This window comes from Arachis ipaensis, chromosome B7, assembly GCF_059453495.1.
Source record: "Arachis ipaensis isolate K30076 ecotype BB chromosome B7, ASM5945349v1, whole genome shotgun sequence".
NCBI classification, from domain to species: domain Eukaryota; kingdom Viridiplantae; phylum Streptophyta; class Magnoliopsida; order Fabales; family Fabaceae; genus Arachis; species Arachis ipaensis.
In genome coordinates, this window is record NC_142442.1 from 29654090 (window position 1) to 29726178 (window position 72089).

Below are 72089 nucleotides of genomic sequence, written 5' to 3' on the forward strand. Positions count from 1 at the left end.
GAATAAACATTATTATTTAGTTAAAAGTCCAATTATGTATGTGATTATATTTGTTTATTGTGCAGTAATATAGAAACCAACAAGCCCAATAACAAGCAAACAATGTCCAATGATAATTCAATCCCATTATAAAAAAAATCAGCTCATTCATTCATTTATGGCCTATGGAAGTGGTTGCCATCAAAAGAAGAAAACTTCACTCTTCTCTTAACCAAAAATAAAGCAACCAAACTCATTCTCTCTCTTCTCTTTTTTTTTACACACATGAAGAAGTCATAAAAGAAAGAAAAAAATTTTTTGATTAGGATTCAAATAAAAAAAAAAAGTGGATTACTAAATCCATGCCAAAATCAAAAGCTAGAGTTAAGAAGTTAAGATCAAATCAAGAGGTAAATCAGAAACAAATCTTTTTAAAGAATCTAATGATCATTTTATTCTAGTTCAAGTTTATGTAGATGATAATATATTTGGTTCAGCAAATAAAGCCTTGTGTATTGATTTTAAAAACTTAATGACTAGTGAATTTGATATGAGTACGATGGGAAAACTCACATTCTTCTTAGGACTTCAAATCAAACAAATTCCTAATGGCATTTTTGTGCACCAAGATAAATATGTCAAAAAATTAGTAAAGAAATTTGGTTTAAAAAATTCTAAACCAATAAATACACCAATGTATCCAAACTCAAAACTTGGAAAAAAATAAAAATGGTAAAGCTATGGATGAGACAAGGTATAAAAGAATGATCAGTTCTCTTATGTATCTAATCTCTTTTAGACCAAACTTTCTTAGTGTTGAAATTTATTCTAAATTCTAATTACATCCAAAAGAATCACATCTTTCAGCTGCCAAGAGAATCATTAAATATATAAATGGCACTTCTGATTTTGGTTTTTGGTATCCTAAATCTGATGAGTTTTGTATAGTGGATTATTGCAATGCAGATTTTGTCAGTGACCGAATTGATAGAAGGAGTACATCAGGAATTTGTTGTTGTCTTGGACAATCACTAAATGTATGGTCCAACAAGAAACAAGCTATTGTTGTATTGTCTGCAGTTAAGGTTGAATACATAGTCATTTCCTCTTGTTGTTTTCAATTATTATGGCTTAAAATCCAACTTGCAGATTATAAATTGCAAGTCAATAGTATTCCCTTAATGTGTAATAATAAGTGCAATAAATATTTTTAAAAATTTTGTTCTGTATTCTAGAACCAAACACATTGAAATTAGATTTCACTCTGTTAGAGAACATGTGTAAAAACAAACTATTGATATTCAATTTATAAAATCTGAAGATCAACGTGCTGATGTATTTACAAAATTATTGCCTGAAGACAGATTTTGCAAGTTAAGAACTGCCTTGAGTATTGTTTTTGCTGAATCAATAAATTAATTTGATAATGTTGCATTCTGGTTGATTTTGTCTCTTAGGTCGACAGGAGACGAAACTAGACAGATGATGAATCCCTCTAGATTATCTGGATATAAGACTAAGTGTTGATACTTTTGAATTTATTTGGGTCAATATTAAATTTTTAGTGTTCTATTGTGTTTCCTTAAAACCACTATTGGACCTAAAAAAATTTATATTCTATGATGTGGGCCTCATTAGATTCTTAATCATAAATTTAAAATTTTTATTTTTGGATTTTCTACCAAGTCAAATCAAATTCAGATTTCAAAAATTTTCTTTGACTTGTCTTTTCAACGACTTGCTTGCATACTTTTTAAATCATTTATTTTTGAAACAAACTTCCAAATGTTCTTAAATTATATTTTTATTTTTTTAAAATTCAAGCATTTATAGTAGTTATACCTTGTGAACCGTTCATCTTCTCTTTCAACCTTCATCAATTCTCAAAATTGCATTCATTGCTTTTTCATAAAGATGAGAAAGAAAGTGGGTACACGAAGAGACACTGGCTCTTATCATGCTCTTAGAAATTCTCCACCAAAGAATCAAGCTCACACCCACATCCATATATACTCCCATTCCTCTTCGCATTTCTCTCCTGTTCCAAACACAATGGCTAGGACGAAGACTATCTCTCGCCGTCCATCAAGGGCACTAGCAGAGGCTGGGACATGCAAGGTAAATGTTGGTAAAGGGAATAAAACCATGACTGAAGAAGAACTTCCAATGTCTCCATCTTCTCGTTCTTCATCTCGTCCTCAAGGACGTTCTGCATCTTCTAGTTGCCCTACCAAAGGTAATCGAAGGCCCTTTCTTAATTCTATGAAAGAACATGAAAATCCTGATCCTATTGGATTCAAATCACATTTCGTTAACTTTTCTCATTTTTGCTATGACCCTCTCTGTTTCTCATCTAGTATGAACTTTGAATTTTATAGAACTATTATTTCTAAAAGACCTTTGTGTTTAACATATATGGCTGACTTAAAAGCTTTAGCTAAAAAGGGGATAAATTTTATTGAAAACATCATTTATCTGGATTGAAACAATTTGTTTGAAATTTGAAAACCTGTTTACCCTGATTTAGTTAGAGAATTTTATGCCAATATGTACTATTATGAGGAATTTGTTCACGTTTATGTTAAAGGTCGTGAAATCCATTTAAACAAAGAATCCATTGGTGAAACCTTAGATTATTATGATGTTGGCATCAATGCCTATATCACTGGAAAGTGGGACAATGATCAGGGTATTTCACACAAGGATGTTTTGGCCAACATATGTGAAAATATTTCTCTCATGGATAGTGTTACTCCTAACCACCGTGCCTTAGGTCCTGTCAAAGTCTAGTTACATCGCATCATTACCCACATTCTCTTGCCGCAAAGCGGTTCATATCAACGAGTTACTTTTTGTAACACCTTAGTTCTCTATGACATTATTAACAAAGCTGAAATTTCTTTTGCATATCTTATGATGCATCATATGTATGATTGCATCAAAAGTGATAAAAATATTTCACTACCATATGGCATGTTTTTTACTTATTTCTTTGAATATTTTAGTGTTGATCTGGACAATGAGACCTCGAGAGAATAGAAGTTTATCTTTTAAAGATGGTGGTGCAGTCAAATAATCAAAGAAAAAAGGGACTAAAGCTACTAGATACATTGTTTTGGAAGAAGAAAAGATGAAAGTATCCCTCCTTCTTCAACTGCTGGTACATCAATTTTCGACAAATACTTGGTCAATGAAATTGTGAAAGATGTTCTATAAGAGTTTGTGAACTTGACCAAGAACATGATCAACTCTAGCTAACAAACAAGGAGACTTGTAATTCAAAATGAAAACTCTTTAAGAAAGTTTTAAAACAGAGTTGAAGTACTTCTCAAGTACATTGAATCATTGGAATATGACCAAATAATGTCTTAGCATGAAGAATAAGATATATTAGGAACTAAAGATGAAGGATCTGATGTCTAACTCCTTGTCACTACTGCTGATTTTGGAAATATGTTTTTTGCTGATTAAATTATGTTACTTTGATACTTTTCAGTTTATTTTGGATAACTGTAATAATGACTGATAAATTCATATTTTACGATTTTTTTTTACTTGAAAAGAGTGGATTTTATCAATTTACCTTACATTTACTCCTTGAAATTGCATGCTTTTGTGAATTTCTTCATAATTATGCTTAATTATTAAAAACATATTTTTTATGCTTTAAATTGCCAAATTTAATTCACTTTTATCCCATTCGATGCCTTGATATGTTTGTTTGAGTGATTCAAAGGTTAGAAGGCAATGATGGCTTGGAAGGATGAAGGAAAAGCATGCAAAAGTGGAGAATTCATGAAGAAATGAAGATTGGACATTTTTTAGGTTGTGCGTATGCATGTCTTATGCGTATGCACGACTCGCAGCACATGATTCACTTAAGTTAACGCGTGACTCGCGATTTCAAGCCCATTTTGAATCCAATCCAACTCATTTCTGAAACATTTGAAGCAAAAATTCAAGGGAGATCAAGCAAGTAGTGTAGAAGGAGTGTAGAGTAGTTTAATATGATGCTTTACTCTAACTTCTCCCTAGAATTTAGATTTTCTTAGTGTAATTTTTTTTTTTAGATTTAGGTTTTGATTTTGTTTTAGTATAGTTTTCTTTACATTTTTATGTTCTAGTATCTTAATTCATTTAGTTTTTTTCTTGTTAGTTTCTCTATTTTTACAAAATTTGATATAAATACTTGTTGAATTCCAATTTTATTTAATGTAATTTGATGTTTTTATATTTATTGATGCTTGCTTAAGTTGTTATTATTGCCTTCTTGTATTTGGTAGCTGTAGATTTTATTAATTCTTGCAATTTGTCATGTTTTACTTTTATGCACATCAAGTGTTTGATAAAATATTTGGACTAGTTATAGAGTAGATTTTTCATCTTGGCTTGAAATTGAGGACTTAGGTGTGATCTTGAGTCATTGATGTCCGATATTGATAGGTGATTTAGGGTTGTTAGTTGATTTTATTTCCACTGACACTATCCTTTCACTAAGTCTAATTAATGAGTTGGTTAGGATTTGTGGATTAAGATCAATTATGCCTATTTGACTTTTTTTCGATGTTTAGGAGATGACAAAGTGGAATTAACTCTTCACAATTGCCATGTTCGTGGTTAATGACAAGGATAGGAACCCTTGACTCTCAACCTTTTCCAAAATCGTTTTTGCACTTGAATTTTCTTTTCTTTGCCTTAATTGTTTTAGTTTAATTTCTTGCATACTTCTTTACTTTTTTGTCATTTAAATTCTTGTTTAATGCTATCAAAATCTAGATCTCTCATAGCCAATGACTTGTACACCCGATTGCAATTCCGGGGAAGAACGACCCGAGATTTAAAACTCCCGACTATTTAATTTGTAACTTGTGACATCTTTTAAACTTTGATATAGTTATTTGTCGGTTTAGGACTATGCTTACAACGAATTCAAATTTTTACCATGTGAACTTTTAAATCAGTATCTAGTCTTCATCAGTGATTTTATAGAATTTTAACTTGATCTAATACACTTCTTGATGCCTAACAAACTTTTGTGCAGGAAATACCATCCCTCTTTAATAACAAAAAGGAGAATGAGTTTGAAAAATAAATTGTTAGGATGTTTAATTCATGAACAATTAGTACTGCTGTTTTTAGCATAAATTATTTGAGAATTATTTGATACTAATTGGTTGAGACTGCTGTTTTAAAAATATTGATTAATTGCACCTCTATTTTTTAATTAATACTTGATTTATGATTGGTTGATGCTGAATGGTGATTAATAGTTTGTAAAATTTTCTGAAAAACAAGCTATCAGGCTGGTTCAAAAGATATGGCAAGTTGGATTGTTTTGATAATTAGTATTACTTGTAAGTATATTTTTTGCATGGAAATTACTTAAATAATTATCATAGGTTGAAGAAAAACTCACATTCAGGGGAGCAAATAGAATGAAAGAAAGAGAGAGAGTTCAATTTGAAAATTGAATCAACAAAAGGAAGTTCATTAAACTCTTCTCATTTTTTTATTTACAATTCATTTTTTAATATTCGTCATCGAAGGGGAGATTGTTGAGTTTAAAGAAATAATAACAAATTAGCTCCATCTACTCATAAACCGCAACAACCAACAGCGGATTCAAGAGACTGGATTTTGTTGAGTGTAAACCATAGAAGGTGTAAAGATTTATGCTTTAGGAGAGTTTGAACATAAATTGTCGGCAGATATGTAGCGGTTTACATAGATACATAATTGCACATACATGTAATAGATTCTTAATTGTTGTATTCATGTAATTTTAAGATCTATTTGTTTTATTTATGTAAATTGCCTAAGAAAAAAATTAACCTCAATCAACTACTCATATAAAGATATAATCATGTTACGTGTATATTAAAAATTAGATATTAAATCAGTTATTGATATAAATATATGTTACAATATAAAATACATATTAAAAATAAGCTAAACAATATATATATATATATATATATATATATATATATATATTTAGAGAAATAGTATAAGATCATCAAAATTTATTATTTTTGGCCATTAGTTAGCCATCAATATTTAAAAATATGGGATAAAATATGTTATTTGATTACTAAATTAAAAAAATTAGACTAAATAAATTGAGTTGATGATTAAGTAATAACCAAAAATAATAAATTCTGATGCCTCTAACATTTTTCATATATTTATATATAAAAATGATTTTTTTACACGAAATATTTTTGATAGCGATACATATATAAATATGGAACGACCACATATTCACTTCTGACTTCAAGCTAAGTCTCAAAGTGGTCCCTGAAGTTACACTCGTGCCTCATAGTAGTCCCTGAACTTAATAGTTACCCATATTCGTCCCTGAAGTTGCACTCCGGGACTCACTCGTCCTTTCGGCACAATTTGCTCATCTGGCGCCACCGGAAAGTTGATATGGACTAGAGGGTGACACGCTGGCAAAGCTAAAACGATGTAGTATTAGAGGTGGTGCGTAAATGCCATAAAACGACGTCGTTTCACTCTAAAATTGCTTTTGAAGAATCCTCCCTCAAACTTCAGGGACCACTTTGTTTGCACTTTGGAAGGCGAGTGTAATGGTGCGAGGGAGAATAAAAAATCGCAAGATGAGGAAGGAAGATACAGTGAAGCTGATTAGCACTGAGGGTTTCGAATTCTTTGTTTATAAGGAAGCTGCTATGGTTTCACAGACCATACACAACATGCTTACCTCTCCAGGTTGCTCATATTTCCATCCTGGTTAATAATTCTTCCATTTGTGCTATGAAATTAGGGTTCCACTCATTTCACTCTTCTGATCGTATTGATAGGGAGTTTTGCTGAGAGGCAGCACGACGAGGTTACCTTCCTTGAGATCAGCACCACCATTCTTGAGAAGATTTGCTAGTATTTTTACTGCCATCTCTAATTCGTGAGGTATTTACTCCTTTTTTGAGAGGCATGTGTTCGTGACTTCATGAAATCTAATGTGAATTTTGTTGAATGAGAGGTTTTCGCGAATTTTGTGGTAGTGTATCCGAAGCTACCTATATTCAAAAATTTTGTATATGCTATGGATTTTTAGATTTGTGATCCTTGGTTTTATCGTTGAAAAATGTCAACGCAAGGTTTTGGGGGGAAATTTTGTGTTATTAGGGAATTTAAATTATTAACACTCCCTTTACATGACTGATGAGCAGATAATTTATACCCTTTTGGCATTATTTTTAGGTAGTTTTTAGTATATTTTAGTTACATTTTATTATATTTTTATTAGTTTTTATTCAAAAATCACATTTCTTGGCTTTACTATGAGTTTTTGTATTCTTTTGTAATTTCAGGTATTTTCTGGCTGAAATTTACGGACTTGAGCAAAAATCTGATTTAGAGGCTGAGAAAGGACTGCAGATGCTGTTGGATTCTGACCCTCCTGCACTCGAAATGGATTTTCTAGAGCCACAGAAGCCCAATTGGTGCGCTCTCAATTGCGTTGGAAAGTAGACATCTTGGGCTTTCCAGCAATATATAATAGTCCATACTTTGCATGAAATTTGATGGCCCAAACTGGTGTTAAAAGCCAGCCAAAAACTTTCTGGCGTAAAATGCCAGAACTGGCATACTTTTCGGCGTTAAATGCCCATTTTGGCACCCAGGGTGGCGTTTAACTCCAATATGAGGCATATGCACGTGGAAGCTTGAAAGCTCAGCCCAAACACTCACCAAGTGGGCCCGGAAGTGGAATTTTGCACTATCTACACCTAGTTACTCATTTTCTGTAACTCTAAGTTACTAGTTTAGTATAAAAACTACTTTTAGAGATTCATTTAGCACCTCATGACATTTTTACACTTCATTTGTATCTTCTACAGCATGAGTCTCTAAACCCTATAGGTGGGGGTGAGGAGCTCTGCTGTGTTTCAATGGATTAATGCAATTACTACTGTTTTCTATTCAATCACGCTTAATTCTATTCTAAGATACTCACTCGTACTTCAATATAGAGAATATGATGATCCGTGACACTCATCATTATCTTCAACCTATGAACGTGTGCCTGACAACGACTCCCGTTCTATCTGAGCTCAACGTAGTTATTGGGCGACAGCTTGAGTGCGTATCTCTTGGGTTTCTAATCTACGGACCGAGTCCGGGGGTTAGTACCTTCATGGTATAGGCTAGAATCATTGGCAGCAATCCTGGGATCCGGAAAGTCTAAACCTTGTCTGTGGTATTCCGAGTAGGATCCGGGAGGGGATGACTGTGACGAGCTTCAAACTTGCGAATGTTGGGCGCAGTGGCAGTGTGCAAAAGGACAAGGGTCCTATTCCGGCGCTAGCAGAAACCGACAGATGATTAGCCGTGCGGTAGCTGTACTTGGTATTTGTCATCCGAGACGAGAAATCCGATAGTTGATTAGCCGTGCAGACATCGTACCTGGTATTTTTCATCCGAAAGGATCATACAGCTTGCCATTGAAGGAAGCCATGCGTGTTTGGAGAAGAAGACAGTAGAAAAGCAGAGATTCAGACGACAAAGCATCTTTGGAACCTCAACCTGTTCCTCATTATTGAATCACAAGTACCTTTTAATTCATGTTATTTACTTTTCATAACAAAATCATTTTTATCATTAATCTCCTGACTAAGATTTACAAAATAACCATAGCTTGCTTCAAGCTGGTAATCTCCGTGGGATCGACCCTTACTCATGTAAGGTATTACTTGTACGACCCAGTACACTTGCTGGTTAGTTGTGCGGAATTGTGAAAAGTGTAATCACAATTTCGTGCACCAAGTTTTTGGCGCCGTTGCCGGGGATTGTTCGAGTTTGGACAACTGACGGTTTATTTTGTTGCTTAGATTAGAAAAAATTTATCTTTTTGATTTAGAGTCACTATAATTGCATCTTCTATTATTGTTTTTGGTTAAAATTTTAAAATCCTTGTTTTCCTTTTTCTAGATTTTTTCGAAATTTTCTATATAAAAAAAAACTAATAATTGAGTCTTTTGTTTGAGTTTAGTTTCATGTTTTAAGTTTGGTATCAATTCTTCATATTTTTAATTATATGTTCCTTGTTCTTTCTTAATTTTCAAGTTGTTCTTGTTTATTTTCCTTATTTGACCTTTAGTTTTTCTTGTTTTGTGTCTTTCCTTGTTTTTCTTCTGCAATTTCGAATTATTAGTGTCCAAAGTATAAAAATTTTTAAGTTTGGTGTCCTTTGTGTTTTTATTTTCTTAAAGATTTCCAAAATTTGTTCTTGGTGTTCATCTTGATCTTCAAAGTGTTCTTGGTGTTCATCTTGACATTCAAAGTTTTCTTGTTTGTTTTCTTTGTTTTGATCTAAAAATTCTAAGTTTTGTGTCATTTTATTGTTTTTCTCTTTCCTCATTAAATTCAAAAATATCTTTTCTCTTTATTTTAATTGAATTTTCGAATTTTACTTTTAAAAATTCAGATTTTTATTTTAAAAATTCAAATTTTTATTTATTTTATCTTATCTCAATTTTAAAATTTCAAAATTCAAATCTTTTTTCAAAAAAAATCATATCTTTTTCAAAATCTTATCTTATCTTATTTCAAATTCATATTTCAAATTTCAATTAAATCCCAAAATTCAAAATTCAAAATTCAAATTTTAAATTTAAAATTTTAAAAATCAAACATTTTCAAAAGTTAAATCTTTTTCAAATCTTTATCTTATACTGTTGACTTTTTCAAAATTCAAAATTCAAAATTTAAAATTTAAAATTCAAATCTCAAATTTCAAACTTCAAATTTTAAAATTTAAAATTCAAAACTTTTTAATTAAAAACCTATCTTCTTTTAAATTCCTTATCTTCTCTTACCTAACTTATCTTATCTTTTCTAATCTCAAATCCTAAAATTAAATCTTTTTCAAGTCTTTTCTCTTATTTATTTTCTTACAAATATCTTTAATTTTAAGACATATCTTTTTCAAAACTTCCTAATCACTTTCTCTCTGTTCATTTTTCGAAAATCCTCACCCAAAAATTTTCAATTCTTTTTAATTAATTAATTAATTTAGTTTTCCAATTTCGTTTATTTCTTTTTCTTTTTTTATTTATTTTCAAAACTTGCATCATTTTATTTATTTACTTTATTTTTAATTTCGTTAAATTAAAAAAAACGGGAATAAAATTTTTATTCACAATCCACATCATCTCCCTTTCTCCATTATGGACCTAAGTGGAAATGAACAGTCCAGAAGGACTCTGGAGTCATATGCTAACCCCACTACTGCCTCATATGGGAGTAGTATCTGTATACCCCCTATCAGAGCCAGCAGTTTTGAGCTAAACCCTCAGCTCATTATCATGGTGCAGCAAAATTGCCAGTATTCCGGTCATCCACAGGAAGAATCTACTGAGTTTCTGGCACAGTTCTTACAAATTGCTGACACAGTACGTGATAAGGAAGTAGATCAGGATGTCTACAGATTATTACTGTTTCCATTTGCTGTAAAAGATCAAGCTAAGAGGTGGTTAAACAGCCAACCTACAGCAAGCATAAGAACATGGAAACAGTTATCAGACAAATTCTTGAATCAATATTTCCCTCCAAAAAGGATGACACAGCTAAGGCTGGACATCCAAGGCTTTAAACAAGAGGATAATGAATCCCTTTATAATGCCTGGGAAAGGTACAGAGGGATGCTAAGAAAATGCCCCTCTAAAATATTTTCAGAATGGGTACAGTTAGACATCTTTTACTATGGGCTTACAGAAAAGGCCCAAATGTCTCTAGACCACTCAGCTGGTAGATCTATACATATGAGAAAGACAATTAAAGAGGCTCAAGAGCTCATTGATACAGTTGCTAAAAATCAATATCTATACTTAAGTGGTGGGTCCTCCATGAAATAAAGAAGCTAATGTAGTACCCACTGAACTTAGTCCTCAGGAACAAGTCGCTAAACTCAATCAGCAATTGCTTGTTATAACAAAACAGTTAGCAGAATTTAAAGAGATGCTGCAAGAAACCAAAGATGCTAATGAGAATATGGAAAAACACTTGAATCAGACAAGACAGCAGCTATCTAAATAGATAACAGAAGAATGCCAAGCTGTTCAATTAAGGAGTGAGAAGACATTGAATGTCTTAATTCAAAGCAATAGAAAGCCAAGAAAGAAACAAATGATAGAGGATGACCAAACCACTGTCCAAAATCCCTCTGAGGACAGCAAGAGCCCAGAGAAGAATGATTCTAGCATTCAAACGCCAGAGAATGGTAAGAAAGTGGCGTTAAACGCCCAAGGGATGGCCAGTTCTGGCGTCCAAACGCCAGAAAAGGGTGGCAATCTGGCGTTAAACTCCCATTCAGCACCCAATTCTGGCGTTCAAATGCCAATAAGGGATCAGACACCTGTAAGTGCTGATAACAACCCCCATAAGCAGGCTTCCCCAACCACTTCTGTAGGAAATAAACCTGCAGCAACTAAGGTTGAAGAATACAAAGCCAAAATGCCTTATCCTCAGAAACTCTGCCAAGTGGAATAGGATAAACAATTTGCCCACTTTGCAGACTATCTCAGGACTCTTGAAATAAAGATTCCGTTTGCAGAGGCACTTAAGCAAATACCCTCTTATGCTAAGTTCATAAAAGAGATCTTAAGTCATAAGAAGGATTGGAGAGAAACTGAAAAAATTTTCCTTACTGAAGAATGCAGTGCAGTCATTCTGAAAAGCTTACTAGAAAAGCTTAAAGATCCCGGAAGCTTTATGATACCATGCACATTAGAGGGTGCTTATACCAAGACAGATCTATGTGATATTGGGGCAAGTATCAATCTAATACCTGCATCCACTATCAAAAAGCTTGGTTTGACTGATGAAGTTAAACCAACCCGGATATGCCTTCAACTTGCTGATGGCTCCATTAAGATTCCATCAGACGTAATTGAAGACATGATTGTCAAGGTTGGGCCATTTGCCTTTCCCACTGACTTTATAGTGCTGAAAATGGAGCAGCATAAGAGAGCTACTCTCATCCTAGGAAGATCATTTCTAGCAACTGAATGAACCCTCATTGACGTCCAAAAAGGGGAGATAACTCTGAGAGTCAATGAGGATGAGTTCAACTTGAATGCTGTCAAAGCTATGCAGCATCCAGACACATCAAAAGATTGCATGAGCACTGACATTATTGACTCCCTAGTAGAAGAAGTCAATATGACTGAGAGTCTCAAATCAGAGCTAGAGGATATTTTTAAAGATGTTCAGCCTGATTTGGAGGAACTAGAGAAAACAGAAGAACCTCTGAAAACTCCTCAGGAAAAGGAGAAGCCTCCTAAACTCGAGCTCAAGCCACTACCACCATCTCTGAAATATGCATTTTTGGGAGAAAATGACACTTTTCCCGTGATCATAAGCTCTACTTTAGAGCCACAGGAAGAGAAAGCACTAATTCAGATGCTAAGGACACACAAGACAGCTCTTGGGTGGTCCATAAGAGATCTTAAGGGCATTAGCCCAGCCAGATGCCTACACAAGATCCTATTGGAGGATGATGCTAAGCCAGTGGTTCAACCACAGAGGCGGCTGAATCCAGTCATGAAGGAGGTGGTGCAGAAAGAGGTCACTAAGTTACTAGAGGCTGGGATTATTTATCCCATTTCTGATAGCCCCTGGGTGAGCCCTGTCCAAGTTGTCCCCAAGAAGCGAGGCATGACAGTGGTTCATAATGAAAAAATGAACTGGTTCCTACAAGAACAGTTACAGGGTGGCGTATGTGTATTGACTACAGAAGGCTCAATACAGCCACCAGAAAGGATCATTTTCCTTTACCATTCATAGACCAGATGCTAAAGAGACTAGCAGGTCATGAATACTACTGATTCAGGTTACAACCAAATTGCAGTAGATCCTCAGGACCAAGAGAAAATAGCATTCACATATCCTTTTAGAGTATTTGCCTACAGAAGGATGCCATTTGGTCTGTGCAATGCACCTGCAACCTTTCAGAGGTGCATGCTTTCTATCTTCTCTAATATGGTAGAGAAATTTCTGGAAGTCTTCATGGATGACTTCTCAGTATTTGGAGACTCATTTAGCTCCTGTCTTGACCATCTAGCACTTGTTCTGAAAAGGTGCCAAGAGACTAACCTAGTTTTAAACTGGGAAAAATGTCACTTTATGGTGACTGAAGGAATTGTCCTTGGGTACAAAATTTCAAACAAGGGGATAGAGGTGGATTAAGCTAAGGTAGAGGTAATTGAAAAATTACCACCACCTGCCAATGTTAAGGCAATCAGAAGCTTTTTGGGGCATGTAGGATTCTATAGGAGGTTTATAAAGAATTTTTCAAAAATTACAAAATCTCTGAGCAATCTGATAGCTGCTGACACACCATTTGTATTTGACAAAGAGTGTCTGCAGGCGTTTAAAACTCTGAAAGCTAAGCTGGTCACAGCACCAGTCATTTCTGCACCAGACTGGACATTACCATTCGAACTAATGTGTGATGCCAGCGACCATGCCATTGGTGCAGTATTGGGACAGAGGCATAACAAGCTGCTGCACGTCATTTACTATGCTAGCCGTGTTTTGAATGACGCACAGAAGAATTACACAACCACGGAAAAGGAGCTGCTTGTAGTGGTTTATGCGATTGACAAGTTCAGATCTTACTTAGTAGGATCAAAAGTGATTGTGTACACTGACCATGCTGCTCTAAAATATCTCCTCACAAAGCAGGATTCAAAACCCAGACTCATAAGATGGGTGTTGCTTCTACAAGAGTTTGATATAGAAATAAGAGACAGAAAAGGTACAGAGAACCAAGTAGCTGATCACCTGTCCCGGATAGAACCAGTAGTAGGAGCGTCCCTCCCTTCTACTGAGATCTCTGAAACCTTTTCGGATGAGCAACTCTTTGCCATTCAGTAAGTACCATGGTTTGTAGACATTGCAAACTATAAAGCTGTGAGATTCATACCCAAGGAGTACAGTAAGCAGCAAACAAAAAAATTAGTTACTGATGCAAAGTACTACTTGTGGGATGAACCATATCTCTTTAAGAGGTGTGCAGACGGAATGATCCGTAGATGTGTGCCTAGAGAAGAGGCGCAGAAGATCCTATGGCATTGCCATGGATCATAATATGGAGGACATTTTGGAGGTGAGCGAACAGCCACAAAGGTTTCCCAATGTGGCTTCTACTAGCCTACTCTCTATAGAGACTCCCGAGAGTTTGTACGTAACTGTGACAGTTTCCAGAGAGCTGGTAATCTGCCTCACGGTTATGCCATGCCTCAGAAAGGGATCTTAGAGATTGAGTTGTTTGATGTATGGGGTATTGACTTCATGGGACCTTTCCCACCATCATATTCAAACACTTATATTCTAGTGGTAGTAGACTATGTATCTAAATGGGTAGAAGCAATTGCAACACCCACTAATGATACTAAGACAGTAATAAAGTTCTTCCAAAAGCATATCTTCAGCAGGTTCGGTGTCCCTAGGATACTGATCAGTGATGGAGGCACTCATTTTTGCAATAAACAGCTTGACTCTGCTCTGGTCAGATATGGAATTAACCATAAAGTGGCAACTCCATATCATCCATAGACAAATGGGCAGGCTGAAGTATCGAATAGAGAACTAAAACGAATCCTGGAATGGACTGTAAGTACCTGTAGAAAGGATTGGGCAAGAAGTCTGGATAATGCTCTGTGGGCATACAGAACCGCATTCAAGACTTCGATAGGGACCTCTCCATACCAGGTTGTGTATGGAAAAAACTGTCATCTACCAGTGGAACTGGAACACAAAGCCTATTTGGCAACCAGGTTCCTAAACCTTGATGCTAAGGTAGCTGGAGAAAAGAGATTACTCCAATTGAATGAGCTGGAGGAGTTCATACTCAATGCTTTCAAAAATGCTAAAATCTACAAGGAGAAAGCAAAAAGATGGCATGACAAAAGGCTGTCATCTAGAGTCTTTGAGCCAAGACAGAAGGTCCTGCTGTTTAACTCTAGGCTCAGATTGTTCCCTGGGAAGTTGAAATCCCGATGGAAGGGACCATATGTGATTACAAGTGTGTCACCATATGGTTATGTAGAGCTCCAGGATATTGACTCTGACAAAAAGTTCATTGTTAATGGACAGAGAGTCAAACATTATCTTGAAGGCAACGTTGAGCACTAATGCTCAAAACTGAGACTAAATTAAAAAGCTCAATAAAAGTCCAGCTAAAGACATTAAAGAAGCGCTTATTGGGAGGCAACCCAATCTTATTTATCCATGCTAATTACTTTTTTATTTCATTTTCCATTGTTAGTTTAGGTTGATGATCATGTGAAGTCATAAAAACAGCTGCAGAATTAAAGCAAAATCAAAAATAGCATAAAAAACAGCACACCCTGGAGGACAGGCTTACTGGCATTTAAGGATAGTAGAATGGGAGTTTAACGCCCATGCAGGCAGCATTCTGGGTGTTTAACGCCAGAAATGGCAGCATTCTAGGCGTTCAGAAAAATGCCCAGTAAAGGAGGAATCCTGGCGTTTAACGCCAGCCAGGGTATCTGGCTGGGCGTTAAACGCCCAACTAGGCAGTCCAGTGGGCGTTAAATGCCAGAATGGATAGCATTCTGGGCGTTTAACGCCAGGATGACACAAGGGAGGTAATTTTGTTTCCAATTCGATTTTTTTTTCAATTTTTCATGTTTTAATTCATAATTTTTGCATCAAACATCTTTTAAACGTTCATCTTTCAATTTCTATTTTCAAATATTAATAATCTTTCCAATTCTTTTTAATTCTCTTTTTAATTCTTTTCAACTCCTTCCAAAACGTTTTTAAAACTTACATATCTTTTCAAATCCTTTTCAACTCTTCTTAATTTTTCTTGCATACGGTAATAAGTTTTCAAAATTAATTGCATCATTCTTCTTCTACTCCCTTCTATCTTATTTTGCTCGAGGACGAGCAAACCTTTTAAGTTTGGTGTGGAAAAAGCTCTGCTTTCTATTTTTCCATAACCATTAATGGCACCTAAGGCTAGAGAAACCTCTAGGAAGAGAAAAGGGAAGGAAGTTGCTTCCAACTCCGAGTCATGGGAGAAGGAGAGATTCATCTCAAAAGCCCATCACTAGAAAGAGGATGGAGCAAACAAGAGAGTCCACTCATGGACCTCACCAAGAGCACTCCATCATCCTCCTTGAAATCAGAGAGGACCAAAGACCATGAGGGAAGAGCAACAAAAGGCAAGGAAGAGACATAGAGGAGCTCAAGCACTCCATAGTATCTTCAAGAAGAACTAGCCGCCATCACTAAGGTGGACCCGTTCTTTAATTTCCTTGTTCTTATTTTTCTATTTTTCGAATTCTATGCTTTATGTTTTGTCTATGTTTGTGTCTTTATTACATGATCATTAGTGTTTAGTGTCTATGTCTTAAAGCTATGAATGTCCTATGAATCCTTCACCTTTCTTAAATGAAAAATGTTTTTAATTGCAAAAGAACAAGAAGTACATGGATTTTGAATTTTATCTTGAAATTAGTTTAATTATTTTGATGTGGTGGCAATACTTTTTGTTTTCTGAATGAATGCTCGAACAGTGCATATTTTTTAATTTGTTGTTCATGAATGTTAAAATTGTTGGCTCTTGAAAGAATAATGAAAAAAGAAAAATGTTATTGATAATATGAAAAATCATAAAATTGATTCTTGAAGCAAGAAAAAGCAGTGAAAAACACAAAATCTTGCGAAAAAAATTAGCGAAAAAAAAAGAGAGAAAAAGAAAGAAAAAGAAAAAGCAAGCAGAAAAAGCCAGTAACCCTTTAAACCAAAAGGCAAGGGTAAAGAGGATCCAAGGCTTTGAGCATTAATGGATAGGAGGGCCCAAAGGAATAAAATCCTAGCCTAAGCGGCTAAATCAAGCTGTCCCTAACCATGTGCTTGTGGCGTGAAGGTGTCAAGTGAAAAAGCTTGAGACTAAGCGGTTAAAGTCGTGGTCCAAAGAAAAAAGAGTGTGCTTAAGAGCTCTGGGAACCTCTAACTGGGGACTCTAGCAAAGCTGAGTCACAATCTAAAAAGGTTTACCCAGTTATGTGTCTGTGGCATTTATATATCCGGTGGTAATATTGAAAAACAAAATGCTTAGGGTAATGGCCAAGACTCATAAAGTAGCTATGTTCAAGAATCAACATACTGAACTAAGAGAATCAATAACACTATCTGAATTATGAGTTCCTATGGATGCCAATCATTCTGAACTTCACAGGATAAAGTGAGATGCCAAAACTGTTCAGAAGCAAAAAGCCACTAGTCCCGTGATAAACCCATATTTTATGATATATTTTGTGCTTAATTTGAGTTATTTATTCAATCCTTCACCCACTTATTCATATTAATTGCATGGTTTTATTTTCCCTTCCTTATTATGTGATGTATGTGAAAAACATGTTTCCTATGCTTTAAAATTAATTATTTTAATTACCTTTATTTCCATTCGATGCCGTGATTAGTGTGTTGAGTAGTTTCAGATCTTCTAAGGCAGGAATGACTTAAAGGATGAAAAAGGAAACATACAAAAATGGAAGGAAAGCACAAAATGGAGTTTCTAAAGAAACTGGCATCCACACGATCGCATGGGCGATGCGGACGCATGCCAAGCGCGAATCAACAGCGACGCGGCCGCATGACTAACGCGACCACGCGCCTTAAGCAAAACACATATGACGCGGCCGCATGACTGACGCGACCGCGTGACAAGAAAAGCTCCGAATGACGCGACCACGTGACCCACGCACCAGAAATTGCAGAAAACGCTCCCAGCGAATTCTGAAGCCCTTTTTGGCCCAAATCCAAGTTCAGAAGGCATAGACCAGAGGTTATGAAGTGAGGGAATGCATCCATTCAGGGAGAGCTCACCAATTTAGTTACTTCTCATGATTTAGATTTAGATTTGAGAGAGGTTCTCTCTTCTCTCTCTCTCTTAGGATTTAGGATTTCTCTTAATTTTAGGAGTGACTCTCGATCCCAGATTTAATGTTCCTTTACTTTAAGCTTCCCTTTCACTTTTATTCATTCCATTACTTTTGTTGATTATTTACTTTTACCATTTAATTTATGAATTCTTCTATGTTCCAGATTATTTGAATTAATGCTATTTGAGGTATTTTAGTTTATTATTGCTTTCTTTTATTTATGTCACCATTGCTTTCAATCTGAAGACATTTTTATTCCAGCAAATTTACTTTTTCCCTTTTGGTCTTGGTTAAGAAATTAGTAACTAATTTGGACTTCCGATTTCTCATACCTTGCCAAAAGTTTATTTTACAGTTATTTATTTATTTTTAATTGCCATTTAAATTATTTGTCATATTTGTTCCTCATTCTTGAAACCCCAATTTTACAATCTCCATAACCAATAATAAGAACATACTTTCCTGCAGTTCCTTGAGAAGACGACCCGAGGTTTGAATACTTCGGTTAACAATTTATTTAGGGGTTTGTTACTTGTGACAACCAAAACGTTTGTACGAAAGGACTTTTGAAGGTTTAGAAACTATACTTGCAACGAGGATTTATCCGCAATTTTCTAGACCACGCAAAAGTTCCTCTCGTCAAAATGGCGCCGTTGCCGGGGAACTGCTAACGTGTGCCTTATTGTTGGTTATTGTAAATATTTTTCTTTTACTTGTTTATTTATTTCTGTTTTTTTTTTCTTTTTAATTTTATTTGCTACTATGAACTCTCACCCTTCTCGCTTTGAGTTTGGTTCTAACTTTGTTGAAGGAAATAGAAGTTACAGCAGGAATATGCATCAAGGTCAGACCAATCAAGGATGGATGGAGCCAAGAGGATCTAGTCAACCCTTTAAGCAACAACACCCTCCAAGATATCATGGACAACGACCATTCTACAATGCATACCCATCTGATAGATATGGTGGACAACCTTGTAACTACCAACAAGCCCCACCCCGTGCCTATAGACCATCCTCTCAACATAACCTCGAACCACCACACTCACAAGCTTCTCTTCACCATTCGCCACCACATGATCCCTATTTACCCCAGTTCCAATCCAATCACTCCCAAGCACCACCACTTTCCTATGTATCATGTCCAAATCCATCACCCCGAGAATCAGAGGTTCGCCTCAAGGAAACAATAAATAAACTTCAAACAACCATTCGACAACTGGAGCAAGTAGTAATTCAATTAGCTTCTAGACGTTCGAACATTCAAGGACCAACCACAGCCCCATGTGGACAATCTAACGAAGAGCGTAGCATAAAGGAAATACTAGAAACTCTAGTGGACAAGACAGAGAATGAATTCGTACTAGAACAAGTAGAAGAAGCTGTCATTACGCAAGAAGAAGAGTTGGTTGAAGATCTAGGAGATGCTGAACCTCCATGGGAATTCAGAGCTGAGGAGAACTCCGTCAAGGACGTTACAGTTGATGCTAAGGAGGACAGTGCACAATCCCCAAGGCAAGTCGTTTATGAAGAACTAGACGGAATAACCCAGGACACAAATTCCCTTGATGATGATAGTCACAAGTCAAGTTCTCTTAGTAATGAACTTGCATCCGCGAGTGAATTATCCGAGATCGAAGAATCTTCCCCAAATGAATACGAAGATGATGCAGAGGTAGATTTCTCTTAACCTCCAATCTATGACTCGAGTGATGAGGAAGACACAGAAGACTTTGACCAGGACACAGATGCATTTGAAGAACCTTGCAGAGAAGTGGAGGAATTCACAGAAGAGCACAAGGGAGTAGAACTTACAGAACCACCAGAAACACCTACCCCAAGGCCATTACCACCCAATACAAGCTTCAAGTGGGTACAATCCTTAACCTTTAACTTTACTTTTTCACTTGAATACGGTTTGCTTGAAACAGATGGCCAGCTTAGAGCTCTCTGCGGCTTTAAGAGTAAGAGGGAAATGGCTCGTACTCAGAGCTGGTGCACAAGGTTCAATAAGGTTCTACGCTTCAACTTGAAGTGCACGGATTGGTATCATGTTCAATTGAATGGATCTCGGAAAATGTTTGGTCACCATGGTGAGAATCTACTTTCTAAACCGCCCGGATGGAAAAGTATAGATCAAGACGGAGGCGGATTTAAAAGCAAAGTTTGGGATCCTGGAATCTATTCCGACACTCGTCATTCCGGGAGCCTAAAAATTTGTTTGAAGCTGCTCAGGAGCTTTACATGCCTAGTTTGGGACCCCGGAGGCTATTGGCATTCCAAGCATTGGTGGAGATTTTTAGATAAATTTAAACATAAGCCGCCATAACAGGAAGCCCCTCCAATGTCCAACTTAAGGACTTTAACTAAAAGTGCTAGGTGGGAGACAACCCACCATGGTATGATCGTTCATTTTTCAATTTTTATTTCGTTTTGTTTGTTTTCAAGTTTTATTTTATTTTATAATATTGAACCTGGAATTTTGCATCGCATTCATATTAATCATTGCATTCTGCATACTGCATAAAAAAATAGTGCGCGACGCGACCGCATCACTCATGCGATCGCGTCATATTGCGGAAAACACCACCCACGCGATCGCGTCATCCACGCGGCCGTCTGACTTGGAGATCGGCGTAAAGATCCAACGTCCAGAAAGTTAGGCTGGAATCGTGCGGCGATTGTGCGTTTCGCACAAATGACCCACGCGATCGCGTCACCCACGCGATCGCGTCCCTTGCACACAACCAATCCCACGCGACCGCGTTGCATGGATTGCACGAACACCCCAAAGGAGACAGAGAGTTGCACTGAAACGACGCTGGATTCGTGCGTTTAGCACAAATCCCAGCGACATGATCGCATGCGCCAGGCGATCACGACATTCAATCTTTTTGCCCTCCATGCGATCGCATCACCCCCCATTTCGCTCCAGCCACGCGACCGCGTGCCCCACGCGGCCGCGTGGATTCAAATTTATAACCCCCCCAACCACGCGAACCCTATCAGTCGCGCCCCCCCTGAAACCCTCTCCTCCCTCTCTTCCCCTCCAATCCAACCACCACCATCCAGCCACCATCACCGCCACCCCCAGACGCCGCCGACCTCCCAGACGCTGCCGCCACCTACCCCCCTTCCTCCTCCCCCTTCTTTCTTCTTCTTTCTTCTTCTTCCCCCCCCCCTCTCCGCCACTGCCCCCCTTCGCAACCACCACCCACCGCCGCCGCCCGTCCCAGCCGCGCCCCCCATCCGCCACACACACACCTACCCCCTCCCTTCCCCTCTTACCCTATTACCCATCCCTTCTTTCCCCTGCCCCGAACAGCCGTGCCCACCACCGCCAGCCGCTGCGCCAGACGCCGTCACCACCACCCCCAGCCTCCTTTCTGCCCACTCTCCTTATTCGGCCTACCAGGTTCCGACGAACGCCACCTTTCTATCCTTAGTCGTTATTTCATTATTTTCTGTTTATGTTCATGTTTAGGCTAGTTAGATATGCATGTTGTAGTGGATTTTCGGTTGTTAGGTAGCCTAAGTTGTGGTTAGTGGATTTAGGCCTGTTTACTTGCACTGTTCATGTTTCTGTTTTATCAAATTTGCAATTTTGCTGTTGCTGTGATGTTTGTAATGTTCATATGCTGTGATTTCTTGTTTCATGCTGCTCTTTACACTGAATTTTCATGTTTATATTTCTTATATGTAATTGCAAGCTTAAATTTTAATTCATATGAACTATTTGATTGCTGTTTATTTTCTGGGACAATCCAATTTTAGTCAGAATGCTGCCCAAATTTCTGTAAAATATTTTCATTCATGTTTTGGTTTTGGCATTTTGAAATCTGCTTTCCTCTGCTTTACCCACACCCATTCATGAATGCCAGGCACGCATTCTTATTCTCTTTGATTTCCTGGTTCATATATTGCATTTTTTATATTTGATTCCAATTTTTGCTATTTCTATATCTATTTGAATCATCATCAACCTGTTTTCCTTGTTTGGTTATGAGTTACCTATCACTTCTAATTATGAATTCTTGTTACTTAGAAACTTATCCTTATGCCACTTATCTTAACCCATTTTTCATGAACTCACTAATTCTAATTTCCTGAAATCTTTTTTTTTTAATTCTAACCAAACTAACCTTTTAAAATCTTTTTTTTTCTGGTTTTTCACTTTCTTTTAACCCTCTAACCATGGCATACTGATAATTTTTCCTACTTAACATGCCTTCTATTACATTTTGGATTGTGAATTTTTTCTTTCGAACTTTTAACTCCTATACAATCCTTAATGCACATTTACTTCACTCATTTACCTCATTCTAATTCTCCTTTGCCACTTTGTGTTTCTTTTTACTATTTGCCTATTTATTTTTCTATTTTTATTATATCCTGGTTTTCTTTTTTTTGGATGTCAGATTCCCAGAGAAAGGGAAAAGGAAAGGCTACCACTGGCAAACGTAAAAGAGGAGAATCATCTATGTCTATCATAGATCTCATGCATGATGCCTCCTGGCGGGAGAAAAACTTCACCCCGTAGGAGAAGGCCGACCAGCTGCTCCCTGCTAATGACCTAGTGAAGTTTGCAAACCGATACTGTGAGCTGAAGTATCCGGTGTTTGCAAACTCCAGGAACCTATACCTGGAGAGGACTCTGAAGATCCCAGGAGAACTCCAGCAATACACCTCTGATCAGATCAAACAAAGAGGCTGGTTCTTTCTGGAGAGAAACCTGTCTGAGGTCAATGCATCTTGGGTAAGGAAATTCTACTACAATTACTTCAAGACTTCCCTAGATGCAGTGAACCTTAGGGGGAAGCAGATTCTGGTCACTGAAGAGGCAATTGAAGATGTTCTGAAGTTTCTGCCTAAATCTGATCAGCCGGATGGTTATCAGAAAGCTGAGGAAGACATGCGCTTTCTGAAGTTTGATTCGGATGCAGTCAAGGCCCGGATAGCCCTTGACCCGACCGTTTCTTGGATTATGGGTCAGAACACCACCATGCCCAAGGGAATCAAGCGGGCATACTTGAATGATGAGGCTCGGCTGTGGCATCAGATACTTAGCAACTTCATTATGCCGAGTACTCACGAGACAGATATACCTGCCGCTATGATCACCCTCCTATGGTGTGTGATGGAGGGTAAGGACCTGTACCTACCACGCTTTATCCGGTTCTACATGGCTAGGGTCCACGTCCGAGGCACTCTTCCCTTTCCCTATTTGGTTACACAGCTGGGCCGTCGAGCTGACGTGCCTTGGGAGGATGCCGATGAGAGGCCACCTGCTGCAGAATGCAAGAAGATTATCCCGCACAGCAGGAACTTTCTAGCCTTGGGCTACAGACCTCCAGTCCTCACTGCTCCTGGTGACACTGCCACACCATCTGCCGGCCCCTCTTCCTCCACAGCTACACCTGCCACCACCACTGCACCTCCACCTGCCCCAGAACCCATCTATCACCTAGTGTACCGCCTGTTTCGACGGCTTGACCAGATGGAGCGTCGCAACAAGCGACGCTATGAGCACCTGAAGCTGATGATATGATCTGGTGACATCCCCTCCGAGCCTGACACACCATCCGAGGCATCTGAGGAGGAGGCGGATGCGCCCGAGGCTGCGCCTCATCCACAGCAGGAGGCAGCGCAGGCAGGCACCCAGCAGGCAGCACACCAGCAGGAGATCCCACATCAGATCCAGGCTACAGACTCCGAGATCCCTATCCAGTCAGCACCGCCTCTGCAGTAGCCAGATCCTCAGACCACCACCACAGAGACTCCAGCTACCCAGCCTTCCAATGATGACACCCCTTCACACCCTGCTTGAGTGAGCATCAGGGACGATGCTTCATTTTAAGTGTGGGGAGGTCGCCATCTCTGACGTATCATTTTGGTGAACCACTACAGACCCTTTTTCCTTTATTTTGACTATTTTCTTGTATTTTTTCTCTTTATTTTTCAGTACTTATACATTGCTATTTTCATGTATTTATACTCTATTTCTGCATTTTACATTTTTAGTTCATATTTTAGCCACTTAGTTTAGTTGCAATTCTAACTTATTAGTTATAGAAATTGTGGATTGATTAGTATAGTTTACCCTTTTTAGCATAAGATAACTCGGAATAGATTGAAAAGAAAAAGGAAGTAAACTAGAGACTTTAACAGAATCAAAACAACCCACACCTTGTATATATGGCATTACATGTTAGTTAATTAAACAACATTTCATCAAGGAGAAACACTAGAACTTTAAAGCCACCTTAAGTTTTACATTGAAAATAATGGGAATTTTTAACTAAACCTGCATGACATACATAAGTGATAAATGATTTTTGAGCTAGAGAACACATAGCCTGTGAGTTTTGAGCTTAATTGTATGGTTACATTCAAACCATAATTTTTATTCCTGTGTGTTCCGCCCTTCTTTTATATTCTGGTGTTCTTTACTTTGTTTTAATCTATATGTTCGATTATAGAATGTAGATACATACCAAGAGAGTGATTGAGGCCATTATTTGATTTTAGCTCACTTATCTCAAAATAGCCTACCTTTCACATCACCCTTGTTAGCCCCCTTGAGCCTTTAAATCCCTTTTATTCTATAAACCACATTACTAGCCTTAAGCAGAAAAATAAATTAAAAATCCCAAGTTGAATCCTTAGTTAGCTTAAGATAGAAAAGCATGTATAGTTTAAATGTGGAAAACCTATTGGGAACATGGATGATAAAAACAAAAAAGTAGAAAAATTGAAAAGAGATAAAATAATTCAAAATAAGAATTTTTGGGAAGCATGTGAAATCAAAATAATTAAATTACCATGTGCATATATAAAAAAAAGAAAAAAAATATTTTTAAAGTCTTTGAATAAAGGGGATACGAAAGAATTCCCCAATTGCAACAATAAAAGCAATGCACATGGAATAAAAATAAAAATTGAAACATGAGCATGTAACATCAAAAGTGGGAAAAGATGGGAAAATAGGTAAAGAAGTTTTGTTTTACTAAGTATGTATGTTAGGTGAGATCTTAGTCTAATTAAGGATTCACTTATTAGCTCACTTAGCCTTATACATATACCCTTACCTTTACCTTGGCCCCATTACAACCTTAATTAAAGACCTCATGATTTTTGGTATGTCTATATTCTATAATTGTTGATTGGTTAGATGAAGAACAAAGTTATAGAAAGAAAGAATAAAATGAAGAATAGAGTGATTAACCCAATAAACACTGAGTGATTAGAGAGTAAACACAAAATCCAGTGAGGGTTCAATAGCTCATTAACATATATCTCTGCTTAAATTATTAATTGTCTTGCAAGTTTTTAAAATGTTTTTCTCTCCCATCTCAATTGTAAAGGCACTTTATCACTATCTAAGGCTTGGCTATATATATATACATGACTCCTTGAGAATGTGAATTAATTTAACTACATGCAAGCTTTATATTCAAGTGAATAAAAATTAGAATTGCATGATGCATCATTCATCTAGGTAGTTTCATTTAGATTAAATTGCATTGCATGACATTCCACCACTTTAACCCTACTTTTTACCTTGGATTTAGCATGAGGACATGCTATTGTTTAAGTGTGGAGAGGTTGATAAACCCATATTTTATGATATATTTTGTGCTTAATTTGAGTGATTTATTCAATCCTTCACCCACTTATTCATATTAATTGCATGATTTTACTTTCCCTTCCTTATTATGTGATGTATGTGGAAAATATGTTTCCTATGCTTTAAAATTAATTATTTTAATTACCTTTATTTCCATTCGATGTCGTGATTAGTGTGTTGAGTAGTTTCAGATCTTCTAAGGCAGGAATGACTTAAAGGATGAAAAAGGAAACATACAAAATTGGAAGGAAAGCACAAAATGAAGTTTCTAAAGAAACTGGCATCCACGCGATCGCATGGGCGACGCGGACGCATGCCAAGCGCGAATCAACAGCGACGCGGCCGCATGACTGACGCGACCGCGTGACAAGAAAAGCTCCGAATAATGCGACCGCGTGACCCACGCGGACGCGTGACAGAGGACACGCACCAGAAATTGCAGAAAACGCTCCTAGCGAATTCTGAAGCCCTTTTTGGCCCAAATCTAAGTCCAGAAGGCATAGACCAGAGGTTATGAAGTGAGGGAATTCATCCATTCAGGGAGAGCTCGCCAATTTAGTTACTTCTCATGATTTAGATTTAGTTTTGGGAGAGGTTCTCTCCTCTCTCTCTTAGGATTTAGGATTTCTCTTAATTTTAGGAGTGACTCTCGATCCCAGGTTTAATGTTCCTTTACTTTAAGCTTCCCTTTCACTTTTATTCATTCCATTACTTTAGTTGATTATTTACTTTTACCATTTAATTTATGAATTCTTCTATGTTCCAGATTATTTGAATTAATGCTATTTGAGGTATTTCAGTTTATTATTGCTTTCTTTTATTTATGTCACCATTGCTTTCAATCTGAAGACATTTTTATTCTAGCAAATTTACTTTTTCCTTTTTGGTCTTGGTTAAGAAATCAGTAACTAATTTGGACTTCCAATTTCTCATACCTTGCCAAAAGTTTATTTTACAGTTATTTATTTATTTTTAATTGCCATTTAAATTATTTTTCATATTTGTTCCTCATTCTTGAAACCCTAATTTTACAATCTCCATAACTAATAATAAGAACATACTTCCCTGCAGTTCCTTGAGAAGACGACCCGAGGTTTGAATACTTCGGTTAACAATTTATTTAGGGGTTTGTTACTTGTGACAACCAAAACGTTTGTACGAAAGGACTTTTGAAGGTTTAGAAACTATACTTGCAACGAGGATTTATCCGTAATTTTCTAGACCACGCAAAAGTTCCTCTCATCATCCCGCTCATCTAATTAAAACTAATCTTCATTGATGTTTTTGGAATTTATTGTATATTCTCTTCTTTTTATCCTATTTTGTTTTTAGTTGCTTGGGGACAAGCAACAATTTAAGTTTGGTGTTGTGATGAGCGGATAATTTATACCCTTTTTGGCATAGTTTTTAGTATATTTTAGTTACTTTTTATTATATTTTTATTAGTTTTTATTCAAAAATAACACTTCTGGACTTTACTATGAGTTTGTGTGTTTTTCTGTAATTTCAGGTATTTTCTAGCTGAAATTGATGGACCTGAGCAAAAATCTAATTCAGAGGCTGAGAAAGGACTGCAGATGTTGTTGGATTCTGACCCTCCTGCACTCGAAATAGATTTTCTGGAGCTACAGAAGCCCAATTGGCGCGCTCTCAATTGCGTTGGAAATTAAACATCTTGGGCTTTCCAGCAATAGATAATATTCTATACTTTATTTGAGATTTGATGGCCCAAACTGGCATTAAAAGCCAGCCTAAAACTTTCTGGCGTAAAACGCCAGAACTGGCATACTTTTCGGCGTTAAACGCCCATTTTGGCACCCAGGGTGGCGTTTAACTCCAATATGAGGCATATGCACGTAGAAGCTTGAAAACTCAACCCAAACACTCACCAAGTGGGCCCCAGAAGTGGAATATTGCACTATCTACACCTAGTTACTCATTTTCTATAACCCTAAGTTACTAGTTTAGTATAAAAACTACTTTTAGAGATTCATTTAACTCCTCATGACATTTTTACACTTCATTTGTATCTTCTACAGCATGAGTCTCTAAACCCCATAGGTGGGGGTGAGGAGCTCTTGTAAGGCCCACATCGGTTGGAGAGGGGAACGAAGCATGCCTTATAAGGGTGTGGATACCTCTCCCTAGCATGACGCGTTTTGACGAGTGAGTGTGGGGGGCTTTGGCCATCATCCCTATCATCAAAGGCAAAACCGTGAGGCCTTATGTGCCAAAGCGGACAATATCGTGCTAGCGGGTGGTCTGGGCTATTACAGATGGTATCAGAGCCAGAACCCGGATCGATGTGCCAGCGAGGGCGTTGGACTCCCTTAGGGGGGTGGATTGTAAGGCCCACATCGGTTGGAGAGGGGAACGAAGCATGCCTTATAAGGGTGTGGATACCTCTCCCTAGCATGACGCGTTTTGACGAGTGAGTGTGGGGGGCTTTGGCCATCATCCCTATCGTCAAAGGCAAAACCGTGAGGCCTTGTGTGCCAAAGCGGACAATATCGTGCTAGCGGATGGTCTGGGCTGTTACAGATGGTATCAGAGCCAGAACCCGGATCGATGTGCCAGCGAGGGCGCTAGACTCCCTTAGGGGGGTGGATTGTAATGCCCACATCGGTTGGAGAGGGGAACGAAGCATGCCTTATAAGGGTGTGGATACCTCTCCCTAGCATGACGCGTTTTGACGAGTGAGTGTGGGGGGCTTTGGCCATCATCCCTATCGTCAAAGGCAAAACCGTGAGGCCTTGTGTGCCAAAGCGGACAATATCGTGCTAGCGGGTGGTCTGGGCTGTTACAGATGGTATCAGAGCCAGAACCCGGATCAATGTGCCAGCGAGGGCGCTGGACTCCCTTAGGGGGGTGGATTGTAAGGCCCACATCGGTTGGAGAGGGGAACGAAGCATGCCTTATAAGGGTGTGGATACCTCTCCCTAGCATGACGCGTTTTGACGAGTGAGTGTGGGGGGCTTTGGCCATCATCCCTATCGTCAAAGGCAAAACCGTGAGGCCTTGTGTGCCAAAGCGGACAATATCGTGCTAGCGGGTGGTCTGGGCTGTTACAGATGGTATCAGAGCCAGAACCCGGATCGATGTGCCAGCGAGGGCGTTGGACTCCCTTAGGGGGGTGGATTGTAAGGCCCACATCGGTTGGAGAGGGGAACGAAGCATGCCTTATAAGGGTGTGGATACCTCTTCCTAGCATGACGCGTTTTGACGAGTGAGTGTGGGGGACTTTGGCCATCATCCCTATCGTCAAAGGCAAAACCGTGAGGCCTTGTGTGCCAAAGCGGACAATATCGTGCTAGCGGGTAGTCTAGGCTGTTACAGATGGTATCAGAGCCAGAACCCGGATCGATGTGCCAGCGAGGGTGCTGGACTCCCTTAGGGGGGTGGATTGTAAGGCCCACATCGGTTGGAGAGGGGAACGAAGCATGCCTTATAAGGGTGTGGATACCTCTCCCTAGCATGACGCGTTTTGACGAGTGAGTGTGGGGGCTTTGGCCATCATCCCTATCGTCAAAGGCAAAACCGTGAGGCCTTGTGTGCCAAAGCGGACAATATCGTGCTAGCGGGTGGTCTGGGCTGTTACAGCTCTTCTGTGTTTCAATGGATTAATGCAATTACTACTGTTTTCTATTCAATCACGCTTGATTTTATTCTAAGATACTCACTCGTACTTCAATATAGAGAATATGATGATCCGTGACACTCATCATTATCCTCAACCTATGAACACGTGCCTGACAACCACTCTCGTTCTATCTGAGCTCAACGTAGTCATTGGATGACAGCTTGAGTGCGTATCTCTTAGGTTTCTAATCTACGGACTGAATCCGGGGGTTAGTACCTTCGTTGTATAGGCTAGAATCATTGGCAGCATTCCTGGGATCCGGAAAGTGTAAACCTTGTCTGTGATTTTCCGAGTAGGATCCGGGAGGGGATGACTGTGACGAGCTTCAAACTTGCGAATGTTGGGTGCAGTGACAGTGTGCAAAAGGACAGGGTCCTATTCCGACGCTAGTGGGAACCGACAGATGATTAGCCGTGCGGTAGCTGTACTTGGTATTTGTCATCCGAGACGAGAAATCCAATAGTTGATTAGTCGTGCAGACATCGTACCTGGTATTTTTCATCCGAGAGGATCATACAGCGTGCCATTGAAGGAAGCCATGCGTGTTTGGAGAAGAAGACAGTAGGAAAGCAGAGATTCAGACGACAATGCATCTCCGGAACCTCAACCTGTTCCTCATTACTGAATCATAAGTACCTTTTAATTCATGTTATTTACTTTTCATAACAAAATCATTTTTATCATTAATCTCCTGACTAAGATTTACAAGATAACCATAGCTTGCTTCAAGCCGGCAATCTCTGTGGGATCGACCCTTACTCACGTAAGGTATTACTTGGACGATCCAGTGCACTCGCTGGTTAGTTGTGCGGAATTGTGAAAAGTGTAATCACAATTTTGTGCACCAATGACCAGCTAAATTGTGATTTTGTTGTCCTGGTTTTAGTAGGGAATTTGATTTTTGCTTGGTGTCTATCACTGTGTGATCCTTCTATTAAGTAGGATGGATTCTCGACGAGCAAGGAGGTTTTTATTATGTTTAACTATTTGATTCTATAAAGCGGCCGTTTGAGTTTCATTTCTACTTCTTAGGTTTCAGACTGGATTCTTCATGTGTTAGAGTCTAGGGTTTTGCTGAATTCAGTGCTCCATCAAAGAGAGATTGTTTTACATGGTTTTATGTATCATGTGGTTGCACATTTCATTGTGTGCCCTTCTTTTATCATTTTACTTTCTCTTGTCATCTGTTTCAAATGACAAGAGAAAACTACTGGACAGCTTGAAAATTCGAGATACTATTAAAAAATCGTATTGCTAATTGAGTTGGCCCCTTTTTTTCTAACTGATGTTTTGGCCTCCTGCCCCCTTCTCTACTCTAACGAGCATCGATGTTAGTCTTTCTTATGTGTTGCAATGTAAGTTATACTTTCCTTTGGGAAGTAATTTAAAGCTCTGTAGCTCTAATATGAAATCTCTTAATTCATGCAATGTTATTTTCAGCAAAATAGTTCTACTGACTTGAATAGTGAAAATCTTGCAGCTGTTAGTAGGTAAAAGACAGAGTTTCCTATTGAATCTGAATTAACTTTGGAGCTAATGATGGCTGCTAATTACCTCTATACATGAGCATTTCTTAGGGGTAGTTGCTCTCCATTCTCATTGTAAGCCTTCATTATTCTCTTGGATTTAACAAGTTTATTATCTATAGTGGTTATTTTTGTTGACGTAGCATTTGTTTTCGGTGTTTTTATATCCACTGTCATTCATGCAGATGGAGCTTTCTCGGAAGAGCTATTTTTGCTGCCATTGGAGACTGTATCTTTGTAGGAACTATAGTATGTATGTAATCTGTGTAATCTAATGGTCATAGGACTCAACTTGAAAAGGTTGCATATGAGTGGCTATTAGATGCTTACTGTCGATGATGCCATACACTGTATACATGAACTGATTCAAAGAAAATGTTAATTCAAAGTGAGCATTACTATCTCCAAATAGTAGGAAAAAGTAAGCATTACTATCAACAAGCACACCAGCTGCCACCACCCAACCAGCCAGCACCCCACCTGCAAGCACATCATCTGCAAGCACTCTACCAGCAAGCACTAATCCACCTAATCAAATGTAAGGTGCAACACAGGAACAAGACTTGCAAGCATAATGAGATTTGTGCCTAATTCAGGATTCAAGTCACCCAGAACCAAGAATTAATGACTTAGATTATTATGTTTAGGGACAAATGGTGTCTTTGTTTATATGTTTTGGTGAAGTAATTTACTTTGTATGCTTTCTTAATTAGGATCCTAGTGTTGGGGATTTTAGTGTTGGAAACTTATGAGGTCTATATTTTAACAACTCCGATATACTTGGTGACTATTATTCTGGCTCTATAATGCCTTCTTTGGATGTATTTTTTACATTATGAATATGAATTATGACTTTCTTGAATTGATCTGTGTCAGGTTTTGGGTTTTATTTTGCCAGATACAATTGGCCAAATTGTTTATCAATTTTAAGAGAAGAACAGCTACTGTAATCAGTAGCATAAATACAAACACCAAAATTTCACCTACTTTTAGAACCCTAACTTCAGACTCTAATCTTTCAAGTTTCCAAACAATCTTCATCTTCCATTCTTCATTGTCAATTGAAGGATTTGTTCTACTATCACATGTTATTACATCTTCTTTCAAAATTTTATCTACCCATAGAAACAACTACACCACCTCTTTATCTACAGTCTGCACCCAAGAAAGTGAATCAGCCAAGTTTATATCCAGAAATACAGCAAACAACAACCACTTACATTGTATTTTGGGCAACCGAAGAACGGTCTCCCTGGGTTAGAATCCGTCCCTGACCATCGCAAAACTTGTCTCGCCCCGCACCCACACCATTCTGGCAAACGCGAATCTTTGTTTCAGGTCATTCTCCTCATAATGCTTCTAAAAGATCGTAGGTTGTTCGAGCTCCCAGTTGCGTTGCTCGTGCTAGCCATTACCGTCTGGCTTTGAAGATGCTGAAGCCAACACAAGAGAATCCAAGGGAAGAGACGAGAAGAGAAGAGAGTGGGCACTGCAGATTAATCTTCAAATTTGGGAATTAGGATTTTTAACTTCAATTTAAGGACCAAATTGAATCAACAAAGTTTACTCATTCACGTCAGCTAGCCTTTAGCTTCGCCAGCATGTCACCCTCTAGTCCAGATCAGCATTCCGGTGGCGTCAGATGAGCAGAATGTGCCGGAAGGACGAGTCTGAGTCCCGAAGTGCAACTTCAAGGACGAATATGGGTAACTATTAAGTTCAGTGACTACTATGAAGCACGAGTATAACTTCAGAGACTACTTTGAGGCTTAGCTCTCTAACTTCTGTACTCAAACTTTATATACGATATAGTCAAAATACAACCGGATTTAATTCACACTAAGCAAGGATTGGATATTTCTTGCTATTCACAAAAAAATGTCATTATTTGGAGTTAAAAACAATCAATATATCTCAAGAAGTAAATGATTTAGAATTTGTTTTGTTATTTATTTTTTGTTTGAACTACGAAATACTTTGTTAAAATAGACAAAAATAAATATTTATTCTTAATATATTTTATTTCATTAAAGTTAAAAGTAAAATTCAAATTCACGACCTTTTAAATAAATATGAGAAGTCTATGTTTTTTAAACTATAACTTGTTAACATATTTATTCTTAATATATATTATGAATCCTTACAGAAAAAAATAACATAATATATACACAAATTAAGATAGATATAAAATTAAGATCAATTAATTAAATTTTAAACTAACATTTAACATGTTAGAATCTTAACAATATTAAGACTTTATTTCTCTCTCAGTCGCTAATCCATTTTATAAGGCACGCTAACATGAGAATAAAGTTGTTTCAATCAATTTCATTCCACCGTTAAATCAATTTAATCAAAAGTGAATATTAAGAAAAACAATTTGTTCGGTAATATCGAAAATCCGTTACTGGGTCATGTGTCTTATTTATTAAAAAAAAAAAAAAAAAACAGTGAACGAGTTCGTTTTAGTGGTTTCTGGAAACCTAATCCCTCTCATCCATAGACTCACACTCAACATCTCTCTCTCTCTCTCTCTCGAACTCACGCGTGCCGGCGTCTCGCCGTGGTTCGCGTGTCGCTTCCTTCCCTTGGCTCGTCGTCGCCGGCGGCAGAAGCAACGCAACCAGCAGCTAGACCTCGCCGTCTTCTTCCTTCGTTGCCCTCCCTGGGCTCGTCCTCGCTCGTCATCTTTTGGCTTCGGGGTCTCTCCGTCGCTTCCTTCTCGCCGGTCTGTCGCCGAGTATCCGTGGACCGTGGTGGCTGGTGAGTCCTCTTAACCCCTGTTCTCTCTTTTCCAGTTTCCCCTATTCTAATTGGATCAGTAAAATACATTTTTTCTTTTTCTAAATCCTATGTTTATGTTTTTTGGCTTTGAAGGGATTTAGATTTTGTTATCTATGAGGCTAGGAAATATGGTACAAAGCTGATACTGAATACATATAGGCTGATTTCTAAATTCAACAAATTAGTTGAGTTTATAAATTGTTGCTATTTTGATGGACTGTTCTCTTATATTAGTTGAATTTATGTAAACTCAGTGATATTAGGAGTCCTTGTTTTGAACAAAGAGATTCTAGATGTTTACTATGCAATCTTTTATATTAATTTTTTTTAATGGTGAATTACTCATGGTGCTGACTTGGATGTCTAAATCTGAGTCTTGCTCTACCTTTAAAAGGAGAAGCTGTAGTCTTATTTTTGAACAATTTTTTTCCCTTTTAGTCATGTATGGGATATTGCCTCCATTTTGATCGCAAATCACATTCGAAGAAATTTATGAATTTCATGTATGTGAAACATGTCCCCAGGCATCAAAAGACAACAGAAAATATAATGGATAATGACTTGGGATTAAAAAGATCAGAACAGATAAGGTTAATATAGCATATATAAAGAGATTTATAAATTAGTTGAATTTATGTTTTGCTATAGTTGATTTTAGTATTGGATTGTTTCAATTAGTTTGTTAATTTTTTCTAGAGTTGTTAATCAAGATGAAGGCAATGTTGGTTTGGCTCCAAATTTGTCCGATAAAGATATAGATATTGACTTTGAGATCGCCTCTTGGACTTGATTTATCGATTGTGCTATCTTTTGTTCTCTAGTTCATTTAAATTGAAGAAAAAAATTTTACCAGTAACTAGTTTATTATCTATTTTTATATCATTAGTTATGTCTAAGAATTGATATTTGATTGTTATTAATGTGTTTATAAAGGCATGCATTTTAACTTTTAATTTTAATTTTATTTTTTATAATTTTATATTTTTATTTAAATGTGGCTGGTTCAACTTGTGAACTATCAGTTGAACCAGTAACTAGTGACCCAGTTATATGACCAGTTCGATTCTGATAACTATGCTTAACTTTATAAAGAGTTGCAAATTCCCGTACACAACACATTTGGCAGAGACACGATTAACAGTGTTTCATTCCCGTTTGTCGAAATCTCAGCTTCTAAATGGTTCGGAAGCGATTTCAGGCACAGGAACCCAAAACAGGTAGCTTTTCTAGCAACACAAAAATTGTATTACTAGATCTCACATATTCTTGAACCATTTCAATTTCGGTTGACCATTTATCATAGTATCGAACCTTGCACACAAGTTGTTCGATGAAATGTTTCACACAAGAATCTTAGAGCTTTCTGTTATTTTCTTTTAATTTACAATTACATCACCAATAACTAGAATGCATTTAAGACTAGTTAATCTAGTTTGAGCAAATCAGTTTATTATTTAGTTTTTTAATTTATTATTTATATGACTTACCCAACCACTTGAATCAGTCTTGAAAGAGCTTTCTTTCATCTATTTATTGAAGTTTGATTGGGTTTCTTTACTGTTTTAAATGCAGGTCTATACTATGCTCAGAACTTCCTAAAGAAAATTGGGTTAGGAAAAGAGAACTATTACTTCTGGAAACAAATCGGTAAGGCTTTGCTTTGCACCTACGCAATTGCAGGCGCAGTGTGGCTATACAACGAGACATCGCCACTAGGGTGGTGGACGCTGAAGCCACGACCAAAAGAAGAGTGGGAACTAGCTCACTTGTATGAGTACCGACAGTTCCCATACCCCGGAGATGAGGAAGCAATGCAGGAGTTCATTGCAAATGGTGGAATGATTGGAACAACCATTGGTCCTAAAGGGACTATTGAGACTGATAAGGATGCATTGAATTACCAGAAACAGTTACAGGACAAGAAGTTTGAGCAAGAAGCTCTGAAAATGTGGATGAGGATGAGGAATGAGGTCATTGGTGAGCTTCAGGAACAAGGCTTTGATTTAGAATGACTCTAGTAAAACTTGATAATTAGATAATTTGAACTTTTTGTGTGGCTGAAAAACACAATGTTGGGAAATTACCTTCATGGTAGTAAATAGATTTTGCATTATTAAAGGATTGCAGTTTTATAATCTCAAAAAGTAGACTTGGTATAAGTGTAAAAGGCTAATCATTCTGTTCTTTGATGATGAGTAACGTGTCTTCCCCTGCAATTTACCTTATTGTATAGGGCATCCTTTTTGTTTATAAGTTTTCTTTTTTACAATGTTCATGCAGTAGAAATGCAATAGAATAATCAAATGGATAATTGCGGCTTTTGTAAAGCTTTTATCTATTCAAAATAATAATAAGCAAAAACAAAACGAACATTCTAAAATGTGATTAGGAAATACAAATGGTGGGACTCAACCTATAGTTTTTTTATCTGCTGTTGGATTCACCAGTGACTTCTATTCCTGCCCCATACCGTAAATGCTTCATAATTGGTAGAGTAAAGAAGAAGCAATTGGTACGCAAATTCATAGTGAAGCAATATTACTAGCCGTGTATGGATGACTTAAACGGTTAAACCAAATAGAAAAAAGGTACACTTGGTTGTTATGAACGTTTTCCTTGAAAGATCGAGTGAATTTATAGTAAAATATTCACTTGCTTTTACTCCACTTGCCCCCACTACCCATTATAAATATCAAGTGTTTGATTGAAGGTAAACAGGATGCACAATTTCATTTATAATTTTACACATCAAAACCAAACATGTCCTAAGTGCTGGATGTTTCCATTAATCTGAATAATTGTGATAAAGTTACAAGTTACAGCCTTTTAGCTCATACATCAGCAAGTTATAAACATTATGAAGTGAAATATCATTGCAGTATTTGAGGTATCATATTACCAGTTCATACAATTTCATACAACAAAATATAACATTTATTTTGTTTCTGTTACCAAAATCATTAGTAAATTTGCAACTAAATCATTGTAATCATTGTAGTTCATCTCTTGACAACAATAATTACATCTATATATTTTTCTACAACCAGATACACATCCAAACAATACAACTTTAGAATACACTTCTGGATATTTGTTGCAAATCCTTGAGGCTACTACTCTTGCCAGACTTGCTTCTTCTATAGCTCTTCAAAGGTGTCAAATAGAACCTTAACAAGCCATTGTCAAGATTATTCGGCGACGGCGAGTGCCGAACACTGCGGTTCCTCTGAACCATAAAATCTTGTCTTCCATTCAACACATTTATGTTCCCTTTAGTCTCGGTACCCCCCAAGCTGCTAATCAAACCAGCCATGCTACATTGGTTTCTACAACTTACACTATAGCTTCGAGAAAGCTTCTGGCTAACACTCTCACTACCTTGCACATTAAGTTTCACCTTGTCTTCTTCCCTCCTCTGCACGATTGAGCCGAACTTGCTCCACACTCGACGCCATTTGTGGTCCTTCTTGGAACCCTTATGATTGCCAGTGCCAGCCCCATTGACATCATTATTAAGGTCATCATCCTTGGATGCAGAACCCATCACACATTCACCTTTAAAGTCACTCAAGGATTTCACATTTCCATTCCCCAAATCCAAATCTTTCTTCTCACTGCCGAGTAACTTGGCACCATAGAACAACTCATTGGTGGCAGGGGATACCTTTGCATTGGATAACATTCTCAATTCATTAACCTCTGCCGTTGATTGTCTCCTACGAGAGCTCGACCTATCGAAACTCCTCCTACCCTTGTAGTAACCCTTGGCCTCAGCTGACCCACCGGGAGTAGGAGCAGGACTGGAACCAGCAATGCTGTTCCCTTCAATTAGAACCCTGTCTACTGGGGAAAGCCTCTCACATTGTTTTCCATCCCAAGATGCATCAAACTTAGCTTGCAAATCACTATCCACTGAGATTCGGCCCGTGTCAACCAATAACCTTCTGTAGGCATCTGGAAACTGTGAATTATTATCCACTGAGATTCTACCTTCGTCAACATATAACCTCGAATCGCACGAGAGGCGAGCATAATTATCCACTGACACTCGGCCTGCATCAATAGAGAACCTTGGATCAGTGTCACAAGATCTTCTCCCGGAACAGTATTCTCCAATTTCAGATTGAGTTTCCCTATATTTCCTCCCTTTAGGCTCCTGAACAAACCGCATAACATTAAAATCAACAACACCATTTCCATTTCCATTTCTGTTACCGTTACCGCCAAAACTGCGTCGTTTCTTCAACTTGTGCTTCCATTTCCACTTCCTTAATTTCTCACTGAAGGCAGAAGCAGCTCCCCAGAAACTCTTCAAGTCTCTAGCTCCGTTCTTCTTGTTCCGAATCTCGAGATCTATGAACTCCTTCATCGTCTTCGTTTCTTCGGGTTTTTCGTTGTCCCTTGGGTCGCAAACCCGAACCGCTTCTTCTCCATTGTGTTCCTCTTTTCGTATTTCAAAACCTAAATACTCCGAATCGAGGTGAGTCTTCTGAACCAGGTTCCCCTTGCCGCCATCGATGGTGAAGAGATCCGAGAGTGTGCTCCGGGCGCGGACCTCGCAGGAGCGGCGGCGGGGCTGGAGAGAGGCGGATGTGGAAGTGTGGTGACGGTTGGCGGAGAAGGACTTGGTACGGCGGAGGTGGGGCGGAGGATGGGAATGGGGGGAAGGGGAGGAGGAGGGGGATTGGATTCCTTTGAGGCGTTCGCGGAGGCAGGAGGCGCAGAAGCTGTTGACGGGAATGGTAGGGTGACGGTGACAAGAGGAAAGGCGGTGAGGTTTGGAAGTCATGTTTCGAGTGCCAACATGTTATGTTAGAGTTGAATCTTGAAAGGGTATGACTATGGCAGTGAGTGAGAGTGAGCACTGAGTAATGTGTGAATTGAGTGAGTTCCAAGTAGTAGTAGTAGACACTTGCTAGTAGTACCAGCTAGCTACTTCAGACACACGGTAGCACCACGTGTGGGGAACAGAAATGTTGGTGCCCCTTTTTTCGCTTTCCGTTTTTTATTTTCCTTTTTTTCCTCCTTCGATACTGAAGTTATTTTTTTATATATTAAAAAAATTTTGTTGTAATACTCAATAATTAAATTTTATGATATTTTTTAAAATTATGGGAGTAGAATAATACGTCCTTTTATATTAATAATACTTTCTTTTGTATTGTATATTTTAATCCAATTATTGAGTATTATACCAAAATTTTTCAATATACAAAAAAATTAGCCTTGATACTATTCTTGAATTTTATTTAAAGATTAAAATAAAAAATTCTAGTGTTTTCAAAGCCACAAGGTCCAAAACGTACATAAAAGATGGCTTCCTAAATGGATGTTGGCTTGCTAGTATATTTGTCACATCTTCTACATTTGTCTTAATAATGCAATCAACATCGTCTTCATCTCCGTTTAGATAATTTATTTCATAGTTTTCTTTAAAGTCATTTTCGCTTTTATTATTGTAGTCTTCAAGATTCATATTTCTATTTAGGGGGTGAAAGCAGATCAGATAGGATTGGATATAGCCAAAATTTTGATCCGATCCACACTAACATTATCGGATCGGATCCCGTATCCGCAATTTTTAAGTTTGGATCCAATCCGGATCGAATCAAATATCGAATATATCCGCAAAACACAAAAATATTTTTAAAAGCTTATTTTTATCAAAAAATATCAATAAAATTCATTTTTTCTATTCTTTTAAATATGTTTACTCTTAAAATAATATTAAACATACTTTTCGTAAATAATAAATTAAAATAATACAACATATATGATAATTATTAGTTGAAATAAAATATAAAAAAAATATTTACTTATTTATTTTTTTATTTTTGCGGATACGCGGATATGCGGATACTTACACAAAATCCGCAATCCGATCCTATTAGTGTGCGGATCCGATAACGGATCGGATCTATATCCGCATTTTTTTTATCGGATTCGGATAAACACTGCGGATATACGAATCGGATCTGATCCACATGAACACCCCTATTTCCATCGGCTTCTTCAACTCTATGAGGCAAGTATTCGAACTCAACATAGAACTCTTGTAATTGAATTTCATGATATATTAAAAAACATTTTTTGCATCATTGTTTTATCCGTGATATACTTTATCTCAAAATGTATGAACTCACCGAATATTAATACATGATATCTATACACAACACTAGTCACTCTTTTCAATATTTAAAGATTTATCGTTTCACAAATTATATCCTTTAGCTCCTCAAATAATATTATAAAAGAAATAATAATATCATATGAATTTTTACGGACAAATCTTACACCTTCAAATATCTGAAATAACATTTGACCATTATAATATATTCTCAAACTAACTCTATCATCCATTTTTTTCTCATTAACTATTTTTTTTTCCAAAATAAAATAGAAGAAGAAAATAATACCATAAAATCGAGAATAAAAAGAGAGTAAAGGGCAGAACCACATAATGAATGCAAATCTACATTCCTTAACTAATTATTTAAATCCGCTCAGATTCAATTTTTTTATTTTTTTTCACAAATCGCTCCCACCAAACATCTATTTCCTCTCTTTTTATTTCTGCCTTTTTCTATCTTCTTATTATAATGTTCAAATTGTTGGCAACGAGTTTTTCATGTCTCCAATATTTTAGTAAAATACACAATTATATTATAATCAAACATTACACTAAGCGTCAATTAATATTTAAAAAACATGCTTAGTTTATTTTCCATTCTACAATTTTAAAAACATGAAAAAAAGATATAAATATATAGAGTGAATGATGTGATTTGATGTATGAAATTATGTGAATCATTAAAGAAAGACAAAGATAAAAAGGGAAATTGAAACCTTTCAGAAAATTTCTCTTTTTCCTTTATTTCGACATTTTTCTTTAGACTAATTTTTTTAGTTATAAAAATCCAGGATCTGTTATGCGCCTCTTATAAAAAAGAGTCATATTTTTTATGGATATGAAGATGATTTTTTTTTTAAATTAAAATTTGTAAATCAGAGACTTAGATTTATTTGAGATACAAAACCTAAGGTTCGATTTGTGGTAAAAAAAAAAAAAAAAACAGAGCCTCAAATTTATAGATAAAAATAATTTTTTTTTGTTATAAAATAAATCGAAGAATTCGATTATCATGTTTAAAATTTTTTTTAATATTAATACTCAAATTTATGGTATTTATACACAAAAAAAATACTAAATTTTCACATTGTTAAAAAATACTACTAAAATCACAACATTAAAATTAAAAAGCGTTTCCTTTATTCCAATATCTACTCTAAGACGACTGTGAGATTGAGTCTGATTGAGATGTGAACGAGATTAAATACATTTTTCTGTTTTAAAAGAAAAAAAAGAACTTTATGCAAAAAAATACATTTACTTGTTTATTTTTCTTTGTTGATATGTGAGTGATCAACATACTTGCAAATTAAATTAATTACTAAGACATCAATTTTAAGTAAAAAGTCAAGCACTAGAGAAACTTTTAAGGCTACTTCTAAGACTTCTATTATTAACGGTAAAGGATTTTTTTATTTTTGTAATTTCTTAAAAATATTTTTAATGTTTAATTTTATTTAATTTTATTTTTAATTTTGTTATTTGTGTTATTATTCTTGGATTTTAACTCCCTCTAAAATGTTTAGGAGAATAATTTTGACACAAATAAAAACGTTAGAAATAAAATTAAATAAATTTAAAATATTAAGAACAAAATTGAATGAAATAAAATGTTAGGAGTATTTTTGAAAAAAAATGACAAATATTAATGACAAATATATTTTATTCTAATTGTTCATATCCTGACCCAAACACAAAGTCAGGCTCAAATCAAATTAAAAGGTCCAATCCAGCAGATTGGCCTTCACTGCTTGTCCGACCTCCTTCAAGAGGTCGGGCTCGACGTAAACAAGTACTTAACATTTATCTAAGTGAATAACTGCCTCTATAAATCTTTCTTCCACTTTTAGAAGAGAGATTCTAATAACCCTAAGATAAAGGGACAGTTATCCACCATCAGAAGTGAAACTTCTTCAACGGTGGTTATTAGCTCAACCCATATAAATACCCTGACACACTCAGGTACATCTAAGTTCCAATATTCTAAACCTGCATAACCCCTTGCTGACTTAGGCATCGGAGTGTCTTTGCAAGTACCACCTCCCATTCCAAAAAAAAACACAACTCGGACGACAGCTCCCGGGCAAGAACAACTTGGAGACCACCACCCTTCAGCGTTTGGGCCTTCCATTCGAGCTTAATAATCCGGTTTCAGGTGACCCCTAGAACATTGGCGCCGTTGCCGGGGACTCAGAGATCATCGCATAATGGTGGACGACCAGATGAAGACGGACACACTGCATCTGAGTTCGATCAAGAGCATCAGGACGCGGTCAATAATGACCAAGTGATAATATCCCTACAAGGAACGGAAGGACCGTGTGGCGAAGGCCCCTCAAATACCTAGGGATCAAAGAAAGTTTCCTCTGAGGTTCATCAGCCTGGAAAAGAGGGGCAACCTCATTCCACGACCTCATGGGACTACTATATGGCCACCAAGGTCGACTCGAGCAACTAGAACAAGAGCTAGAGCGACAGCGTGAAGCGGAGCGAAGCCTAAGGAGAGAAATCGAGCGACGAAGAGAGCTTGAAGAAAAGCTCTCGAGGCTGGAATCCAATCTCTGAAATAAGGAATCTTGCGCAGATCGAGAGGACACCCCATTGGGGGAAGAAGACCCATTCACTGAGGATATCATGAGGGCTAAAATTTCCAGAAACTTTAAAAGCCCCGATAATTTCAAAAGTCGGATATACTTGGCCGACACCTGCGATGCTACCCGCTGCAAAGCCTTTCCAACGACTTTGACAAAAGCAGCCATGAAATAGTTCGATAGTCTCCCCCCAGGTCGGTCACTAGCTTTGACGACATCTCGCGCAAGTTTCTTGCTTGATTTTCAATTCAGAAAGACAAGGTCAAGCATGCCCCTAGCCTACTGGGAGTCAAACAGGAGGTCGGAGAATCCCTGAGAGACTACATGGAAAGGTTCAATAAGGCGTGCTTAGAAATTCAAGACCTGCCCACTGAGGCAGTAATAATGGGTCTCGTCAATGGACTCCGAGAAGGACCCTTCTCCCAGTCCATCTCAAAGAGACACCCGACTTCTTTGAGCGATGTACAAGAGCGGGTTGAGAAGTACATCAATATGGAGGAAAACACCAGATTACGAGAACCGAGCTGGCGGCTAGGGCACCCTCACCAATCAAAAGAAAAGGAGAGGGAGCCCAAAATAATGGAAGAAGTCGGGTCTAAAAGGCCTAGAAGATACCACTCCTATACTCCTCTACGAGTTTTCCTAGTCGACGTCTACAGGAAAATTTGTCATACTAAAAAGCTTCCACCCCCGCGACCCATCAAGAACAAAAAGGGGGGAGCCATAATGAATATTGTGTATATTACAAACTATATGGACATTCCACTAACGATTGATACGACCTAAAAAATGTGATAGAAAAGCTAACTAGGGCAGGTCGGCTGGACAGATATCTCATGAAAAGGTCGGACAATCATGGGAAGAGAAAAAGAGATGATGAAGGTCACGAACGAAGGGGCCCGCCCCTGCAGACTCCCAAACGACATATCCATCTGATATCGGGGGGATTTGCGGGAGGGGGTTGACCAAGTCATCTCGAAAAAGACATCTAAAAGAAGTCTATCAAGTTGGGAGTGATGGACCCGACCTCCCAACCATCTCTTTCACCAAGGAAGACAAACAGAGAATCATACCTGGGCATGACGACCCGGTGGTAATCACAATGATCCTAGCCAACGCTCATCTACATTGAACCCTAATAGATAAAGGGAGTTCAACCGATATACTGTTCAAGCTAGCATTTGATAAGCTGGGATTAGAGAAAAAGGAGCTAAAAGCCTACCCGGACACCCTTTTCGGCTTAGGAGACGCGCCTATCAAGCCGCTAGGCTTCATCTCCCTGCACACAACTTTTGGAAGGGGGATGAAGTCTAAAACTCTATGCATCGACTTCATTGTTGTTGATGTAGCTTCCGCTTATAATGCTCTGATAGGTAAAACGACTTTAAATCGGCTCGGAGCGGTTGTTTCTACCGCTCATTTCTGCATGAAGTTCCCGACGTCAGAAGGGATTGCTACTATCAGGGGAGATCAGAAGTTGGCAAGGAAGTGTTACAATGAAACCCGAGCGAAAGAAGAATTACGACCACATCCCGGAGAGAAGACAGAAGAAGTCCAGATTGGACAAGAGGTAAAAAAAAACACCAACATAGGAGCTAACATAAGGGTAGAGCTGAAACAAGAGCTCATAAAACTCCTACGAGAAAATTCTGACCTCTTCGCCTGGAAAGCTTCCGACATGCCCGGAATAGATCCCGAGCTTATGTCGCACAGGTTGGCCGTCTATTCAGGATCCCGACCTATCCAGCATAGGAGACGAAAGCTCGGGACAAAGCGAGCTCAGGTGGTCGAAGAACAAGTACATGCCCTGCTAGAGGCTGAATTTATCAGGGAAGTCAAGTACCTGGCCTGGCTGGAAAATGTGGTGTTGGTCAAGAAATAGAATGGCAATTGGAGAATGTGCGTTGACTACACCGACTTTAACAAGGCGTGTCCGAAAGACTCATATCCTCTACCCAATATTGATACCCTAGTAGATTCCAGCTTGGGATATAATCAAATCCTGATGTATAAGCCGGACCAAGAGAAGACATTGTTCATCACACCCAGAGCGAACTATTGCTACGTGGTCATGCTATTTGGATTAAAAAATGCAGGGGCCACATATCAAAAGTTGATGAATAAGGTGTTTGCAACTCACTAGGAGAATTAATGGAGGTATATGTGTTTAGACCTTGATGCATATTCCTGCTATAACTTTCGTTCCCTTCAATAATATTAGAACCAAACTCAAAGCGAGAGGGGTGAGAATTCATAGTGGCTAATGGAAATAAAAGGAGAAAACAAAAACAAATAAACAAGCAAAAGAAAAATATTTACAATAACCAATAATAAGGCACACGTTTGCAGTTCCCTGGCAACGGCGCCATTTTGACGATCGGAATTTTCTATCGGTAAAGAATAAAAGTAATCGCGTTGTAAGTATAGTTTCTAAACCAACGGAAAATCCTTTCGTACAAACGTTTTGGTTGTCACAAGTAACAAACCCCTTTTAAATTGATAACCGAAGTATTTAAACCTCGGGTCGTCTTCTCAAGAAACTGCAGGGAAGTATGTTCTTATTATTGGTTATGAGTTTTGTAAATTGGGGTTTTGAAGGTAAGGAACAAGTAATTTAAATGACTGGTGCACAAAATTACAATCACACTTTTGCAATTCCGCACAACTAACCAGCAAGTGCACTGGGTCGTCCAAGTAATACCTTACGTGAGTAAGGGTCGATCCCACGGAGATTGTCGGCTTGAAGCAAGCTATGGTTATCTTGTAACTCTTAGTCAGGATATCAATAATTCTCAGATTTAATTGTAAAAAGTAAAAGAACATGAAATAAATACTTGTTATGCAGTAATGAAGAACAGGTTGAGGCTTTGGAGATGCTTTGTCTTCTGAATCTCTGCTTTCCTACTATCTTCTTCTTCATGCACGCAAGGCTCCTTCCATGGCAAGCTTTATGCTGGGCATTACCGTTGTCAATGGCTACTTCCCGTCCTCTCAGTGAAAATGTTCCAAATGCGCTGTCACCGCACGGCTAATCATCTGTCGGTTCTCGATTATGTCGGAATAGGATCCATTGATCCTTTTGCGTCTGTCACTACGCCCAACACTCGCGAGTTTGAAGCTCGTCACAGTCATCCCTTCCCAGATCCTACTCAGAATACCACAGACAAAGTTTAGACGTTCCGGATCTCAGGAATGGCCGCCAATAATTCTAGCCTATACCACGAAGGTTCCAATCTTAGATTAGAAACCCAAGAGATACACATTCAAGCTTGATTGCATGTAGAACGGAGGTGGTTGTCAAGCATGCGTTCATAGGTGAGAATGATGATGATTATCACGGATCATCACATTCATCAGGTTGAAGTGCGAATGAATATCTTAGAATAGAAGCAAGCGTGATAGAATAGAAAACAGTAGTAATTGCCTTAATTCATGAAGAACAGCAGAGTTCCTCACCCCCAACAATGGGGTTTAGAGACTCATGCCGTAGAAGATACAATATAAAACGTGTAAAGTGTCATGAGGTACAAGATGAATCACTAAAAGTAGTTTTTATAGTAAACTGGTGACCTAGGGTTACAGAAAATGAGTAAGCTAGGGTGTTTAGTGTAAAAATCCACTTCCGGGGCCCACTTGGTGTGTGCATGGGCTAAGCATTGAAGTTTTCATGTGTAGGGACTTTTCTTGGAGTTAAAAGCCAGTTTTTGTGCCAGTTTGGGCGTTTAACTCCAGCTTTTGTGCCAGTTCTGGCGTTAAACGCCAGAATTCTTGAGCTAACTTGGGACGCCTATTTGGGCCATCAAATCTCGAGCAAAGTATGGACTATTATGTATTGCTGAAAAGCCCAGGATGTCTACTTTTCAAAGCAATTGAGAGCGTGCCAATTGGGCTTCTGTAGCTCCAGAAAATCTACTTTGAGTGCAGGGAGGTCAGAATCCAACAGCATCTGCAATCCTTTTTCAGCCTCTGAATCAGATTTTTGCTCAGGTCCCTCAATTTCAGCCAGAAAATACCTGAAATCACAAAAAAGTACACAAACTCATAGTAAAGTCCAGAAAAATGAATTTTAAATAAAAAATAATAAAAATATAATAAAACTAACTAAAATATACTAAAAACATACTAAAAACAGTGCCAAAAAGCGTGTAAATTATCCGCTCATCACAACACCAAACTTAAATTGTTGCTTGTCCCCAAGCAACTGAAAATCAAATAGGATAAAAAGAAGAGAATATACAATGAATTCCAAAAATATCTATGAAGATCAGTATTAATTAGATGAGTGGGGCTTTTAGCTTTTTGCCTCTGAACAGTTTTGGCATCTCACTTTATCCTTTGAAGTTCAGAATGATAGGCTTCTATAGGAACTCAGAATCCAGATAGTGTTATTGATTCTCCTAGTTAAGTATGTTGATTCTTGAACACAGCTACTTTATGAGTCTTGGCCGTGACCTTAAGCATTTTGTTTTCCAGTATTACCACCGGATACATAAATGCCACAAACACATAACTGGGTGAATCTTTTCAGATTGTGACTCAGCTTTGCTAGAGTCCCCAATTAGAAGTGTCCAGAGCTCTTAAGCACACTCTTTTTTCTTTGGACCATGACTTTAACCGCTCAGTCTCAAGTTTTCACTTGACACCTTCACGCCACAAGCACATGGTTAGGGACAGCTTGGTTTAGCCGCTTAGACCAGGAGTGGGCTCTCTTGTTTGCTCCATCCTTTTCCTAGTGATGGGCTTGTCCTCTTCAATGAGGAGTCTTGGCCACAACTTCATAGAAATGGTCTTGATGGACCTTTGAGATGAATCTCTCCATCTTCCATGACTCGAAAGTGGAAGCTTTTGCCTTCCCTTTCCTCTTTCTAGAGGTTTCTCCGGCCTTTGGTGCCATAAATGGTTATGGAAAAATAAAAAGCAACGCTTTTACTACACCAAACTTAGAAGGTTTGCTCGTCCTCGAGCAAAAGAAGAAAGAAAAGAGGAGAAGAAGAAGAAATGGAGGAGATGGAGGGTAGTGAAGGTTTCGGCCAAGGTGGGTGGAGTAGTGTGTAGGAAGTATGAAAATGAATGAGGGAAGATGGGTTTATATAGGGGTGGAGAGAGGGTTGGGTTTTGGCCATGTATGGGTGGGTTTGGGAGGGAAAATGGTTTGGTGAAGGGAGAGAGTGAGTCAAGGTTGGTGGGAATCCTGTGGGGTCCACAGATCCTGAGGTGTCAAGGATTTCTCATCCCTACACCTGTTAGGCGTGCAAAATGCCTATTGCTGCTAATCCTTGCGTTAAATGCCAGGTTGCTGCCCATTTCTAGCGTTTAACGTCAGCTTCTTGCTCTTTTCTGGCGTTAAACGCCAGCTCTGTGCCCATTTCTGGCATTAAACGCCCAGAATGGTGCCAGACTGGGCGTTTAACGCCCATTCTGCTGCCCTTACTGGTGTTTAAACGCCAGTAAGTTTCTCCTCCAGGATGTGCTATTTTTAATGTTGTTTTTCATTCTGTTTTTGCTTTTTCAGTTATTTTTGTGACTCCACATGATCAACCTACAGAAAACATAAAATAACAATAGAAAATAAATAGATATAAAATTGGGTTACCTCCCAACAAGCGCTTCTTTATTGTCTGTAGCTGGACCTTGACTGAGTTTTATTCTAGTCTCAGTTTTGAGCATTCTTGCTCAAAATTGCTTTCAAAATGATGTTTGATTCTCTCTCCATTAACAATGAACTTTTTGTCAGAATCAATATCCTGAAGCTCAACATATCCATATGGTGACACACCTGTAATCACATATGGTCCCCTCCACCGGGATTTTAATTTCCCGGGGAATAATCTGAGTCTAGAGTTGAATAGCAGAACTTTTTGTCCTGGATCAAAGACTCTAGATGATAATTTCTTGTCATGCCACTTTTTTGCTTTTTCCTTATAAATTTTTGCATTTTCAAAAGCATTGAGTCTGAATTCCTCTAGCTCATTTAGTTGGAGCAATCTTTTCTCTCCAGCTAACTTAGCATCCAGGTTTAGGAATCTGGTTGCCCAGTAGGCTTTATGTTCCAATTCCACGGGCAGATGACAGGCTTTATCATACACAAGCTGGTATGGAGAGGTTCCTATAGGAGTCTTGAATGCTGTTCTGTATGCCCACAGAGCATCATCCAAGCTCTTTGCCCAATCCTTTCTACGGGCAATTACAGTCCATTCCAGGATTCTCTTTAGTTCTCTATTAGAGACTTCAGCCTGCGCATTTGTCTGTGGATGATACGGAGTTGCTACTTTGTGGCTAATTCCATATCAAATCATAGCAGAGTAAAGCTGTTTATTGCAGAAATGGGTGCCCCCATCACTGATTAGTACTCTGGGAATACCAAATCTGCTGAAAATATGTTTCTGGAGGAACTTCAGCACAGTCTTGGTATTATTAGTGGGTGTGGCAATTGCCTCCACCCATTTAGATACGTAGTCTACTGCCACCAGAATGTAAGTGTTTGAGTATGATGGTGGGAAAGGACCCATGAAGTCAATACCCCATACATCAAACAACTCAATCTCTAAGATCCCTTGTTGAGACATGGCATAACCATGAGGCAAGTTACCAGCTCTTTGGCAACTGTCACAGTTACGCACAAACTCTCGGGCATCTCTATAGAGAGTAGGCCAATAGAAGCCACATTGGAGGACTTTAGTGGCTGTTCGATCACTTCCGAAATGTCCTCCATACTGTGATCCATGGCAATGCCATAGGATCTTCTGTGCCTCCTCTCTAGGGACGCATCTGCGGATCATTCCGTCTGCGCATCTCTTAAAGAGATATGGTTCATCCCATAAGTAGTACTTTGCATTAGAAATTAGTTTTTTCTTTTGCAACCTGCTGTACTCCTGGGGTATGAACCTCACAGCTTTATAATTTGCAATGTCTGCAAACCATGGTTCTTCCTGAATGGCAAAAAGTTGCTCATCCGAAAAGGTCTCAGAGATCTCAGTAGGAGGGAGGGACGCCCCTACTACTGGTTCTATCCGGGACAGGTGATCAGCTACCTGGTTCTCTGTCCCTTTTCTGTCTCTTATTTCTATATCAAACTCTTACAGAAGTAACACCCATCTTATGAGCCTGGGTTTTGAATCCTGCTTTGCGAGTAGATATTTAAGAGCAGCATGGTCAGTATACACAATCACTTTTGAACCTACTAAATAGGATCTAAACTTGTCAATGGCATAAACCACTGCAAGTAACTCCTTTTCTGTGGTTGTGTAATTCTTCTGTGCATCATTTAGAACACGACTGGCATAGTAAATAACGTGCAGAAGCTTGTTATGCCTTTGTCCTAACACTGCACCAATGGCATGGTCACTGGCATCACACATTAATTCGAATGGTAATGTCCAGTCAGGTGCAGAGATGACTGGTGCTGTGACCAGCTTGGCTTTCAGGGTCTCAAACGCCTGCAGACACTCTGTGTCAAACACAAATGGCGTGTTAGCAGCTAGCAGGTTGCTTAGAGGTTTTGCAATTTTTGAAAAATCCTTTATGAACCTCCTATAGAATCCTGCATGCCCCAGAAAGCTTCTGATTGCCTTAACATTGGTAGGTGGTGATAATTTCTCAATTACCTCTACCTTGGCTTGATCCACCTCTATCCCCTTGCTTGAAATTTTGTGCCCAAGGACAATTCCTTCAGTCACCATAAAGTGACATTTTTCCCAGTTTAAGACCAGGTTAGTCTCTTGGCACCTTTTTAGGACAAGTGCTAGATGATCAAGACAGGAGCTGAATGAGTCTCCAAATACTGAGAAGTCATCCATGAAGACTTCCAGGAACTTCTCTACCATATCAGAGAAGATAGAGAGCATGCACCTCTGAAAGGTTGCAGGTGCATTGCATAGACGAAAAGGCATTCTTCTGTAAGCAAATACTCCAGATGGACATGTGAATGCTGTTTTCTCTTGGTCTTGAGGATCCACTGCAATTTGGTTGTAGCCTGAATAGCCATCCAAAAAGCAATAGTATTCATGGCCTGCTAGTCTCTCTAGTATCTGGTCTATGAATGGTAAAGGAAAATGATCCTTTTTGGTGGTTGTATTGAGCCTTTTGTAGTTAATACACATATGCCACCCTGTAACTGTTCTTGTGGGAACCAGTTCATTCTTTTCATTATGAACCACTGTCATGCCTCCCTTCTTGGGGACAACTTAGACAGAACTCACCCAGGGGCTATCAGAAATAGGATAAATAATCCCAGCCTCTAGTAACTTAGTGACCTCTTTCTGCACCACTTCCTTCATGGCTGGATTTAGCCGCCTCTGTGGTTGAACCACTGGCTTAGCATCATCTTCCAATAGGATCTTGTGCATGCATCTTGCTGGGCTAATGCCCTTAAGATCACTTATAGACCACCCAAGAGCTGTCTTGTGTGTCCTTAGCACTTGAATTAGTGCTTTCTCTTCCTGTGGATTTAAAGCAGAGCTTATGATCACTGGAAAAGTGTCACCCTCTCCCAGAAATGCATATTTCAGGGATGGTGATAGTGGTTTGAACTCTGGTTTAGGAGGTTTCTCCTCTTCCTGAGGGATTTTTAGAGGTTCTTTTATTTCCTCTGGTTCCTCCAAATCAGGCTGAACATCTTTAAAGATGTCCTCTAGCTCTGATTCAAGACTCTCAGTCATATTGATCTCTTCCACCAAAGAGTCAATAATATCAGTGCTCATACAGTCATTTGATGTGGCTGGATGCTGCATAGCTTTGACAGCATTTAACTTGAACTCATCCTCATTGACTCTCAGGGTCACTTCCCCTTTTTGTACATTAATAAGAGTTCGTCCAGTTGCTAGGAAAGGTCTTCCTAGAATGAGAATTTCACTCTTGTGCTCCTCCATTTCCAGCACTACAAAGTCATTGGGAAAGGCAAATGACCTAACCTTGACAATCATGTCCTCAATGATGCCTGATGGATATTTAATGGAGCCATCAGCAAGTTGAAGACATATCCGGGTTGGTTTGACTTCTTCAGTCAACCCAAGCTTTCTGATAGTGGATGCAGGTATTAGGTTGATACTTGCTCCAAGGTCACATAGAGCTGTCTTGGTGCAAGCACCCTCTAATGTGCATGGTATCATAAAGCTTCCTGGATCTTGAAGCTTTTCTGGTAAGCTTTTTAGAATGACTGCACTGCATTCTTCAGTGAGAAACACTCTTTCAGTTTCTCTCCAATCCTTTTTATGACTTAAGATCTCTTTCATGAACTTAGCATAAGAGGGTATTTGCTCAAGTGCCTCTACAAACGGAATCTTTATTTCAAGAGTCCTGAGATAGTCTGCAAAGCAGGCAAATTGTTTATCCTGTTCCGCTTGGCGGAGCTTCTGAGGATAAGGCATCTTGGCTTTATATTCTTCAACCTTAGTTGTTGCAGGTTTATTCCCTACAGAAGTGGTTGGAGAAGCCTTCTTAGAGGGGTTATTATCAGCACTTGCAGGTGTCTGATTCCTCATTGGCATTTGAACGCCAGGATTGGGTGCTGGATGGGCGTTTAACGCCAGCTTCCCACCCTTTTCTGGCGTTTAAACGCCAGAACTGGGCAAGGAATGGGCGTTTAACGCCAACTTTTCCCCCTTTTCTGGCGCTTGAACGCCAGAGTTATTCCTCTCTGGGCTCTTGATGTCCTCAGAGGGATTTTGGGCAGTGGTTTGGTTATCCTCTGTCATTTGTTCCTTTCTTGACTTTTTGCTATTTTGAGCTGAGTTATTCAATGTCTTCCCACTCCTTAGTTGGACAGCTTGGCATTCTTCTTTATCTGTTTAGATAGCTGCTGTCTTGTCTGATTCAATTGTGCTTCTATATTCTTGTTAGCATTTTTAGTGTCTTGGAGCATCTCTTTGAATTCTGCTAATTGTTTTTTCATAAGGAGTAATTGCTGATTAAGTTCAACAATCTGTTCTTGAGGATTAGGATCAGTAGTTACTGCCATAGCCTCTTTTTTTATGGAGGACTCACTGTTTGAGTACAGATGTTGATTTCTAGCAATTGTATCTATGAGCTCTTGAGCCTCTTCAATTATTTTTCTCATGTGTATAGATCCACCAGCTGAGTGGTCTAGAGACATCTGAGCTTTTTCTGTAAGCCCATAGTAGAAGATGTCTAACTGTACCCACTCTGAAAATATTTCAGAGGGGCATTTTCTCAGCATCCCTCTGTACCTCTCCTAGGCATTATAAAGGGATTCATGATCCTCTTGTTTAAAGCCTTGGATGTCCAGCCTTAGCTGTGTCATCCTTTTTGGAGGGTAAAATTGATTGAGGAATTTGTCTGATAACTGTTTCCATGTTTTTATGCTTGCTGTGGGTTGGTTATTTAACCACCTCTTAGCTTGATCTTTTACAGCAAATGGAAATAGTAATAATCTGTAAACATCCTGATCCACTTCTTTATCAAGTACTGTGTCAGCAATTTGTAAGAACTGTACCAGAAACTCAGTAGGTTCTTCCTGTGGAAGACCGGAATACTGGCAATTTTGCTGCACCATGATGATGAGTTGAGGATTTAGCTCAAAACTGCTTGCTTTAATGGGAGGTATACAGATGCTACTCCCATATGCAACTGTAATGGGTTTAGCATATGACCCCAGAGTCTTTCTGGACTGTTCATTTCCACTTATGTCCATAATGGAGAAAAGAGAATTGATATGAATTGCAAATAAATTATATTTTTATTTTTTATTTTTTATTTATTTAATTAAAAGTGACCGAAATTAGAATAAAAAAAATGGAAAATAAAATAAAATAAAATTTCGAAAAAAAAAAATAAAAGCAAATTGAAGACTAAATTAATTAATTAATTAAAAAGATTTTGAAATTAGCAATCAAAAAGATATGATTGAAAATTATTTTGAAAAAGATTTGATTGAGAAGATATGATTGCAATTTATTAAAAAAAGATATGATTAAAAATTATTTTGAAAAAGATATGATTGAGAAGATATGATTGAAGAAATTAAAAAGATTTGATTTTTGAAAAAGATTTGAAAAGATCAATTTTTGAAATTAGAATTTTGACTTGACTAAAAAGAAAAGATATGATTTTGAAAATCTTTGACTACTTTAATGCCAAATTTCAAAAATTATGAGTAAAATAAGGAAAATATATTTTTTTTTATTTTTGAATTTTAATGAGGAAAGAGAAAAACAACAAAATGACACTAAACTTAGAAATTTTATATCAAAACAGAGAGGACAAACAAGAAAATTTTGAATGTCAAGGTGAACACCAAGAACACTTTGAAGATCAAGATGAACACCAAGAACAAATTTTTGAAAAATTTTTAAGTAAATAAAAGCACAAAAACACACCAAACTTAAAATTTTTAGAAAATCAAACACAAATTTTCGAAAAATTAAAGGAAAACACAAGGAAGACACCAAACTTAGAATTTTTTAAAAATCAAGAAAGAACTAAGGACATGCAATTTCGAAAAATTAAAAGCAAATAAAAGCATGCAATTGACACCAAACTTAAAATATGAAACTAAACTCAAATAAAAGACTCTAAACCAACAAAAATAAAATATACCTAATCTAAGCAACAAGATAAACCGTCAGTTGTCCAAACTCGAACAATCCCCGGCAACAGCGCCAAAAACTTGGTGCACGAAATTATAATCACACTTTTGCAACTCCGCACAACTAACCAGCAAGTGCACTGGGTCTTCCAAGTAATACCTTACGTGAGTAAGGGTCGATCCCACGGAGATTGTCGGCTTGAAGCAAGCTATGGTTATCTTGTAACTCTTAGTCAGGATATCAATAATTCTCAGATTTAATTGTAAAAAGTAAAAGAACATGAAATAAATACTTGTTATGCAGTAATGAAGAATAGGTTGAGGCTTTGGAGATGCTTTATCTTCTGAATCTCTGCTTTCCTACTATCTTCTTCTTCATGCACGCAAGGCTCCTTCCATGGCAAGCTTTATGTTGGGCATCACCGTTGTCAATGGCTACTTTCCGTCCTCTCAGTGAAAATGTTCCAAATGCGCTGTCACCGCACAGCTAATCATCTGTCGGTTCTCGATTATGTCGGAATAGGATCCATTGATCCTTTTGCGTCTGTCACTACGCCTAACACTCGCAAGTTTGATGCTCGTCACAGTCATCCCTTCCCAGATCCTACTCAGAATACCACAGACAAAGTTTAGACGTTCCGGATCTCAGGAATGGCCGCCAATAATTCTAGCCTATACCATGAAGGTTCCAATCTTAGATTAGAAACCCAAGAGATACACACTCAAGCTTGATTTCATGTAGAACGGAGGTGGTTTTCAAGCATGCGTTCATAGGTGAGAATGATGATGATTGTCATGGATCATCACATTCATCAGGTTGAAGTGCGAATGAATATCTTAGAATAGAAGCAAGCGTGATAAAATGGAAAACAGTAGTAATTGCATTAATTCATGAAGAATAGTAGAGCTCCTCACCCCCAACAATGGGGTTTAGAGACTCATGCCGTAGAAGATACAATATGAAATGTGTAAAGTGTCATGAGGTACAAGATGAATCACTAAAAGTAGTTTTTATAGTAAACTGGTGACCTAGGGTTATAGAAAATGAGTAAGCTAGGGTGTTTAGTGTAAAAATCTACTTCCGGGGCCCACTTGGTGTATGCTTGGGCTGAGCATTGAAGCTTTCATGTGTAGAGACTTTTCTTGGAGTTAAACGCTAGCTTTTGTGCCAGTTTGGGCGTTTAACTCCAGCTTTTGTGCCAGTTCTGGCGTTAAACGCCAGAATTCTTGAGCTAACTTGGGACGCCTGTTTGGGCCATCAAATCTCAAGAAAAGTATGGACTATTATATATTACTGGAAAGCCCAGGATGTCTAATTTCCAATGCAATTGAGAGAGCACCAATTGAGCTTCTGTAGCTCCAGAAAATCTACTTTGAGTGCAGGGAGGTTAGAATCCAACAGCATCTACAGTCCTTTTTCAGCCTCTGAATAAGATTTTTGCTCAGGTCCTTCAATTTCAGCCAGAAAATACCTGAAATCACAGAAAAATACACAAACTCATAGTAAAGTCCAGAAAAGTGAATTTTAAATAAAAACTAATAAAAATATAATAAAAACTAACTAAAATATACTAAAAACATACTAAAAATAGTGCCAAAAAGCGTGTAAAATATCCGCTCATCAATGACAATAAAATAAATAAATGACTGTAAAATAATTTCTTGGCAAGGTATGAGAGTTTGGAATTTCTATCCTAGTTATCCTTATCAGGTGTTATGAGAATTGGATTTTTAATCCCACTTAGTTAAGTCAAGTGTACTAATTAGATTGATCCACAAGTCCTAGTCAATCCCTGTGGGAAGACTAGCTTTAGAGCGATCTAGATTAATTAGGAATCTGCCAATTTCAACCACTGCTGAGTTTGACAACTCAAGTGTTACCAATTAATCAACCAAGCCAAAAGGAAGAAAATGTAAATTATTAATGTAAATAAAGGAAAGCAATCATAATTCTGAAGTACCTCAAATTATATTAAATAGAAAATTAAATCTAAACATAAATGGTTCATGAGTCAATTTGGCAACAAAAGTAATTAAAGGAAAGCATTAGAATATCTGAAAGCAAAGGGAAATATAAAGTAAAGGAATATTGAACCTGATAAGGAGTTGGAATACTAAATTGAAATAATAAGAAATCCTAATCCTAAAACCTAAGAGAGAGGAGAGAACCTCTCCCTCTAAAAACTACATCTAAAACTATGAAAAGTGAATAATTGGAGATCTCTCTCCCCTATGGATGCATTTCCCCACTTCATAACCTCTAATCTGTGCCTTCTGGACTTGGATCTGGGCCAAAAAGGGCTTCAGAAATCACTGGGAGCGTTTTCTGCAATTTCTGGTGCGTGGCGTCTGTCACGCGTCCGCGTGGGTCACGCGGTCGCGTCATCTGGAGTTTTCCTTATCACGCGTTCGCTTCGGTCATGCGTCCGCGTCGTCTGTGTTCTGCTCATGGCGCGCGTCCGCGTCAGTCACGCGTTCGCGTCGCTGTCTTTTCGCACTGGGCATGCGGTCGCGTCATCCATGCGTTCGTGTTGCTGCCAGTTTCTTCAAAAACTCCATTTTGTGCTTTTCTTCCATTTTTGTATGTTTCCTTTCCATCCTTTAAGTCATTCCTGCCTTAGAATATCTGAAACTACTTAACACACAAATCATGGCATCGAATGGAAATAAAAGGTAATTAAAATAAATAATTTCAAAGCATAGGAAACATGTATTCACAAATATCACATAATAAGGAAGGAAAAGCAAAACCATGCCATTTTCATGAATAAGTGGGTGAGGGATTGAATAAATCTCTTGAATTGAGTACAATATATATCATAAAATATGGGTTTATCAGGCATTCAGGAGGCTTCGGCCTTATTTTCAAAGTCACACCATAAAAGTTTGGACAAACCAGCCCAAGAAGCAGATCCTTCAGAAAACAGATGTTGCGGACAGAATGGTTCAATGGGCAATAGAACTATCCGAGTTTGATTTGGGATATGAAACTCGGACAGCAATCAAAGCTCAGTACCTCACCAACTTCATAAGAGAATATGCAGGCGACCAAGAGGAGGCCTCCACAACTTGGGAGATATATGTGGATGGGTCCTCCAATAAGGTCGGGAGCAGAGCTGGTATAATATTGGTTGATCAAGAGGGAACTCAAATAGAAGTATCATTGAAATTTGAGTTCCGTGCTTCCAATAACCAGGCCGAATACGAAGCTCTAATCGCTGGGCTAAAGCTCACCAAAGAGGTAGGTGCCACCAAGGTGATAATCTTCAGCGACTCTCAAGTTGTGACTTCCTAGATTAATAGAGAATGCTAGGCAAAAGATCCCAACATGAAGAGGTACTTGAAAAAAACGCTTGAGCTTCTTAGGCAGTTCCTCGAAACTGAAGTCAGGCACATAACGAGGGAGCTCAACAACAGAGCCGATGCCCTTTCCAAATTGGCAAGTACCAAGTCAGGAAGAAATAATAGAAGTCTGATACTAGAAACTCTCCAGGAACCTTCGGTCACAAAGATGGATAACAGACTGGACATCTTGCCAGTCTCCGGCCTAGACCTCGGATGGATGACACCTCTGATCAAATATTTAAAATTAAACATCCTTCCCAAAGAGCAAAAGGAGGCTCAAAAGCTTAGAAGGGAAGCACAAAACTATACCTTGGTGCAAAACGTCCTTTATAGAAGAGGGATATCTACACCATTGCTAAAGTGCGTCCCAACCTCTAAGACAGCAGAAGTCCTAGAAGAGGTACACAACAGAATCTGCGGGAACCATCTCGGAGCCAGATCCCTATCTAGGAAAGTAATTCGAGCTGGGTTCTTCTGACCAACCCTACAAAAAAGATGCCATCGATTTTGTGAAAAAGTGTCAACCTTGTCAGATGCATGCAAACTTCCACGTCGCTCCCAAGAAGAACTCATTAGGGTACTTCTCCAAGGCCTTTTGCAAAGTGGGGATTGGACCTACTTGGACCTTTCCCTCAAGCGCCAGGACAAGTAAAGTTTCTTATTGTGGGAGTAGACTACTTTACTAAGTGGATAGAAGTAGAGCCATTAGCTACTATTACGGCACAAAGAAGTCGAAAATTCCTGTACAAGAACATCATCACCTGATTTAGAGTCCCACACTCCATAACAACTGATAATGGCACACAATTCACTGATTCTACGTTCAGAAGCTTGGTGGCTAGCATGAAAATCAAGCATCAATTCACCTCGGTTGAGCATCCCCAAGCGAATGGACAAGCAGAGGCAGCCAATAAAGTTATATTGGTAGGATTAAAGAAAAGACTTCAAGAAGCAAAGGGAGCTTGGGCTGAAGAGCTTCCTCAAGTATTATGGGCCTACCGAACCATACCTCATTCAACTACCGGAGAGACACCCTTCCGACTTGCTTATGGCATAGAAGCCATGATCCCTATTGAAATCAACGAGCAAAGTCCGAAGGTGAGTTTTTACAATGAAGTTGGTAACGCTCAAGCCCACAAAGAAGAGCTCGAGTTGCTCCCAGAAGTCCGAGAACGAGTCCAGATAAGAGAAGCAGCGTTAAAACAAAGGATAACAACAAAGTACAACCAAAGGGTCATTCGAAGAAGTTTCGCCTCAGACGACTTAGTCCTCATCCGTAATGACATCAGGGTGAACAAGTCGGGAGAAGGAAAACTCGCAGCAAACTGGAAGGGACCATACAAGATAGTTGAGGTCTTGGGAAAGGGCTATTATCGAGTGTCCGACCCAGGAGGCTCCGAGCTTCCAAGGTCGTGGCACGCTTGCAACATAAAAAGATATTATAGCTAGAAGCGTACCTCGCTTCCTGATGTACTCTTTTTTCCGACTTCATGATTTTTTTCCAGAAAGGGTTTTCCTTGAGGGAGTTTTAACGAGGTATCAAAGCGAGGACTAGGGACAGAAAAACCACTCCCTTAGTAGCAAAAGCACTTGTGTAAAGTCACGTCTCGTTAGTAATAATATCTCTCTCTTATTTATCTTTCTATTTAGAACTTCCATTTACCATTACTACGATACGCACGGACTTAAGCTCAAAAAAGCGCAAAAATCTATTGCTTGACCTAGATGGTCAGCAAAATAAAGCAACGAGGTACAAGTCGGTGTAAAGAGGTTATGAAAGACGATCCTAATAGCTCGGAAATAAGATAGCATACGACTTATAAGTCAGAAAGCCCGAGCAGAACGAAATGCATCGCAAAAATAACCTAAGTTATGAAAACGGTTCAATAAGCAAAGCAAAGTTGAAACGTAGGCAAATAAAGTAATAGAAAGCGAGAAATACGAAATCCCCTTAAAAGATCAAAGGCAGAAGTGTTCCCACAGGAATCTAACCAAAGTTGAGATTACTTAACAAAAAGTTTCTCAAAAGCCATACAAGATAACAGCCAAACTATCTATAAAAGTTTTTCAAAAGCTTTGCGAAACTCAAAAACAGTAAAAGATTTTTTTCACAAAAGGCCTAGTAATTTAAATACTTCAAACAAAAGTTTCCAGCAAAAAACACATGAATAATAAAAAGACTACTTTGTTAAAGGTTCTATCCAAAAAGGACCAGAAACAAAAATTGTTGTTTAAAGACCCTATTAAGGATCAAGTGTCAAAGGACATCCACAAGAATACATAAAAAGTGTTCAAAGAAAGGACCCACAAGTCGGGCTTTAATAACTTCATCACTTGGAAGCACCTCTTCGGCGTCAGTAGTCGGAGCCCCTCTAGGTTGAGAAGAAGAACTTGGCAGAATCCCCTCCATTGGTCTGACCTCACGAGGAGGAGATTCAATTATACACTAACCTGTCGTCTTCAACTCGGAGTCAGTCTCAGGACGTGGAGGCGAAACTATCTCCCCATTAATGACGACCTTGTCGGGATGAAGAGGTGATAAGTCCAAGTCGGGAGCAATAACTCCGACTTGTTGCTTCAAAACCTTAAACACCTCCTCAGTACCCTCGATGATAGAATCCTCCAAGTCCTGATAACTCTCCCCAAGCAGCTCCAACTCCTTTTTCAAATCAATATTGGCCGAAAAGGCCCTGACATAATTCTGTTCAGCCTTCCCCTTTAGGTCCTCAGCCATTGCACAAGAGGCCATCAATTGCTTCTTCTCCTAGCTTGGGAGAGTTCTTCCTTCATCTGGACATTCTCCTCCTGCAACCTCTTCTCCTCTTCTTGATACAAAGTAATTTGCCCTTGAAGGTGCTCCAAAGAAGATCGGGTAGCACTTAAAGGGGTTTTTTCTAATATATCAAGAAGAGAGGTACAAACTCCGACAGTCCGAATTCCTCCTCGGATCATAATTTGAAGATGATTACAGATAGCAGCATCATCCATAGCAATTTGGCTATGTGGAAGGATGTGCTTTCTAGAAAATTTTACTCTGTCAAAACCAGTGTCTCCGACGTTGGAGGCACCAGCTTCAGAGATCTTACGTTTCTTTTTCTCAAGCTCCGAGGAAGAAAGGACTGAGGGGACAGGAGAAGAAGGAGGAAGAGGAGGAGTGGGAATCGTATTTACCAAAATTGGATGAGATGAAGTCCCCAAACTTGAGCGTTGATGTCGAGGAGGAGTGGTAGAAGTTCCGACTTCCTGTGCAGCAGCTCGGGCACGAGCATTCCTTTTAGCCTCTTGCACCTTTTGGTAAGCTGCCTTTGATCCGCTTTTCATTTTTCTGAAGAAGAAAGTGAAAATGATTAGCACATAAGTCAAAGTAATCAGAAGTACGCCTACAAAACCAAAAACAAAAACTACCTAACTCGGTTCTGACATAGCTCGGAGATCCAAGAAGAAATTTTTTGGTATCCAGGTTTGGAGTCCGCCCCCAAGCCTTTTGGAAAAACTTGACCATGGCCTCCTCAACTTCCTCCAAATCTATCAAGTTATATTTTTCTACAGGGTTTGTCTCTACCCAGTATAAAGGAAATTGGGGCTCATTGTTCTCGTTTAAGAAAAAGGGGTGATGGCCTTCGACAGTCTGGACCTTGAAGAAAAATTTTTTGAAATCATGGAAAAATTCATCGAAGATGGAAAAAATTTTCCGACATTGAATAGCTCGGAAGGAAACCTACTGTTGTTTATTCTTAGCACTAAAAGGCTTTGTCAAATGAAAAAAATAGAAAAAGATCTTTAAGAAAATCGGAAAGTCAAGCCCTTGGCTGACAAGTTGATAAATTTTGAAAAAACTCCAAGAGTTAGGATGAAGTTGGGTAGGAGCTACTCTACAGCGAGACAACACTTCCATCTCGAAGTCGAAAAAAGGTAGGGTAACCCCTAAGCAAGTAAATAGGCAGTCATACATGAAAATAAAGTGGGGGTCAGAATCATTCATCCTCCCACAGCAAACTCGGTCCTCAAGATCTGGGGCCACTAACTCATATTTGGGTTCATCAGCATCAAGACTACAGATTCTATGGTGTTTCTTGAGTTCGATTTTGAAAACATTATCTACTATTGCCTGTTCAGAAAGTATAGAGGAGTCTACCCACCTCAACAAAGCCTCAGAAACTCGAGAAGACATTTTCAGAAAATGAAAAATATAAAAGTGATAATACCTATACTCGCACAAAGAAAAGAAGCCATAAAAAACAGGGTCTCGAAATAGGGCAGTTCTTTTTAAAAGTGAAAAGAAGAACAGTCAATAAACACAAAAGAAACGATTTTTGTAAAGGAAAAAAGCAAAAATCTCAAAGTTTCTTAATGCAAATAACAAAGGTACATTGAAGAGATATTCAAAATCCCGGCTCCCACGGGTGTACAGTATACTAAGTAAAAATAAAGGAGATACTGAAAAAACGATGCAAGACAAGAAGGACTAACCTTTTTTAGTTATAGGAAAGAGGAGTCCCAACGACGGAAAGATGAAGGTTGTAAGGCACCAACGAGTGAAAGACCAAAGGATTTGAGTAAGAAAATGAAAGAATAGAGAAAAGAAACGTCGAAGACGAAAGAAGAGAAAGAGAGATGAGGGAAATATATTTATAAGATACTAGGGGCATAATCATAAAATGGCTCAATCATTAAAAGGATGCGCCGTTACTAATATAACCGCCCTCCACGCGTAAATACAAAAAGCCAAACGGACGCGATGGTTGACAAGACACGACGATTGATAATTTGAAATCACGTCGGTTTTAAAATCAAAATCACGTCGGTTTTTTGACTTAAAAGGAGTACCTCGACCTAAGTGTCCCCGAGTTCGATCAATACTCGAATCCAACTCATATTGAAGATGTCGGATTTGAGTAGGGGCACTGTTCATACCTGCCTCAAACACAAAGCCAGGCCCAAATCAAGTTAAAAGGCTCAATCCAGCAGATTGGCCTTCACCGCTTGTCCGACCTCCTTCAAGAGGTCGGACTCGACGTAAGCTGGCACTTAACACTTATCTAAGTGAACAACTGCCTTCGTAAATCTCTCTCTCCCACTTCTAGAAGAGAGATCCCAACAACCCTAAGATAAAGGGACGGTTATCCACCATCAGAAATGGAACTACTTCAATGGTGGTTATTGGCTCAACCCATATGAATACCCTGACACACTTAGGTACATCTAAGTTCCAATATTCTAAACCTGCTTAACCCCTTACTGACTTAGGCATCAGAGTGTCTTTACAGGTATCACCCCCCATTCCTCAAAACACACAACTCGGACGGCAGCTTCCGGACAAGAACAACTCGAAGACCACCACCCTTTAGCGTTTGGACCTTTCATTCGAACCCAATCATCCGGTTTCAGATAACCCCCAGAACACTAATAATTATGTAAAGGGTTAAACATTAAGTACTCTAATATTTATATTTATTTTTGACAAACATAATTTCCAAAATATAAATGATAATAAGTTTTTGACTACGTTAAAAATGTGATAAAATAACAAAAAGATAAATAATAAAACGATTTTTTTATTTAACAAATAACTTATATTTTTTATTTGAATTTTTATAAAATTATTTAGAATGCATATAAAAGAGCCAAAATAAAATTCGATTTTTAGATTTTTTTTGCTTTAAACAACTTTTGATTATTCATAAAAAATTATTTAACGTAAAATTACTAAATTTTAAAAATAAAAAGGTGTTATATTTTTAATAATATTTGCAAAAACTTTGTATTAAAATTTGATCTCTAAAATAATTTTATAATGATCAAACTTCTCCAAATTTTAAAGTTTAAAGTGAAAAAATTGATAAAATTAAATAAAAAAAGAGCCTAATTACTTTTAAATTAATATTATGAAACTCATGCATTATAGAAATTACAAATTTAAAAATAATTTTTTAAAAATATATTTAATATTTTACTATTTTTATTATATTTTTAAATATTTTAAAAACTTATTATTCGTAATTCAAAAGAAATGTGTGCTGGATTTCGAATACTATATTTTGGTAGTTTTCTTACACATAAGATTCCTTACTTAGGTGGACATCATTAGCTCCATGGCTGCCTCGGGTTCTTGTGTTCCTTGAAGAGATGGCCGAATAGATTCAATCAAGAAACAAACAAAATAACATTACAAAACAAAACAAAGAGGCCAACGATGCTGCTAATAATGTCCACCATATAGAAAAAAGTCAGTAAAACATCATTAAATTCTATATTCTACACAGTAGATACGAATGTTAAAAGTAAAACCGTAAAACCTTTTATCGGGAATTAACGAAAAACGAAACAGGAGAGGATAAATAAGTCTTTAATTTTTTGTTTCATAAATATTTAAAGAATAAATGATTATTTATATTCATAAAAGATGAAAACATTGACATATATATCCACACTAAATCAAAACTAAACTTGTATTCACGCAAGATGTTTTTTGTGTGATAAAAGTATCCTATTTTTGGAAGGTTGGAGTACCATGTAGGGTACTTTTGTCACACGAAAGGCATCTTACGTGAGTACAAGTTTAGTTTCGATCTAGTGTGAGTATACATATCAGTGTTTTCATCTTTTATGGGTATAAATGGTCATTAATTCAATATTTAAATATCAAATACGAATGTTAAAAGTAAAACTGTAAAACTCTTTATCGTGAATTAATGAAAAATGAAATAGGAAATGACAAATAGGTTTTTGATTTTTTGGTTCATGAACATTTAAATATCAAAAGATTTGAAAATATATTTAAATTTTTTATTTTGTCAAAATTTAGACATATTGATTCTTGAGTTTAATTTGTCTTATTTTAAAAACTCTTCTACGTGTATATCTGTATATTGGTTAAATCACTACAACTGAAGCCACGTTTAATTTTTTTTTGTTAGATCTAATAAACAAAAGAATCAATTTATCTAAGTTTTGAGAATGTCAGAAATTTAAATATATTTTTTAATTTTTAAAAACTTAAATATTTGAGTAGCAAAAGATTAAAGACCTATTTATTTTTATTTTAAAACGAAAAATGAAGTTGACCCTTGAAGTCAAACCCAAGTGAATCCAACAGAGGAGGCTGGGCTGTCATGGACATGGTAAATCTACGAGGTGGTGCATTTCCCAAGTACCTCTACCACTGCCCCTTTTGTAAAGAAAAGATTTTAATTGGGAAAAGAGCGCCAAAAGGGTCCAAGTTAACTGTTTGTTTTTGTAACCGCACGTGCTTCACTCCTTGGAATTCTTGCCTGTTTTAACTTTGGAGATGGCAACTCCAAATCAAGTTGACGACAAAAGAGGAAAAACAATTTAGGGTTTGTATCTAAATAAATAAATAATTGAGACTCCAAATCAAGTTCACAACAAAGGAGGAAAAACAATTTAGGGCTTGTATCTAAATTCATAATAAATAATTGAGACTCCAAATCAAGTCGACAACAACCAGTCCTCATCACATCTTTCCCGAGTATGGATAGATATAGAATTTGTTTGGATAAATTTTTAATAAAAAAAAGTTTAAGTGATTTTTTAAAGATTTTTTAATAAATTTAATATAATTTTATATTTAAATATTTTATTTAAAAATATTTTTTATTTATTAATTATATTTAAATATAATAATATAAAATTATTTTTTATTTATTATATTAAAATATTTTTTATGTAAAAAATAAAAAAAAAGTACATTGTAATTTTTAAAAATATATTTTTTAATATTATTTTTACTATAAAAGTTTGCTAAACCCTAAATAATAAAGTATAGGACCATGTTGGAAACTCATATTACGTTGAATACTTCAATATATTGGATTACATGACCAATCGATTGAATAAGAAAAAATTCATATTTTAAGCACAAATCAATCAATTGTGTTATACTTTCAATGGATTGAATTCTGAAAAAATAATTCATACTGTCTTATGATATTCAGTCAATTGTGTTGTACGTCCAATCGATTGAATTGTCAACAAATACGATTTTACAAACTTTTACGAGTAAATACCCATAGTCGTCCCTGAGATTCACGCAAATACCCATAGTAATCCCTAAGATTCTGATTTTCTCATTGTAATCCTCCAGATAGAGCTCCGAGCACTCAAAGTGGTCCCTGGGTATATCTGATGATGAGTCATCACCGGAGCGCTGATGTGGACTCGGTTTGCTATGTTGGAGGGCTCCTAACGGCTAGCTGAGCTGGCGAATTTCCAATTTGTACCCAGATTGGTCCCTCCTATTATATGTAACTCGAAATCCCCAAATTCTCAAACACTTCATCTCTTCGTCTTCTTCATCTCTTATTCTTCTTCTTTCATACACTTCTTCATGTTCATACATTTCCATCTGGGGCTGCTACTCATGTCGATGATGGGTGGTGGTTGCACTGCAGGTGGAAGCTCTGTTCGTTCTCCATCTAGCTGGAACCGGACTAGAACGCAAACGAAGAGCAGAAGATCGGCCCCGCCAGAATGGTGCGGCTGTGGTTGCAGGCCAGTTCTCAGATGGTCTGGCACAGATTCGAATCCGAACAAACCGTTTTATGGCTGCTCCAATTATAATGTGGGTTAGAATAATTACTTGTGTTGTTATGATTCTCCTCCCCTGACTGTTCTTGTGTTGTTCCTCTGTGAACTTTGATCCTTTCTTGGTTACAGACAAGTGGGAAGAGATGGTGTGGACTTTTTGTGTGGGAAGATTCTGTGAATGAGGAACAGGTTGAAAAGTCAGAATCGTGTGGTGATGAAGTGAAGATGAACTTTGATTAGAGGCTTCGAAGGTTGGAGGAGGATGTCCAGATGTAAAAAGTGATTACCCAGTTGTTAGTGTTAGCTGTGTTTGTATTGATAGTGTTGTTGGTGATCATGTATTGTAAATGATGAATGATTTGGTGGTTTAGGTTCCCTATTAGCAACAAATGTAAAAAACTGCTTTTTGATGGAATGAAAAATGCTGTTAACTATGAAACTGTTGTTAAGATAAATTCTTCCATTGTTTATCAAAAAAACTGCTTGTTGATGGAATGAAAAATGCTGTTAACTATGAAACTATTGTTAAGATAAATTCCATTGTTTATCAAAAAAATAAAAAAAATTGCTTCTTGAATGGTAAACCATAAAGCATAGTATATTAAGAAAAATTCCATTGTTTATCAAAAAACAACAAAAAATGAAGGTAAAAGGCAGCCTAGAAACCATTATGCTGCTATCTGTAGTTTAATAAAAAATAAGGTATATCAAAAAGGCCTTTGGATCACAATTCACCATCTAGTCATTGTACGATGGAAAAGACTAATTACACAAAACAGAAACTCCTAAGTAGATATATCTAAAGTCTTCAGTTTTTCTTTCTTGGCGGCTTAAATCCTGGCGTTGGGATGAACTGCATCAAGTTGGAAAACTTTGAAGCTGTTGCTAAAGATGCACCCTGCAAGGGGTTTACTATTGGTGCAGTTGGTGGCAGAGATGATCGTCTTCTTGGTGACAACTTCGAAGGTCTTTTCGGTCCAAGATCCTATAAGAGAAAAACTTGGGCATTAAGTATGATTGATGCATGGAAATAATAAAAGCTTGAATATGTAAAATTTTAGTTACCTTTTGAGAATCCATAAATGCCAGACGCAGAAACGGTAATGCACATCAGGCATTACCTCTTTCACTGCTGATATGAGTCCCTACCAGATTCAGGAAACATTATACATATATAGCTTCAACAAAATGTACACATATATGCCCCTGACTTTGTATTTGTGACCCATAATAGTCCCTGACGTTTATGCTTATCCCCATAAAGGTTCCTAAACTTTACAATCGATCTCCATAAAAGTCCCTAACAGATATGCAGATAATCAGACAATGTTTCCCATAACAGATATGCAGATAATCCAATTCCTATTTGTCATTTCTAGCAGTAATGTTTCCCATAACAGATATGTAGATAATCATATGATAATTATATGAGCATGTATACTACATAGATAAGCATGTAAAAGATAAGCATGCGAGCATATGAGCATATAACAGATAAGCATTTAACCATCAATAATTAGAAGTGTATACATTATACCTTTTGCATATCTGATATGAAGCACCAGTCATGATCTTGATAGTAACCCAAGTCCTTATGAAGTGCATGAGTCTTAATCGGTTGGGGATTGACATCAACATCTTTAGCATTTTACCCCTCTCCACCATCTTTATCCAAGTACACAACTGTGTTACCTCCCTCTAACACCTCCGGAACTGACACTCCATGCTCGAAATATACATCAATCATTCCCTCATTTGTCCTAGCACATTTCACCATCTCTCTTATCTCTTTGTCGATGTTTACATTTCTCAAACCATTATCCAAGCCTTTTCCAGGCACATGCCACCAGCAGTGCGTTATGTCATTGTACCCAAGCTCCTTATGGTAGTTCCGTATGAAGAATATATCCAGCGTGTCAGTGTCTAGATCACCTAAACAGGCCTTGTTGTCCGGAGAATAAATCATAACCCCTTCTGCATTCTTTTTGAAATCACCCCCATGATGAAACATGATGTCCAACCTCTCCTCCATCTGCAAGAAATTTATAGTTTTTACTTAATACAGGCAGAATTTGAAAGCCTACTAATGCATTATAAAAAAATAACATCAACACCTCAAGAACACATTTTTGAACTATATCCCTATTTCATCCCTGTTTCATTCCGGTTAAATATAGCAACCCCACAAACCCTAGCCAGCCTACAAACCCTAGACACTACAACGACACCAAAACTCCCGAACCTCAGACACACAAATAACTTGCATATCAACAACCAACACTGAATCGAAAATGCAAAGTAAAAAAATGTGAGGGGGATTACCTTGAATACGATCACAAAGTTCGAACCTCTTGCTTCTGGTGATGGAGGGGAAGAACGAAAACCTCTCAACTTTTTTAACCCAGGGATTAGAACCCTACGGCTACGCCATTGATAAGTATACGAAGATGGAGTCAGAGGGTGGAAAAAGAAGAGACGAGTGAAGTTTGTATTGGCGAGAAAACTGATATTCATGCTAAATCACGTCAAAGCGGTGTCGTTTTTCGCTATCAAGGGCGCCAAACCAAAACGACGCCATTTCAGAGCCCTCCAGCGTGGCAAACCGAGTCCACGTCAGCGCTCCGGTGATGACTCATCACCAGAAATATACCCAGGGACCACTTTGAGTGCTCGGAGTTTTATCTGGAGGACTACAATGAGAAAATCGGAATCTTAGGAATTACTATGGGTATTTGCGTGAATCTCAAGGGCGACTATGGGTATTTACTCAACTTTTACTGATGTAACGGATCAAGGATAAAATTCTAATTGATTACGATTATTAAAACATTTATTACGATTAAGGAAAGATCTATTTTGTTATCATTTTTGTTTCTAATTGTTAATAAATATGATAGAAGAATAATAAAATAATAATTCATAAAATAGACGATAAATTTTATAATTAAATAATATATAAAGAACTATGTTTTAATTAAACTTAAATAAGAACTATTTTGTAATTATTAAAAAAATTTAAAAAATATATTTTATTATTGGACTATTTAATGGTCCAAACGTTTTGGAACCATCAAATCCTATGTCTCGTTAAAGAGATCATATATTTATACATGTAGTTTTAAAACAGGGGTGCTTTTGAAAGCACATAGAATGTACATTGTTATAGTTGATTTGTATTTACAAAAATTAAAAAATTTAATATAACTTATACTAAATTAACTTCCAAATTTAATTTACATTTATGTCAATTATAATTTTTCTTTTAATTTTAAAAACTCTTTTACCAACATAATTATTATTGTTTATGCTTATTGAAACTACTTTTTATTTGATTTATTAAACATAAATGGCCAGTTCTCTGGTGACATAATTAATGATACCAAGTAGTGCCTAAGTGTTGACCAACCAGTAGATGTGTGACACTTGGCTGAAGGATTATGAAGAGTAATTAGTGGTGAGAGCCATAAGTACGGGTAACTCTGGAAAGTTTACTGTGAGGATAAAATGAACAATTGACGTCTAAAAATTGACTCTTATATTGTGGACTGTGTACCAAGCCAACAAAAATATAAAAAACACTAGACTTCTGAACAAAAATTAGAAAAAAACCAAAGAAAAAAAGGCTTAGGTTATTCTGCTTTTTTTAGATGAAGATAGTAAATAATCAAATTTATAATACATGACTTCAAAGAAAAAAAATCCAATTTAGAAGCAAAAGGGAAAAAATAAAAAAGAAAAAGGACTAGGAAAACACCTCCATGACACTTCTTCTCTGTCTGAAAATCTTTCCATTTCTTTAATAGTTGTCGATTGTTTTTTTCTTTTTGACAAAATTTTAATATTTATATTAGTATTCATGAATACTATCGTATCTTACAAATTAAGGTCGTTTAATTTAAATGTTGTAACATTAATTTAAAGTTATATGAAAATGTTAATTTCTAAAATTGTAAATTTTATTTGTGTAATACATTTTTGAAATATTATCCAATAACATTAAATATTGTTTTATCTATTTTAAAATATTATCAAATTGAAAAGAGATCGGATCGTCTAACAATAATAAACGTTAGATATTGTTTTATCTATTTTAAAATCTAAAAAATTAAAGTCTAACTTTAAAAACTTCAATGATTGATTTAAGTAATTACTCTACATTTTTATTTATGTAAAAGAATTTTTGTTTAATTATTCATGTTAATTAAATTTATTTTTTTTATTTGTTTATTCTTAGAGGGGTTTAAAATTCTAGTATTTATAAATTTTTAGTGTTTATAAATACCAACAAAAATTTATTTTAATTTTTAAATATAATTTTGGGGTGAATCACCCAATTAAATTGGTTTGACTTACCCAAAAGATTGCATTGTCACATTAAATCAAATTATACACGTATGTCCAATTCTAGTAAATCCTTTTTATTTAAAATAATTAACTGTACATTTATACTAATTTATTTTAAGTCATATTGATTTATGTAAAGACATTTCTAAAATAAAAGTTATAATAGAATTAAGAAGTAATATTGAAATCAAACCAACGCAAAATGCTGATTTGTCCTCATTCTAAACTACTGATACAATATCTTTGGTAAAATTGCATAGTTCAAATATAATTTAATATTTATGGATATTAATAGAACAAACTATTTTTTACATTGCTTTCGTTGTGGCAATGTGTAGCAGTGTAGGTTAATGGATCGAGCGGGTGATAAATTGGTAGGTAATAAGTCAAAATTTTTTACTACGAATAAAAATCTAGTACTAAAAGTTTAGTAACTTATAAAATGCGAGAGAAATTATTTATATAAGTTATTTTATAGAAATTTTTTTATATATGAAAAAGAAAATGGTGATCTTCTTTAATATTAGTGTTATAGGTTCTTTGCATAAATGTGGGACAACATAAATCTTAGTTTCAACACGCAAATCATAAATGATGTATCCTAAACCATAAAACCTAAATCATAAACCTTAAACCTTAACCATAAATCCTAAACCCTAAATTTTATACCATAAAACCTAAACTCTAAATTCTAAAATCCTAAACATTTAAACCCTAAAATGACAATATTAAATTTTAAACCCTAAAGGGTAAACCCTAAATCATAGTGATATGTAAATAGTAAACACTAAAATTTTTTAATATACTTAATAAAGAATAAAAAAAATTTATAGTTACCATTACTTAATCAATTAACTTAGCCCGTTGAAGTTTATAAGGATGAATTCATTTACTTCACTTTAATATTTACTAATAAATAAAAAAAATTGTTACAAGCAGGGACGGATCTACTCTTACCGGTGTGGAGGCAAGCGCCCCATTACAATTTGGAATTTTATTGATTAGTATATAATAATAATATTTATTTGTCTCCACTAAATTATTAAATTTGACCCCACAATAATTTTTTATTCAACTTTCGACACTTGATAGTTAATTTGAGTAATTCATATTAGATGTCTATTATAATGATCAATTTTTAAATTTAAATAAGATTGGTGTTCTTTCTTAGAAATCGACTCGAAAGAATATTATCTATCCATTTGTGTTTCTTCTTTTGAAATTAGCTTTAGTTTTTTACAACTACACTAATTGAATGAACTTTTTCACCTATGAATATCATCAAGAGTTAATTGTATGAAAGTTGAGTTTTAAATGATTGTTCAACGACATATACAAAAAAAGACATTTTAATTATATTGTCAAGGTTTCATAATATGAATTATAAAAAATTAAAATTAAAATTATATGTTATTATTTAAATTACTATTTTAGTATTTTAATTTATAATTAGATATTTTGAAACCTAATCATATTTTATAATAATAAAATATAATTATAACAATAATTATACTACATACACATAAAATAATCACTTGTACAAAATAAATTTTAAAATACAAATTTAAAATATAAAATACACATTAAAAATAAGTTAAATAATATATGTATTTATATACAAATCTAGTAGATAATTCGATACCTAGTTTTTTTTATGTAAACTTAATATTTTTATTATAAAAATTATTATCATGTTATATATATTTCGCCCCCACTATCAAAATTTTCTAGATCCGTCACTAGTTACAAGATATTTATTGTGATATTTAATTCTCAAACATAAATTACAGCAAAAAACGTTACTTTAAAATAAAGAATCTTCATATATGGTATTTTTATATAAGGCAAAACATTGAAATAAACTAAAGTTATGTCAAAATTATGTGAATCACCCAAAGCCAAAACTATTATGCGCATTTTCTTAATAGTCATTTTTTAAATAAATTGATATAATAGATATATTCGATTTAGCAATGTTAGCACTAAATCGAATCAGCCTGATTCGAGTTAGTAGATATATATGTAAATTGAGAGGGATTGATTTGATTTATGCGTGATTGTTTAGATCTCCTAGCCAATCGAATGAGCTTAAT

General features: G+C 37.1%; 4 protein-coding genes and 1 pseudogene across 5 annotated transcripts; 4 read left to right on the top strand and 1 right to left on the bottom strand.

Moving 5' to 3' along the window:
* The first annotated feature begins 6599 nt into the window (after positions 1–6599).
* LOC107609479 (uncharacterized) lies at positions 6600–30753 on the top strand (annotated as a pseudogene).
* A 2315-nt stretch (positions 30754–33068) lies between these two features.
* LOC107609478 (uncharacterized) lies at positions 33069–35656 on the top strand. Of its 2 annotated transcripts, none has more exons than XM_016311467.3 (3): positions 33069–33476; positions 34590–34714; positions 35070–35656. In XM_016311467.3, exons 2-3 carry the CDS (start codon positions 34675–34677, stop codon positions 35507–35509), a joined length of 480 nt encoding a protein of 159 aa, XP_016166953.1. In that variant the 5' UTR covers positions 33069–33476; positions 34590–34674; the 3' UTR covers positions 35510–35656. The 2 variants fall into 2 exon arrangements, with proteins under 2 accessions (XP_016166953.1, XP_016166954.1); XM_016311468.3 differs by having other exon boundaries at positions 33166–33476; positions 34668–34714.
* A 602-nt stretch (positions 35657–36258) lies between these two features.
* On the bottom strand, positions 36259–38438 carry LOC107609757 (protein OCTOPUS-like). Its single transcript, XM_088493347.1, has one exon. The coding sequence runs from the start codon at positions 38284–38286 to the stop codon at positions 36568–36570; it is 1719 nt and encodes a 572-aa protein (XP_088349473.1). The 5' UTR covers positions 38287–38438; the 3' UTR covers positions 36259–36567.
* A 5083-nt stretch (positions 38439–43521) lies between these two features.
* LOC148550701 (uncharacterized) lies at positions 43522–44100 on the top strand. Its single transcript, XM_088494585.1, has one exon. It carries the CDS (start codon positions 43522–43524, stop codon positions 44098–44100), a length of 579 nt encoding a protein of 192 aa, XP_088350711.1.
* Positions 44101–57088: 12988 nt separating this feature from the next.
* On the top strand, positions 57089–57583 carry LOC148550702 (uncharacterized). Its single transcript, XM_088494586.1, has one exon. The coding sequence runs from the start codon at positions 57089–57091 to the stop codon at positions 57581–57583; it is 495 nt and encodes a 164-aa protein (XP_088350712.1).
* The last annotated feature ends 14506 nt before the right edge of the window (positions 57584–72089 follow it).

Excerpts from the sequence above, each read along its gene's own strand:
- LOC107609478 (XM_016311467.3), top strand. The coding sequence starts at position 34,675 with ATGGTTCGGAAGCGATTTCAGGCACAGGAACCCAAAACAG. Across the intron at positions 34,715-35,069 it reads GGCACAGGAACCCAAAACAG|GTCTATACTATGCTCAGAAC; the intron begins GTAGCTTTTCTA and ends TTTTAAATGCAG.
- LOC107609757 (XM_088493347.1), bottom strand. The coding sequence starts at position 38,286 with ATGACTTCCAAACCTCACCGCCTTTCCTCTTGTCACCGTCACCCTACC.
- LOC148550701 (XM_088494585.1), top strand. The coding sequence starts at position 43,522 with ATGAAGTCTAAAACTCTATGCATCGACTTCATTGTTGTTGATGTAGCT.
- LOC148550702 (XM_088494586.1), top strand. The coding sequence starts at position 57,089 with ATGAAGAGGTACTTGAAAAAAACGCTTGAGCTTCTTAGGCAGTTCCTC.